This window comes from Cyphomyrmex costatus, unplaced genomic scaffold (genome assembly GCF_001594065.2).
Source record: "Cyphomyrmex costatus isolate MS0001 unplaced genomic scaffold, Ccosl1.0 scaffold100, whole genome shotgun sequence".
In the NCBI taxonomy this organism is placed as follows: domain Eukaryota; kingdom Metazoa; phylum Arthropoda; class Insecta; order Hymenoptera; family Formicidae; genus Cyphomyrmex; species Cyphomyrmex costatus.
Window position 1 is genome coordinate 153,656 of NW_017274955.1, and position 72,089 is coordinate 225,744.

Here is a 72,089-nt window from a genome sequence, read left to right on the forward strand (position 1 = left end):
GTTCTCTCGATCACATAGGGAAAAATTTATATTGTGTATGCTGAGGATGACTCCAAACAAGAAAATTTGCAATTTTCTATTGCGAACTATATTTTGGCTCCTTGTGGTAGTCTATGCGAAAAATGTTGTTATCCGTTGCTGCGTTTCGTCCCGGCCCCCACTACTAGACTCATCAGTAAGGCATTGTAGTGGGAGCCTGCCTTAGACGCCTGGAGGTGTCTTAGAGCGAGGTGCTATATGAATAGATCTCACGTATCTCGAGTACATGCGAGAATTGGCGCGAGTCTCTTCCTTTGAGTCTTTTCCTTTTTGAGCCTCTGGTGGCGGGCCGCCACAATACATTTTACCATTGTAAACTACATGAAAGATCTTTACACAGTGACATATAATATTATAGAAAAAAGATTTTCCAACTCTTCAATTTGCGTCTGCAAACTTTTTATTATTTTATTGTTTAACCATCTCTCTTAATAATCCATATTATATACTTAATATTAATAATGACCCAATCGGAGTCAAAACGTTTGTTGTTTATATTTTCATTTTAACTATTATTTACGAACAATAAATCTTTTGTTTTAAGTATCAAAATTATAACTCGCAGCTCTTTTCAACATACTTTTATTTAATTTATATTACTTGAGCTATTCTATATTGTATATACTTTTTAAAAATTAATCTTATTTGTAGACAGCTGTTCCTTACTTATATTCATTAAATTTTGAACAATTTACAGATTTTCTATTAATCACAAAAGTATACATTTTATGATTTTATTTATGGAATTAACTATTGCATATTATAATGAAATGTAATATGCTACATATATGTTATTAAAGTCGCCATTATCAAAGAACTTACAAAACGTTGTTATCATTGTTATGATAACCTTCAATTAATTTAGAATGCTTAATGCCTTGAGAATTATCAACTAAACATTCATTTATCTGCGGAATTTCCGATAGAAATACTTTTATACAATGCAGGTTATTTCCTTAATTATGTCATCGTTTGCGTAAAATCCATTGCAAATTTATAAGTCAAACATGGAATATTCCTGATAACGACGATCAAAACAAGCATATCTATTGGATCGGCGAAATAAAAATTGATTGCACTTTTACAATCAGCTTACAATTATTTTGCGTGCATACGAAAAAATAAATTGCGTGAAACAAAAATTTATACAATAAAGAAATAAATAACATTTATACAGTGAGCTAAATGCCCCTAATAAATACATATTGATCTTTAATTATATACATTTGATTATGTACGTTTCTTATTTGCACCACGTTACTGACTTAATTTTCAGAATAAGTTACAAATATCAATAAATACGATTGGAGCTGAGAATACGTTCAATGGACGATAATTACCATGACTATCTTCTATCGTGATGATAATTCTAGCTTATCTTATAGCAAAGGTAAAACTGAATTTCAGCTAAAACTGAAATACTATATGATAATTATGCAATGTTATAATTATTATGTGCCTGCTTTAATATTATAAATCGGTTTTTCCTGAATCAATTTCCTGTATAACTAAATAAATTTTAAATTACATTTAATTCAATATTTAAATTTCTAATGTGCAAACCACTACAAGAATTGCAAGTTTGTATTATTATTAATTTCAAATAAGGCAAAATATTATGATAATGTTATAAGACTATTATCTAACATCATATCTCTGTTTATTACACCTGCAGTAAGCAAAATTGGAAAATATATATGCGTAACATAAATATTAACTTTAAACATAAAATTAAATTAAACTTTAGAAAAGATTAAAGTGTCGACTTAGGCGGGCTATGTTTAAGTGGATTCTCTATACTGAAGTTATTAATAGACAATATCACGACGATTAAAATAGTATGATTAAATGATTCTATTACTGCAATAATTATCATAATTCAGCTCTCATATCGCCTACGAAACGTTGACGCTCCCAAGGATTGTTTATAATCGATCTCTTTGCATTAAGGAACTTATTATCCAGCTATTATGTAATAGTATCTGGGGTATAACATATATCGATTATCGACATTGATAAAAGCTGTTAAGTACTATTATAAAAATAATGTGTGTAATTATCACGATTTAAAAAATACTTTTTTATCATCTTGTTAAGCCTAAACATAATTCTTATTGTTATTTATTTTAAAATCTTTTTTTGGATGTTATATAATTTTATTGATTTCATAAATCTAAATTATGATTTAGAATTTATAAATATCAACATAAAAATATTTCTAAAAAATTAATTATTTAAATTAATTAGTTAATTAGTTAAAATAATCAATTAATTAGTTAAAAATTAATTAATTTTATAATGAAAACAATAAAATATGACAAGAACAATAAAAATTACATATTTTATATATAAAATATACAATAATCAACATAAATTAAAATATACAAATTGTAATAATAATGTTTTACTATATATTTATATAATTACAGCTAAAATATAAAATTTTTTTGCTTTATTATTTATTTTCAAAATAAAAAGTTGTTAATTTTGCTGCTAATTAGTAAAGTACTTTTTCTATTGCTTCACTAATAATAATAAAATATTCAATATATAAATAATAATAAAATATTTAAAATTTTTTTAATTATTTGCAATTACTTACAGTTAAAATAGCAAAAATTTACAAAATAAATGTAATTAATAAAAGTTAACAAAAATTAATTATGTAATTAAAAAAACTTATTTGATTTTAATTACATTTTAAAGCTATGATAATATAAACTCTTTTTAGAATAGACAATGAGTCCTTCAAATGAGGTATTTAGAGATACATTATCTATACTTAAATATAACACTTTAATGAATCGTATAAAAAAGCGGTAATCCCAAGTTAATGATTCACATTCCTCATTAATTGAAGCGTGTCATATCAAGTGGAATTATTTTGCTATCCATAAATATGACATTTTGTACTTAGTTTCCTGATATTAAAAAATCTATTACATATTAAGCAATATAAGGTATTAATTTTAATGAGTTATTAAAGAAATTGAATATTTTCCGTCGCGTATGTGTCTGATAGGAAAATTCTTGTAATCTATATATATATCATTTATCTATTCTTAAATAAAAATTTGAGAGAAGAAAAGTTAAACCAAAAAAGAAAAATAAACAATGCTCAAATTTCCTTCAAATAATTCGAAAAAATCTACAATATAAAAAATTCAACTAATAATATATTGAAATAAGGGCAATGAGCCAATTTTCATTAAAATCTTTAAAATCAATCTAATATATTGCGAAGAATATCACGTAATGTTGGCGTTTCGTCCCGGCTTCCACTACTGGACTCATCAGTAAATTAGTTGAATACTTATTGAGCCTTATCATAAATATATAAAAAATTCAATTTCTAGCAACAAATGATGAAAAGAATATAATTATGATATAAAATTATAATTAGGATTAATCAACTTTAATAAAATCTTTGTGTGTCTGTGTGTGTCTCTTTAAAAGTTCACTTAAAATAAAAATGTATCTTCTTTCAGAATAAAATTAAGAGTTATATAACGTTAAAGAATTATACTTTTTTTAAGTTATTAAGTATGAAACTTTTTTTCATAAAATATATGCGATAAAGTATTTGATTTCTTCTATATCAAAGAATAATAGGAATTTAACGAATAATTTAAACGGCATTTAACGACGAATAACGAGATTTTCATCATTCCTATCGTTACCACGCAGTTCTATCGGTGATAAGGACAGATCAGTTGGCATTCTGTTTTACGCAGCGAACAATTTATAAAAGTCGTATGATAGTAAATTTATAAACGGTATATCGTTGCTAACGTATAACATAGTGATGTTGTGAATAATATAAGCCTCTCTTAAGCGATTATATTTTTAAGTCTTTGCGATAAATTATACGCATGCGATCGCACATATTTATTGCGTATTTGATGTTGAAATATTGTGTCGATCAGAGTTTATAAAAATAATATTTTTTCTGTAAATAAGTGTAATTAATTAAACATTTTGAGAGCAAAAGTTTTTATACGCGCGTAAACTAAGCACACCTTCATTTAATATTTGTAACATTTAGTATATTTTCGTCGCACGTTCTAGAAACATAATATAAAATAATATACTCGTAAAATGCATAATATAAGATTAGTAATCAATACGCTTTCGCTACATAGTTTACATATATAAAAAGTCCAATACATGTAAAACGTTTCAATTATTATATATAAATATATAAATATGATATTTCTAACGAATATGTAAATTGGTGCTTTATTAATCTGGACAATTTAAGTCAAGAAATCCAGTTTTCAATATACCGGTTTCGTGAAAAACTAACGTATACGTTCCATTAATCTATATTACAATTATTATGACATTTTTTTCATAATAAATTATCAAATCTAATAAAATGTATAACGCATTATATACATAAATGAATTATTATATATAAAAACTAGTTTTATGAAAATATAAAGCAATATTCGCCTATGCATTTATAAACTATATATTCTCTTTATATATATATATATATTTTTTTTTTTCAAGATAAAAAGTTAACAATTGATAATTTATGCAATAATAAACGATTATAAATTATTTCAATTTGTTTATATATGATATTAATGCGGGTAAGTTGATTACTTTTCGGACTCACCCTCATCGTAATTTGCTTATTTAATTAGTTTGAAATTATAAAATGCTTTTACGGCCTGAATCAGATCGCAACCACATGAGTCCTGATGTACAGCAAGTGCCATTCCGTCTCCGGAGCAATATGCGGAGCGGCCTTGGTACATGAAAGTATAAGACCGCGGCTCACATTTGGTATAGCGGCAATAAACAGCTCGTATACATATAGGTAAATATATACATATGTATGTGTGTATATATCCGATCATGAACCAATAATTTAAAATACCGTATTAATGTTTCCGTATTTCATATGTTCTGCGGAAATAAGGAAATTGTATTCCATTATAAAAAAATATAGGTATCTTATTATTATAATAAAATTTAATAAAAAATAATTGTGAAAATATATAATATAATGTGTATTGAATATTGTTTATAGGATAGCAAATAACCTAATGATCATCGCAAGGACCTTACGACATGAAATACATATAATTCCGGAAACAATTGATTCTTTTGTCTTTAAAATTTGATTTGAGTAAAAATTATTTAATTCATTGGCTAAAGACTAGTAATAATTCGTCTACACCGAGAGTTACTTAGTTTAATGATGAAAATTTCAACGTGACATAAAAAATTACATTTCTATGATCGAGAGATTTAATGAAGTTTTTCAGATAAGATTTAAAATGTATTTAATCGGAATGTTTAAACCAAGATTTAAATTGTCAAGCTTAAACTCTTGTTTTATTTCTCGTAATTGTATTTAGTTCTTAAATATTGTTAATTATTATTTTATTTATAATTATTAATTATTTAATTTAGTACTATTCAATATTTGTAAAAATCACAAAAAAAGTATAAGGCAATAAGATGTAAACAGTAAGTGCGGAATCGGCCAATCACACTAAAGACATAACAATAACGTAACTAAAGGAGTATATTAAAAAGATGCCGATTTTTGCTTACAAAGTTGTAAGTAAAAGGAAGAGTTTTTTAAATAAATTTTGACCTTCTGAATACAGTAATGTTAATAAAAAGTTCGGGATCAATAGGGAAATCCTTGAAAATTGAGCATGAACATGATATATTTAAACAAATTTCAATATTCTTGCTTATTTTTCAAGGTGTTTCCTATCGATCCCGAACTTTTTATTGACATTATTGTATTCAGGAAGTTAAAATCTATTAAAAAAACTCTATTCCCTTTACTTATACCTTTGTAAGCAAAAATCGGCATCTTTTTAACATCCTCTATTAAAATTTGTTTACTGCTTAAGGTATACAATAAAATTTAAGGAATAAGTCATACGCAGTAAGGAATCAATATGTTGAATTTGCTACTACTTATACGTTATAAACCTCACTACGGTCTCTATTGTAATTGACAAATTCGCTTAATCTACTTAAGTTTTTTTAAGTATCACTTTTACAAATCTTATACAGTAGTAACTCAATTATTTAATTATTATTCTGTTTTTGTTACTATTTTGATAGTATATTAATTATTCTAGGAGCAAGTGCAAATATATGTTAACTATTCAATAAACATATCTACATATTAATCGATCGCTTTACTCCCAAGGGTCACTAAGCAATCGATATGAGCTATCAATTAGTAAGATATATATGTATATGTATATATGTGTGTGTGCGTAGACATTGCTGATTAGTCTCGACATGAAGAGGATAAATTCCGCAGTATTTTTGTACAATGAAAGCGATAAATAATATGCAAATATCTAGTTGCATAATCATAATGAATAAATAGGAATAAACCGGCTTTAAGTAAAACGTTAATCTAACGTTTTACTTAAGATTAACATTTGTGAAACAATGAAATTCACATATATTTGCTTTCTTTTTATAAAATTTTGTAAATTTTCAAGGTTGTGACACTACTTTTTATTGCAACCAACTATATTCTTTATAAAGATAAGAGTAAAACACAAAGTGTTTCGTTTTTTCTTAATAAATTTTTTTCTAAACGTTATAAAATCAAAACTGCAGATCTAAATATTTGTGCTGTTTCTGTAAACAGAATTTTACTGTAAAACAGTTTATAAATCGTATAACAAAATAAATATGTTTACCTACTTACATTTGCAACTAATCATATATAATCAACTACATAAACTTCTGCACAACTTATTTGTTTAGATAGCGTAAAGTCGAAACGACAGCGTATTTCCCCTGATATCGTAAAAAGCATTTACGATGCAGAATGAAAGCAATGATACGTTCACGAGTTGCACTATCGCGTTATTAGGAACATGATTCACCGACCGCGGCCAAACGGTTCTTTTACTAGGAAGATTACTCTTGGAAACTCCCAACCTGGGAATCCACACTTTGGAACCGGATTGGCTGCTAAGAAGATCGGTAGAATTCAACTCGGCCACTCGGGAGTCCCCAGCTATTCGTGCCTTCAATCGACGCGATTCGTGACGTCGACCACATGGGTTGCTGCCACACCTGAATGACGTCTAAGGAAAATTTCATAAACGCGCCAATAAATCGACGGAACGTCACGGAATCATCCGTTGATTGAAAATATTATGAACGTTTCCGTAATGTTTAGAAAAATCCAATATTAAAATTTGTTTGTCAACACTCGCAGAATAACGAATGTTAACATGGGCTATCAATGTATCAAGGCAGGTAATTCTGTACGATATAGTCGTTTCTTTTGCATTAATTTCACATAGACATTTTCATAGGATTGTTTCTGTATTGTCCTTGTGTTGTATTATTCCTGAATCTTCACAACACAATCTCGAACGTTACTATTTTAATAAATAAATGTTCACGCATTGTGTGCACCAGACATCTAGATACGTATTTTTTCCAAACATAATTTAAATAACATATGCACGGTTTCCTTCTCATCGATCTTCATTTTCAATCGATAAGTTTTTCTAGGAATGCTATCGTATTTGAAAGATCTCGCGAAGCTATTAATCAAGAATAATCGAATTTTCGAAGTCTCTGTCCAACCTCTGTTACACAACGCTGTGCATATAAATTCAATATTTTTCTATTTTCGTTTACGCTTATGATGTATATATCGTGTCATTATGTATATTATGAGAAGCAGGTTCTTAACGATATTGGCGATCGTGCCGCCGCTATTAAATATTCATTATAATAATGTTGACACGCCTACCAAATGCACCATTGTCGACGAACGCACGTCAGAGGCCGGACAGTCCGCAGTCATATCTTTAGAAAGCCATAAAAAAGCTAACACGTGCATTTTCTCTCGTAAGATCTTTCTCCGAACGATCACTCGATTGCACGCGCGATCATTCGCCTCGTGCGTGCGTGCGTGCGTGCGTGCGTGCGTGCGTGCGTTACGTGCATACGTACGCACGTGAACGCGTGACGCACAGAAGTAACGATCGAATGGCTGGATTGTGCCGAAGATCGAACGTATACGCGTGATCGCGACAACGTCATATTTGCGAGGAGTTAGTTCCGACGACGCAACGCGGACGCAAAACCGATCACGGTTTGACCTTTAATGTATAGTTTACGCAAACTTAGAGGAAAAGCGATGTCAAGTGGTGGTAAATTACTTATGTATCTTTTTTTTTAATTATAAGGTAAAAACCGTCTGTTTAATTTATCTAGCCGAGCCTCGTTTGCGATGTAATATTGAACTAAAACTCTATGCAAATTCGAGAAACGGGAAAGTCTCAGAAATTTCTGCTTTTAAATTGTGCATTCATTTGCTTCATGCGTTCTGTGATATATATACCATATCTCTTTTCTGACTACATGTTCAATATTTATTCTGTTTTATTATTTTTCTTCGCTCTTATATATAATTCTTTTTTTATATTTCTTTGGATATTAAATTTACGTTTTTATTTTCTTTTCTCTATATTTTATTCCCCAGATTTTATCAAATCTGTCAAGATTAAGTTTTAATAGATGCATGATTAATTACAGAATAAAACTAAATCTCTGTCGATTTATATTGCATACTTTTTAAATTTAATATTCTGATAGTCATCTATAGTGAAGACAAAATTAAAAAATTGTTTTGTATTAGTTGATTACAGATATTTTTGAGATTAACTGCATACCCACAGTAATTTTTTATAATCTATGTAATAATAATTACATAATAATTAATATCGTTATATTTTTAAATGTCTTCTCTTCGAAAACGTCAATTCGCTGAGACAAATATCCTATTTTAAGGACAAATTATAAATGCGCCAAATCCAGAAGACGATATTGATAACTTGATCATCCGTTCCATTTGTGCGTTCTGCTCAAGTTTGTTTCAATATCGATTTGGAAGGCACATAATATGACGTTTTTTTAACAGCGAAAAATACAAAATTATTGCTTAAACTTTTAAGATAATATATTTATATATTTTCATTCAATATATTCTCGTAGAAATTCTTAAACAATGCGTTATTCTGTGTAAAACATTACACTAAACATATTAGCAGATTCAACAGTAGATATACTATCAAATTGCATACACATATGTTATAATAGAAAGAATCAAATTAATCTGCATGGAGAAAAACCAATTACTTCAACTATATCAAAAGTTCTATTTTGTAACTTCTTATTATCGTCTGCGTAATGGGAATTCCGTTATCGCGAATGGAAGGTGTGCGATAGTGTCCTACGAGAATCCAATACGAGATACGAAAGTATCAGCAGTTAGGCAAGGAATCCCCTCATGATCGTCTTCGTCAATGGCAATGCCAGCGGCGCTGTGACGGCAGCGACGGCTGTAACGGCGACGGCGGTGGTGGTAGTGGCGGCTGCTGCCGGTGGACCACCCGAAACGACGATAGGGTGGGGGCACCCCTGACCCCGGCATTAGCAGGCGGTGAAGGGAGGCAACGTTTATATGCGGCGGCAATCCGCCCCGTAGACGCATTCGCTCGTACGCTCCGTTCAAAGCGGACTTAAGTAGTAGAGGCTCGTTGTCGTCGCCGACGTCCTCGTTTATCGTAGTCGAACCGTAGCAGATCGGACGGATCGAGGCCGAAGAGGACTTAGCTGAAGCACTTTGGGATATTAAAATCGAAAAGCGCGCGATCAACGAGGAATCCATTCGTGTAATTTCTCACAAGCGGCAGTGAAGAGCTCACGCACATCATCTACTGCATTGTCCAGTGAGCATTATCAGGCCCGAGGATTGACGATTGAAAGGCGCCCAAGTCGATCGACCGTCGAGTAAAGAAAACTACCTTAAATTAATCGCTATCAGCTAATAAGAGGAGTGATAAAGAAGATATGATGGCAGTCGCAGCCGCTCAGAAGAACCGTGAAATGTTCGCCATCAAGAAATCTTACAGTATTGAGGTAAGTCTTATTTTAAAATGATGATAAAAGTAATTCAGAAGTTGTTAAAAAGTGTTGCAAAAATTGAAAGAATCTTGGAAGCGTCAATCAGAAAAATAAACTTTCAGATAAATATGATTTTTAGATAAGTATACAAAATAACTTGTTGCAAAATATTAAATATTATATAAAAAAAGTTTTTTTTTTTTATATAAAATACCATCTACTTTGTCTCTGTATATTTATGTTTCTTAATCAAAAAATTGATAAATCTGTCACTTTATCTGTGAAAAATTTCTATAATTGTTACTGTCAAAGTGCTTCCATTGTTCTATTCATGTACATGTCAAGAGCAACAGGTTCGATTATAAAGACCATAGTAAGCGCGCGAATTCAGTCGTTCGTTTAAAATTTAAGTCACCGAATGTTACATGTATGAATGTCGCTAGAGGCAGGTGAAAATGTCATCCTAGTTTTTTAACGTGAATTCATATATTTCGACAAACGTAATTGTAAAACTCGATCTTGTTGTTCATGCAACAGTATATTGTTTATTGAATATTATATGAAATTACGTGCACTTTGTATTCATGACAGAGACACGAGTGGTAATCTCAGGATTACTACGCCATGCGCTCTCTGGCTTAATTTCTACACATAGCGAATGTTTGCTTTTGTAGTTAGATTTTCTATTGTAGCTAACGGTACGTTTTGAAATGGGGAAAAAAATTGCGTCAGAAAATCGCTTAAAGGTGCATGTGTGTCGGTTCCGCTCTTTCTCAATCTTAATAACCGGAGACGAACGCAAGTGAAATTCTCACGTAGGCCCGGCGAAATGGAGAAGAGTCTTCACGCAGAGAAAGTAAATGCGCTGTGTTATTATCCTGTTTACGCAATGTTATTGACCTTGTCGCAATATTATAGTAATGAATATTTAATTGTCGAGGTCACACATCATTTTGTATGGGTTTAATTATAGAATTTGTCACGTATTCTAATACTTCTCAGTAACTTAAAATCGGTCTAGAAAAAAATCTTAATATTTTTAAGTTATTCGTCAAATCTAGCTATTTATTGAAATAATAAAAAAATATCTTAAACAAATTTATGTAAAACATAAATAGTACACAAACATTTCAATTGAATTGCAAAATAATTGATAAATGAATTTTGATTTAAGGGTCTAGTCTGGTGTTCGGGCTCATTTCGGAAGCTTATTTTATGACTTTTTTTTTACAACAAAATAAAATGCAATCAAGTCCGCTTTTCGCACACGTATTTATTATAATATTAAGGTACTAAAATAATTTTTTTTTCGGATTTTTTGTGTAATTAGTATTTTTTATTAATAATTAAATTTGGCGGCTTTAAATTGATGGAGGTCGCTGGCGCAGGTAAAATCTCCAGTTGTGCTTATCTGAAACAAAAAAATCAAATTGATTATTGTTCTGTAGGCTATTGGCTATCGCCCGTAGTAAAATTAAACATTTTTATTAATAAATAACAAAATGGCGTACTTATAAAAAAAATGTAAAAAATCATGACTTTTTTCCATAGAAAATCGGTTAAAAAAATAGAAATTTTTTATTAAAAATAAGTAATTTTACTACCGGCGATAGCCATTGTTGTGTAGAATAACATATTAAAAATTTGAAGCAATCGGTTGGATAGATTTTTTTAAATCACCTGCGCCGCTTACAAAAACGTTGTTTTGAGAAATCGCGTGAGAAGTTTTGATTACATCTTTCTTATAAAAAAATTATACTCACATTAATCCGCTATGCCTGGTGCGTACAACAATCCTTCGATTTCCTCAAAGACTTCGTTTTCGGCGACTTTTTCAGATCTTCGTATGTTTCAAGCAGGTATGAGTCTGTCGAGACAAGAGTGGACGGATAAGACTGCCGCGGTGCAGCTGCCGCGTCGCGCGCCGTTCGCAGCGGGCGGTCTTCGGGCGCTCACGTTTTTGACCTGTAACTTCCTAAATATTTCGAATTTCGGTCTGAAATTTTTACAGGACACTCTCAAGAGTTTGTACTTTCGAAAAATGTAAGAAACAAACAAGCGATTTTTTTCAAGCCCGAACACCAGACTAGACCCTTAAAATCTTTATTCGGCCGTTGCGAATTTGTTCAGCACACACAGAGAGAGGGAAAGAATAGAGAGAGTTTTCCTTCTCTCAGTCAGAAAACGTCATTACAAGATGACACAAAAAAATAATCCGTTCATTGCCCGGCATACATAAATTTGCATAAGATCGAGAATCGATTCGAACCAAGCAACTGATGCAAGAAGACTTATGGCACTTATAGTAGCTTGAAAAATTTAATCTGCTGAAGAAGCGTGAGTCCAACAAGATTACACGAGGAAATAGCCGGTCACGAGTCAACTGTTTTCGATTATAGGAAGACGCAGCGGTTGGAGAAACCGGCAATTCTCATGACGAAAGACAAATAGCATCTTTCTTTCTTGCCAAACGTTATGCAAAATCATTTTCGCACCACCCCCTTTCTCTCGCAAATGTTTACACTTCTACTTCTACGCGATGAATAAAATTGTATTTGCATATATTCCACGGCGATGAGTATAATAACAAGATAGGAATAAATGATTTTATGTGAAACTTACAATTATCGACTGTAGTCATTCTCGAGTATGTAATATTAGCTGGAATCGACGTGTGTAACAGTTTTTTAATATGTACTGTACATATATCCGTCTACTTTGCAAATTACAGCTCGCGAGAACTCGTCGTTCATCACGTAACTGTATTTTTTCCCCCTAGGATCGCACACTAATAGATTTTAATCGATACTTTTTCGAGGTTGCTGCGTTTTTCCGATGCGTGTATAACGCATCATGGATTGCGATAGCAAGGCCGATTCTGTTTCTACCTATTTACGCCCAATAAGTTACATGACAACTCATAATCAACACTTTTACGAGGTTATTCGTTTTTTTTCTCTGTACGTGCGTCTGTAACGACAATGCAAAATTTTATACGACGCAAAAATTATCAGAAAAGTCTACGTCTCGTTTTTTACGTGATATCGCACTTATCTCTTTAACAATCATGTTAAACGTCAATTTCGAGCTTTTCAAATCCTACATGACTTTCTCAAACAATCCAGATTTATTGACGCAGAAGTATTACTAGTGCAAACAGCTTACAAATCGCTAATGTTTGCGGGTTTGAAGAGATTCGCACAAATTCACAGAGTTTTCCCAGAATTTCCATTCATGCATAATTTAACACGATGGTATGTGCACAGAATATCGTTACTAATTGTAAATAAGAAATTGATATTCTCTAATGATATAACATCTTTAGGATTAATATCTAGATGGATTTGAATCTGGACTCCATGCTTTCTTTTTACCCAGACTTCTTCTAAGTGTTGTATGATTTTTGTTATTTGCTTCTGTCTGTACAAATACAAGAACACGTCATTGCGATGTGATGACGACAATCTTACACTTTCTCCGCAAAATTCTATGAACCGGAATTATCAATGTGCGTAGATAAAGGTATCTCACTAATCAATGAAATTCAAAACTGCATTGAAAATGCGTTAAAAATTGCAAATAAAAAATTAAGAGAACAGTTCTATATATAGATACATATTTTATAAAAATATTTCATATTTTTTAAAAAATTGAAAAAAATTCTCTTTAAAAGTAACCTAAATTTTTTTAATTACGTTATTTCATAGAGAGCATCGGCCTAAGTATCTGGCGATTTCAATCCTGGCGCGTAGTATCTTTCTACTTTAAATGATAAATCTCGGAAGTGAATGCACGTAACCACGCATGCACATTTAATATTCTCGATTACATACAAATGCAGTTGTTCACTTCGAAGTATTAACTTCGATTTTTATTTATTTGACGATCACGACGATCTGACTCATTCGAACGGAACTCGTGCGTGCCCACACTCCGGATCTAGATACTGGACCAGATCGAATCTAGAATCGGTTATACGCGATCGATAGTTATCGTGCGAGGAACGGCAACGCGGGGTGAAAAGTAAACCGACCTTGAGTAAATTTCCTACCGCGATCGCGTCGCTAATATGGATATCATTTCACGTTTTTGTTATTCCGGGTATTCGAGAATAATTTAAATAATCTAAACTAAATGAAGATTCACGCTCTCGCTATCTAAATTAAAATCTTAATTAATCCATTTGTACATGTTCAACATTTTTTGTTACCTTTTCAGTCATATTAAAACCGGTATATCGTACATAGATTTGACGAAGTACCTAAGAGTTTAGGAAGCTACAGAGAGATCTGAAAACAATTTTATTGGACCATCAAAATACTTACATAAGAATCTCAAGCATGTTGAACAATACTGCAAAAAGTTATGGCAACCAGTTTGCGTCCTACATAATTATTTTAATGGTCCAACTAAATTACTTTTATAGATATTATATTTTAATTAAACCGTCCTTTTTTGTGTACACAATATAGCATATCAATATATCATAATAATATATAATCGTTTCTTTTTTTTGCGAAAAGTCTGATCTAGACAATTTTGTTCTGGATTCTAATACGGCCACTAATGATTACACGCACACGATTACAGGTTGTTTTTCTCAAGCCAGTCACCTTGCCCTAGAAGCATCCGTTCACGCGACCACTTGCTTAAACTCCGCTTATAGAATAACATTAGAGCGTTCAGCGAATTCATGACAAAATTACCGCGGCGAGTTCGCAATAAGATCCAATAGCACCCTCTCGGTATCAAGGCTGCTGCTGTTGCTACTGCTGATCGGTCATATTAAGCAGGATTATGTCGTCGCCGTTGCAAAATCAATCTCCGGCCTCGCGCATGATAATTATGAATATATTATAAATATGAAGTGATTGTATAGAACGGTTAAGAAAGAGAGAGATACGCAAAAGGGGCCCTGAACGCTGCACCCGTTATTCGCCTTTGGAGGCTCACTGCACATGCACTCGTTGCACTCGCAACTATCCTTCGGCGCATGCAACTCGCGTGCTGCATGTGTATTCGTCTATACACGTATTAGCGCGAGTTTGCTATGCTAATCGCTATGCTTAAACGCCAGTTATTTCGCCTGGACCGCAGCGGCCAGTCACTCTTCCAGGATGAGAAGGATTACATTAATGCGAGATTTCGATGTGTGTGCGTGTGTAGCCACATTATGTATCTCGGCCGCGCATTCAACTGTACGATTGCGGTTTCATGAGGTCGAATTAATACTCAAAGACAAATTATTTGCCCATTGGAGTTCCACTGAAGTATGCGATTTTCGCTCGCACTTATAGTCGCCCTTATGCACTGCGTTCGAGGAACTAGCTGTATTATTTTCTGTATATCTAGTTTCTTTTTCGCACAGAAACTTCTAAAAATATTAAACAAAATTTTTGTTAATTTAAGAAACAAACATTCAAAAAACATGTTGATAAAGAAAATATTTTGGAACTGAAGCACTATAATAATCATTGAATAGCAGTAGTACGAGTAAAGGTACTACCTATATCACGCAGTAGATAATGTATGTCAGATTCTATGATAATTTCTTAGCTTGTTACTAATATTTCGATTTTTATTAACGTTGAAACGGGATTGTAAATAATGAATAATTATAAAATATGATTTTTATAATCGTTGAATAGATATGTAAAAATCAATTGAAAACCGCTCGAATAATTGGGCGAGTATGCGAGCGCAATTTTAATGATCAACCTTGGTTATATTATCCACAAGACATTACGTCGTATTAGCATCGTAATCATTTAACATTCGCTATGTTAGAAACGCGATAGAAACGCTTATTTATATAATAGATAATTAGATAAATGAGAACGATCATGAAATTATATGATTCACACAGATACATCTGATGTATCTACATCTCGATTTAATCTACTACTATCACTTGCAGTAATTGTTTAAGTACCTCTTACAACACAGTCAGACCAAAGTAAAGCATAATTTTTTTAACGCTTTAATTGAGACATGCCACTTGTATTATATCATATTATATAGTGTTTCAATAATGCTAAGAAAAAGTTAGATGTTAAATATAAAAAGAATAAGAGAACGAATATCCGGAGCAAATCAATGAGAGAAGGTGCAACAGAGAGATCCTGTTTATCTACGGATGCGACTTCTCCATCATATAGTGGATAATTACTCGACTTGCTAACTCGAGATCGTTTCTTTTGCATCTTCGGCCATATACATTCGTGCTATTCCACAAGGTCGGCAACAACATTCCTACGGTACCTGTCGTTTGCTCGATTGGACATCGCATCGTTAATTGCCGAGTTATCGTCGCGTCAGGTTTTCATTCTTCTTTCCCTCGAACGGACAGTCACCGTCTTGTACATCAGCTGTCGACAAATATTTACATATATTCGTCACTTTCCCGTACGATAGACGCAATTAACGTGGATAGCCGACAACTCCGGACAGTTTTACGATAGGCATTAATTAATTTGTGACTTTATCGATGCATTGGGATGAGATTTATCACGCATTTGCTGTTTCTTCGATGGATTATTACGTTATGTCGCAATTTCCCGACATAGTCAACCATCGTTTCATCGGTAAAGTACTTGGCCCACTTAACGACGCGCGTTGTTAAGGGATTGCTAAACGCTTTCTCTAAACTATGCCAACCGATGACTTTGCTGGAAAATGCAATTGGGTCTCCAACGCGGCGACAGTCAGGAATTTGAATGATTGGTAACGCATGCTTGCCTGTTTTCGCCAAATAAGAGCGTGTATTTTAAGTCTTTGTCTCTCAAGACTTACTCATTAATTCTTTGCTTACAAATAAAATCCTACATAAATTTTTTTCTAGAAAATTGATGTAGCTAAAAAGGCATAAGTATTTCAGATAAACATTTTTCATTAAATTGCAAGGAATAAGCAAAAGTATATTAACTAGGAGAGCGATAATAAGAAAAATAAAATTTATCTTCCTTTAAGAACTGAGCGGTACTCAAGCTCTTTTCTATTCCTCTGACAGAATTAATTCATTTCCCATACTTCAACCGCAGCAGGATGGAAGTCGCGAAAATTCATTTCCGTGCCTTTTGTACGTTATCCGATTTAAGTGACATTCGGTCGAACTGACGAGTTAGATTTCCGTATCGTCTCACGTCAAAGGTGGCCACGAGCAGACCACGGAAAACGGAACCTGATTCGAGACGAAAGGACATCCGCCCTTTAAAAGTTCTAAATTATATCTATAATTGTGCTTGTGCGTCAACAACAAAATGCGCTACAATAGAATAGTATTATACATTAGCACTCAGAATTTAATCATATAGATAGATAGAAATGCCTATAGATATTTTCGGCAATATTCTTATATTAATTTAATTTGACATATCTTAATTTTACATGATATTATATATAAATCGCACTTTTAATTTATATTTTCAGAACGGCTATCCAGCACGACGACGTTCTCTTGTAGACGATGCCCGTTTTGAGACGCTCGTCGTCAAACAGACGAAGCAAAGCGTACTCGAGGAAGCTCGACAACGAGCGAATGGTAAGTCTTACGAATGTCTGACATAAGATTAATTCTTTTTACTATCACATATAAATCTCCATTACCGCATCAATATATGTTTGATGTATTAGAAATAAATATTTTTGTATTTCTGCTATACGCATGATTTACTGTATAAAAGATTATGATATGGCATGCCTTTATTAGAGGAATGTACACTTTTATTTTTAAAAACTTTTATAAAAATAAAACATCTCTTTGTTAACGTCGTACAAGCGCAGAGCGAAGCAATAAACGTATATGCATGCAGATGTTAACGCATGACTTGTTTCTTTGTTAACGAATAGACACGAACGCGGATCAGACAATTACTTGTACTCAAGACAAGGGACAAGGAGAAAATTACGTCGATATTTCATCAAGTGATGACGAACAGGTGGAGTCATTAGTTTGCGCAGTGAAAAAGGAAGGTTTGTATCTATAGATGTCGCCAAATTTATAACGCTTTTTGGGTAATTGAAGGCGTGATATGCATTTTCATAGGACAATAATTGCATTGAGTGTGTACCATTAATATGATAATTTGATTTAACGTAGTAATAATCCCCGCGTGCATATTTATAATGTTTACTACAATGTAAAATTAATTGATGTTAAATGCACATCTGCCACCAAGTATTCAAGAATACATAAATGTTGCACATGGCATGAGCACGAAATTTATAATATCTTTCAGAAGCGAAAGCGGAGGCTTCATCAGACAGCGATGAAAAACCGGACGATGATGACGATGATGGTACGTATACCTTTCTATCCCTTTGGTCCATAATTAATTGCGTCCAGTTCTCGCGAAACGTCACGTTGCGTAATAGAAGTGGGTGATTGCGTGCAAAGGAGGTATACGCACGTGGCACGGTGGAAAGATAGGAAGGCGAGGATAAATGGAGGGTGAAACGATCGCCATTGTCGACAGTCGACTACGGCGAGTGCTCGGCCGACACTTGTGGAGTGAATTACGTCTCCGAGCTATTTCCGTCTTTTTCCAACCCGTCTTCACCCTCCGAAGCCGCTTTGTGCATTTAGAATCGTATTACCGGAGCAGAGCCTTTCTCGAGATTTCACAAGCGACCCTGCGTGGCCGCGGTAAAAATGTGTAACACGGTTATTCCTTTTCGCGTTGCCTTCCATCTCGCCGGCACGTCCGCGCCCGCGACAATGACGGCTACTTCCGCCACTTTTCCGCCGCCCCCGCGACCAAGCGTTTCCGACGTGACGGCAAAGCGCTATGCGAAAATGGACTTTGAATTGCCCGATTATTACCGTGCGCGGAAGTCACTTAGGGTACTTGCAAGAAGTCATGCCTAAAAAGAATCATTCCTAAGAAAGTTTTATAAGTCGAATTTGCGCTTTTCTTATTTTATCTATTATTATCAAAACGCTCGTATTTTCTCAAATGCCAAATCTACATAAAAACTCTATAGGATAAATTATGATACGTTCTTCCTGCAGGTGATGCATTATTTCGATGACGCGACATATAGAGAGAATTTCTTTAATATAGTTGATCGAGGGAGAAACCGAAACATTGGTTCTTATGTTTCACCATTTATGTTTTTGTCTAACTGTATCTGAGTTTCTTTGTCGTCTGACTAAAGAAGTTGACACGTATTGATATCTCGATCAAGACAAAAGGAATGTAGAGAATAGAGAGTCATTGTCGAAAAAAATTCACGAACCGTTGTCGAAGTGAGTCGCCGAGTCAAGAATGCGATAACGAATTATAAATTACGAATTGCGAGTTGCGATTTATGACTGAAATGTAAAGATGAGTTTTGATATGTATTAAAGTTATTTCTTTAATTTTTTTAATTAACTATACGCGAATCAGCTATCCTAGTATCCCACAGAATGATGTCACTTAGAACGACAAAAATCTTTTTATCGAACAAAATTAGATGATGTTCAATTTTCCACAGATGCCGGATTAACCGAGGAGGAAGTAGTGCTCGCGAAAACTATAGCTGAATCTCCGGATAGCGAGCAGAGCGTGCAAAAAGCGGCGCTGGTATTGAGATTGCGAGAGGGTATCGGCTCCCTAGGCAGGATCCTGAAGACAATTGAAAATTTCAAGGGCACGATCACTCATGTCGAGTCACGGCCCTCCAAGAAGGAGGGTCTGCAGTTTGAAGTCTTGGTCAAGATTGACATGAGCAGACAGAGCCTGTTACAGTTGATTAGAAATCTACGACAAAGCTCGGCCTTGGACGGCGTGAACCTGCTCGCCGACAATTCTGTCAGCATCAAAGATCCCTGGTTTCCCCGTCACGCTTCCGATCTCGACAATTGCAACCACCTAATGACCAAGTACGAGCCGGATCTCGACATGAATCACCCAGGCTTCGCCGACAAAGAATATCGCGCACGTCGCAAGGTCATTGCCGAAATCGCTTTCGCTTACAAATACGGCGATCCGATACCTTGCATTCCTTACACCGAGACGGAAAACGAAACTTGGTCGCGCGTCTTCAACACTGTGCTGGACCTGGTGCCGAAACACGCGTGCATGGAATATCAGAGAGCCTTCAAAAAATTGCAAGAGGAAAGGATCTTCGAGTCTCACCGTATACCGCAGTTGCAGGAAGTCAGTAATTTCTTGAAGAAGAGCACAGGATTCACTCTTCGACCGGCCGCCGGTCTTTTGACAGCGCGAGACTTCTTGTCCAGTCTTGCCTTCAGAATATTCCAGAGCACTCAATATGTCCGCCACATCAACAGCCCGTATCACACTCCCGAACCGTAAGTACCTCTAATTTGTATTATCTTTTACTTTTATTAGTTTGAATTTATCGGGATCAAAAACGAAAATAACGCGCAATTCTGTTACGTTATTTAGAGATTATTTTTAAAAATGGATAAAGATTAAATTCAAATACGTTGAACATGCCATTTGTCCAGAAAGTTTAACGTTTAATTTGGTATAAACTGTAAAGTATACAGACAAAAAGAACATAATGTACATGGCATACTAATTCATATAATGAAATTCGATAAAATATCGCATCAGAGCAGAGGCATAAAGCTGTGACGTATCTTTACATAAAAATCGAGCATTGTAAAGGTCGTTCTGACTCCGCATCACGGCTGCCCCTTCGTGTCAAACTACAAGGCAATCGATATTGCGTTATGACGGGAACCTGCACCCGGTGGTACACAGAGAACGATGATAATAGAATTACTGCGCCTCTCTAAGCTCGTAATGGAACTCTAATTGGCTTTTAACGACACGATGGCGTTGATAACTCAGTTCCACAGTTACGAACTCGTTTCTCCGCGTAGCGATCCACGTCACAGTACGATTTTCAAGAACTGTAGATAGCTTTGTATATTGTAAGAATGGAATAGCACCTTGAGTACGAGCCATTTATTTGATGACAGATTTTAATTAATTTTAGCATGTTCAATTTATTTAATGCAGTTAATATCCTGCTGATGTAAAATTAAGCATTTGAATATTGCAGATCGCAATGATTCAATTATAAATTTTCACATCTAAAATTGACTAAGCAATAAATTTAAATATGAAACGAACAAATAGAACGGATAAATTTAAGAGTGCGGATTTTAAGAATAAGCACACACGTGGTATCATTCTTTAAGTTTGTCTTGTTCTATTTGCAGAGATTGCATTCATGAGCTCTTGGGTCACATGCCGCTTTTGGCTGATTCGAGTTTCGCTCAATTTTCGCAAGAAATTGGATTAGCGTCTCTCGGTGCTTCAGATGAAGAAATCGAGAAGCTATCAACTATCTATTGGTTCACGGTTGAATTTGGTCTGTGCAAGGAAGGTCCCGAAGTCAAGGCTTACGGTGCTGGCTTGTTGTCAGCCTACGGTGAACTCTTGCACGCATTGAGCGATAAGTGCGAGCATCGAGCTTTCGATCCGTCAATTACCGCTCTTCAGAAATATCAAGATCAAGATTATCAACCGATATATTATGTGGCCGAGAGTTTCGAGGATGCCAAGGAGAAATTCCGTCGTTGGGTAAATATGAAAACGCTATTTTCAATGTGTTCGATGAAATCATTCAAATTAAATGCTTTGTATTCAGTATTAACCCGTGAAATGAATTTCGAATTAAATTAAGAATTTTTTTCAAATTAAATTTCTTTTTTCTACAATTTTGCCACAGTTTTCAATTCTTGTAATATGTGCACTTATGTATTGAATAAATTCGAAAGTAATAGAATCGAAGTAGATGAAAATCTTCTTTTTTGCTTTCTTAATTTTTTTCAATATTTTTTAATTCCTATTTATTGCAAATAAAGAATAATAGCCTATTCACTTCCGCTACCTGTTATCTGTCTCACTTTGGTAGATAAGCTTAGTCATGAACCTTGGTTTTTCTCTTACAGGTGGCCACTATGAGCCGGCCATTCGAGGTCAGGTTCAATCCGCATACGCAACGCGTCGAAGTCCTCGACAGTGTTGATAGACTGGAAGGTCTGATTTCCCAACTCAATACCGAGATGACCCACCTTACAAATGCCGTCAACAAAATGAAAGCGAGACAGTTTGCGTAAGGATGAAAACTTCCGCGTTTTCGTTTTATGATTCGATTATTCCTTTTGCGAACCATCGAACCTCAAAATCGATCACTTTAGCCAATTAAATAATCTTTAACTCCTTGGTGACAATAATTTTCGATATTCTATCAAAGAATAGCAGATAATAATTATATACTATAAAAACGTTCTTCCTAGTAATTGTAACAGAGCTTAATGAGTCTTTTAATGATATATTTCGAAAGCGTACTAGTTTGGTCCAGTAATTTTAAGGGAGTTATAAGACCCTCGCGAAAGGTTTATTTGTTTTAAATAAGAAAAACATTTTGAATTTCATCGAGACTTCAGCTTCCAGGTTCGGTGGAGCATATCATCTCATTATCATAATTTTTATTACGTGATTCGTCCTTCATTTCGTGTATAAAGTCGTTCATTTGCGTTGTTATATGCATGTACGCGAACTGATTATAAAGAGTGAATCTTTAAGGCACACGCGAATGTCAGCTCGTACTGTGTTACGTTTCGTCAAGATAATCATACAACTTAATTAAGTAAATTGTGACAGTCCAATCTTTTGCTCTCAAGGCGCCAAATAAGCGGAAATACATATCACAAGATTATCTTTGAATAAATAGAATAGCATTATTTTTTTATCAATAGTTACGCGTACATGCGTATGAGAAATTCTCATAATACTATTATATTATTATTAATTATTATTATTTCGTGTTCTATTCTATTATATAATATTGTATTATTATGTTAGTATGTTATGTTATATATACATGAATTTACTTAATCCAGCAGACACTGGCATCTGCCCCGATAATTCGTAGTACAGTCTATTTAGCAAAAATTGTAACGCGAGATGGTTGTAGCTAAGAATTGTATCGTAGTCTCGTAGAACTTGTAGAATTCGCGGGATTGATTCCTCATCGCGATAGGATTTGTTGTTCAAACTTGAACGTACAGTATTCTCTTCTTTCGCGAATTAATTGTCATACGGTGGCTGTATAGAGTCTCGTTGGGCGGTTCTCCCGGACTAGCCGATAAGAAGTGACCATTTAGTAAATGTTCTTTCAGTTCTTATTGGCTTGTCGCACTTAATTTAGAATTTACCTGCATCGAATTAAACAGTATTTCGTAAAAAAAAATATCTTTAAGTTGTGTTCTTACTTAGATATAGTTCGCATCTAGGCGCTGTATCGCTTCTTGTCCGATTGAACTCTTTGGGGGACTATATAGTCCCCAAACAGTTCTGGAAGTCACGAAGCGATATTGCTTTAGAGAGATACTATTTAGCGAGTAGTGCGAGTCCCCGCTGCGCACGCTATGCTATCGCATCGACCCGTATGAAATATTTTTCTCGTACGTGTACATGCATGTAACCCACCCTTGTTAGTTTGTAGTAAAGACGGTCAATACTTATGACATGTTTCCTTTGTATTATATTGTAAAGTACTCAGAGAATAATAAAAAATTAAGATATGAATCTTACACGTGTTATTATCTTTTTACGCGTGTAATGTGTCTGTAATTACAAAGTGAAAATCCCGTAAATGCGTGATGTAACTATTGACTTACGGCCATATTAGCCGTTCATCAAGCATAATTAAGGCGTAAGTTGGACATAACTGGAAATGCTTGAAACGAAGTGAAATTGCCTCTTACGTTGTAACGGACATCGCTTCAGTACGCGTGTGTCACTGAAATTCTTTCTTCCTTTTCTCTTTTATCCGGAACACCATGATTAACGATTGAAATATAATAATGAAAAATAATACTTAAACAATTAATGCATCTAATGTTTACTGTGAAATTTATAGTTCTCACCGTCGCGTTTGCTACGCAATGCGTGTACGCCAAATCGCAAAATGAATATGGTAAGAGAAAGTAATATCTTCTCTCGTCATTCAAGTGACTTCCTTCTTTACTCATCAGGTTATTTCAACGAGAAATTCTGTGTACTTGCGTGGATCACCTACCTGAAGCGACTCTCGTTAATCGCGTTAACGTTGTGTGGCATCGTTTTGTATTACGTGCCCAAGTCACGTTCATGTAAGTAGGAAAAGGAAAATGTTAAGTGAAAGGAGAGAAAGAGAAGAAGAACGAAAGAAAGAGAGAATTTTTATCACCGTTTATAATTTCTATCATCGTTTATAACTTTTAATTGACTTTCGGACATAATTAAGATTTTATGTACCTATAATATCGTTTTCGGAAAACATTTTTCTAACCGTAAGCTTCCGCAATTTATCATTAAAATATTATAGATCTATATCGTTTGTATTTTTAATTACTGTGATCCATTCAAGATTTCAATATAAAGAAAAACATTTTTTAGGACTTTCAGATTACTTTTGTTGAGCATTCTTTATTTATTGAATCATACAGAGAAAAGAATAAAGTGAATTGTGCTAAATTCATGTAATTAAAAAGACTCAAATTCTTATAATATATGTATAAATAAATTATATTTTATCTATATGCTTTTATAGATGCTCGAAGAGAATGTTGCATCTTAATAGATACTGTTGCAAATGGATTAAAGTTTGTTTTAAATATAGACGAAATTGAACATGAGAAGATAAAAGAGAAATATGAAAATGAAAATAAAGAGCTAAGAATACAAGAAGTATATCGAAAAATATATAAAGAAGATACAAGAAATGTTCAAAAATACATTAACAAAACGAACTTGGACAACGATAATCATAAATCAATAAAGTCAGTTATATTTTTGCTTAGTCTTTCTATTTATAAATCAGCAAGTAACTTACGAAAGCATGATCTATTATACCTATAGATATATATAAAATGTAGCTTTAAATTTAATATACTTTATTATGCAAATATTAATGAGTCGCAAAGATTAATGTTCTAATAAATAATATAATAATATAAAAATCTCATACATAGAAAACACAAAAGTAAAAAATTTCGTGCAAAGCACACTATCGATAAAAAGCATGAACGTCATCGACATAATCGCCATCATCAAAATGCGATCAACAATATGTTGCCGGAATCAAATGCAATGATAACTGCGTATGTATGTCATATGAAATTATAGGATTATCATATTAACTTACATAATTACATCATTATCAGACTATATCGACAAAGTTAAACTCAACGCATCGAAAATTACACATTTTCGATAAACAAGACACGTGCCGTACCATATCACTCATTCGACCTTTACGTCTACCTTATCTTTGAAATATTTAGTTGATACATGATGAAGAATGCAAATGGTCAAGCATTTAATAGCATACATCTTCTATATTAGAAATAGCTATATTTTATTAAAAAAATTCTTGCAATATAATTATTATAGGATATATACATAATAAAAGTATGTATGTATATTAATACTTGTAGCAACAGCCCACAACAGATAACGATAATCGATGAGAAATGCAAAAAAGGCAATATGGCAATCCTACAAGATACTGCTTTGAAAACAAGAATTACAACGTGCACGATGCCAGCGGATAAGTTAAAAAATAATACTGATTCTCGGCAAGAAAATTCTTTAAAGAAGGCAGATTCCAGCATGATTTCAGAAATTATTAATAAAAATAACACCAAGTATAAACTGATATGCGAAAGCAATGATTATCAAAAATATAGTTATATTAGTAATAATCAGGGTTGGCAACGTTACCTCATAAAAATAACTCGTTCCCGTTACTCGTTATTGATTTGCAAAAATAATTCGTTACCGTTATCGTTACTCAAAATATAACGAATTGTTACTTTTTCGTTACTTTTTTTCTTGACACTAATAGAATGTTACGTACAGAAATATAAAAAATATATCAAAATTCTATTTTTTAGTAGAGGAATAGAGCTAAAAAAATGTGTGTATATATATATATATAATTATTAATTATATGCATACAATATATAATATTACATATATATCTATATTCATATTTATTAGAGTAAAATCTTACGCGATCTCGCGGGTCTCATCACTACATTCTATATGCTATACGTTAGCTTATAGGTGCGTTCCGTCACATATAGTGCGTATGATACACCATTTTATTTTTGTTGTTCATCGAATATTAAAGGAAAATAAAATGATACATCATGCGCATATAATGCGTGAAACGGAACTCAGCCTATAAGTGTGAACTGTGAATACAATGTGGAAAAAGGCGTCGTGATTACGTGATTAAAAGAACCAATCAGACCTATATTACGATAAAACTTTTACGTGGCTAGAAATAAACTAACGATAAAAGTAACTAGTGAAATCATTACCATTATCCCAAAAATGTAACTGCGTTATCATAAATGTTACTCCGAAGAAAATGTAATGGCGTTACATATTCGTTACTGAAAAAAGTAATATGGTATAACAACGTTATAAATAACGCGTTACTTGCCAATCCTGCAGTAATGATGTACCAATAGCGAACATTTCCGATAAAATTTAATTTAAGAAATTATCATGTTTATTCTTTGAAAAATTGTAACAAATATTGATGGTAACTCCAGGAAAGCAAATAAGAATTTTATAACAAAAAAAGAAATTTTTCGATATGGTATCATAATATGTTTTAGGAAATTCAAAACTCCATCCCAAAAACAACAGAATATGAGCAACGTCAATATTAATGTAAAAAAGGAAAATAAACAAAATTTTGATTGTATGGTATGTGTATATGCGCGTGCAATTTTATGTTATATTGTAATATGACGTAGTAATATTATATGTAATGAATATTATGCCTTAAAATATAAAATCATGTTTCATAAACTTTACGTTTATTACACAGCAATTAAAATTAAACTTTTTTATAGTAGAACTCACACAAAAATATAATTATTATTTCTGGATCAATTATTATATTCTAATCATTCTTCAAATTAAATTTAAAATTTTATATTTTATAATCTAAAAGCTATCACGTTTTTCAGAAGCACGAGAAAGTTACAGTTCTTTCTCAACGTCAGTCGAATAAAGATTTCGTGACAATGATTATAAACAAGCAAATGGATTTTTGTTATGGTAAATTATATTATTATACCATTTAATGCATGTATTACTTAATAAAAAAAAAATTAAATTAACAATTTATATTATGTACAGAAAAACTGTTCACAAAACGACATGATAAATTTCAAACAAAAAGTTTTACTCATGATTGTTATGAAAATTCATCGATTACAAGTATGTGACATAGGATCCAATAAATCCAATAGTAAAATCTATAATCGGAAATAAAATAATCTATTCTCAAAGATTGTCAAGAAAATATTTAATATGGAATACTTTTTTAAATAAATTTATAATTATCTTTTCCTATTTTTCATTATTAAAAAACAATAATTATTAATCGTAAAATATATTTTTATAAAAATTATTATAATTTTATTCTTGTATTCAAACGTGTAATTTTTGGATAACTTTCCCATAAATGATTTGTTTAATTACAACGTTAAAATGCAAGGGCCTATTAAAAATATTCGTTAAAAAAATATGATCAATTATAATAATTATTATAACAAGTAAATATAATTTAATGTTGGGAAAATTCTGAAATTAATTGAATCATTATTCAGATCGGGTTAAACCAGTCCTGCTGCGAGTGGTAAACTGGTTTTTTGGTGGTTGCCCAGAAGCATCAAAACGACACCGAGAACAGATCGACGAAGTCGGAAAGGAAGAAATTTTCGAATCTACCAACACGTGGCTCCTCTAAATGAACGAAGTACCCGCAGTAGTAAAATGCAAAGCTGTCGATAAACGCAGAGATCTATATCTTTATCTTAATGTAATATGGAGATAATTCTAAAGTTATAATAAATTGTTACTTACACAATTAGTATTTTATTATTGATTTTTACACAGCAACAATATTTGTTTTTATCAACATATTTTTATAGAAGTAAATTTATGTGCCCTTCTTTTTCCTTCAATTCCGTTTTTCTATATTGACATAGTAGAATATAAATATCTACGTATAATGTTATATATTATAATTATGTTATTCATTCTGTGCATCCATTTACACATACCATATATTTCTAATAATTTTATTATTAAATAGAAAATTTTATTAAAAAATTGAAAATCCAAGTGTCATTTTTAGTCTCTTACAGATTTGAATAAGTATTTGTATCTAATTCTAGATTTTTATTTACTACAAATTCTAAGGAGAAAATAATTAATATATTTTTACAAAACATTGTATAAGATAAATGTAGATATCAGTTAGTAGACGGTTAATGGAGGTGATCCAACTACTAGACAAAATGACAAAAATTTCAAATATTACTTTTTAAATCTGAATCAATGGATTATCCAGTGGCACTTCAATATGTAAAAAGGAAAGAGCATTTTAGCATTAAATAATTAAAATACTTTACATCAGTTTAAATATACATTGAATTTAATCACTAAAGCAAAGTTTTCCAAAGGATTCCATACTTTATTGAATTTTTTAGTTAAATTTTATTGTGAATTCATTAATTATCCAATAGTATACTTGGAATTAGCGATTATGCTGATTCATAGATTTAAATAGTAAGCTTTTAATAATATATGTATAACTCTAAATAAATTCGTTGTTTATAAAAAATTAATAACAGACGAATTTATTTACAGTCATACATATTATCGAAAACTTAATATTTAACATTGTTTGTCATTTCATCCAGCGTTAATTGGGTCATATCCATTAACTGGTACATAGCAACATTATATAGCATTTAGTAAACATAATTCAGTAAAATAACTTTTATAATTGTCACTAATCGTAGTTCAATCGATGCATTTGGCAAAATTTCCGCGTTTCTAGGAAACATTGGTTACATCGCGATTGCCCATCGCGTCGCGGCGCGTACGTCTATTCCAATTATATCCTGACGCGAAGACGGCACGTTCGTGAGCTTCGGAGGGACATCGCCCGTTTCAAATCTCGACCTTCGTCTGCGCACACATCTGTACCGGAAGCGAGTACCGCATGTACATGGCTTAAGAGCAATAAGGGAACCGGCGAGTCTCGCGAGTCGCCAGAACAGAATGGGGCGAGACAGTCGCGCCAAGACCAAGATCCGCGACGGTTCACAAAGTCGCGAATTCGAATGAAGCTATTGCCATTCACGTAAACAGACGCGCAATCGTTAGCCTATCTATCTCCTTCTGTCATCTTATAACTTAGTCGTGCCAACGGGTTCGCTGTGCCTTATCACTAGTGTGTCGGTCTCGCGTGCGATTGATCTTTTGATCCTAGATCACAAAATTAATTGTCAATTCCGTGAAACATTCTGTATTTCAAATTAGCACTGTGCATTCCAATCGTTACTCGACAAACAGTTTGATTGCGTTATGAACTGATAAAACGTATAAAGCGGAAAAAATAGTGAAATTGTAACAGCGTATTTTAGCTGACTTTTGGTAAGTAAAAATACTTATGTTGTACATAGTAAGTATCTGCTTGTAGACTGTTGACATAAGATGTAGCATTTTTATCTTTCAATGAAAAAAATCATCATATATATCGAGAGAGAGAGAGAGAGAGAGAGAGGGAGGGAGGGAGGGAGGGGGAGGAAATGTTTTTCCAAACGTAAAAAATAATACAATTTTATACATTTTCTAGTTTTATAGTCAAGTGTATTGTAGCCTTTTTAGTTGTGAAGTAATGTTATAAAATATTAAAATAAATGGAAAAAGGGGTAAGAAAAATATTCCACACTTATGCAAAGGAAAGGAGAAAGTACTTCTCGGCGAAAAAGTATTTACTTGTGTTAAATATTGTCTACTTACATTAGGTGTGTTCATTTGCATATTTTTGCGTCATTATTTGCGACATCTATTTATATCTACGCTATATGATCGCGGCTATACTTTATTATGCGGTGAAATGTTCCAAAACTCATTAACGTTCATTTAGGAGAGTGTATCGTATATCGGGTAAGCGCTTAACATTTTAAAGATTAAGAGAGAGAAAAATATTTGTATTAATTTTCACATTTCACAACAAATCGAAGATTTACTAACTATTTACCAATGATAAATTAAAAATAGGTTATGATTAAATAGCCACTATAGAATTTAATACACTCGATTAGAAGCAATATGTTGAATCTATGTCATCGGGCGTACGAGATTATACAGAAATTTCGTAACAAACCGCATTATCGTCCCCATCGCGCCTGGTATTCGTAACCCCGGTACATTGTTAGACAGTGGAAGAAATTCCCGAGATTCCATGGAACATGTGTGTGCAAACCGTTCTATTAATGTACCCTTCACATCTTGCCTTCTCGTCTTATCCGCTCCTCGCTTTATCTCTCTTTCTCTCGTTTTCTAAACAGGCGCTCTGGCCTTCTTCTTTCAAAGTGTAGCGCGATTTATTCAAACAAGCGTCTAAAGAGAAACAAGCAGCGGATGCCACGAAATGCCGTAAAAATTTTTGTTCTTATTACGTTTTAGAAGAAATGGAACATCCGGTATATTAGATCGTAATTCGATTATCCAAAAAACAACGAAATACTAATTTCGCGATAAAGCTTAACTATACATATATAAATGCAAAATATGCTAATAAATAAATATATACATATATTTGTCCTTTCTTTTGAATGTAATTCTTTAAATGCAATCACGTCAATTTTTTAATTTGCTGATAGTGATAGCAATATTAGAAGAGAAGGAGAAAATGATGTATATAACTAGTAATAATTAATTTTTTCATACTAAATACAATTAATAATAAAAGTGATACTTAAGGTTTTACAATTTGTATAAATTATTTGTCTTTTTATAGAAATATAATATTTTTCATTTTGTAATACTAAAATGCAGTCAAAAGTTATTTTTATATTTTGAGCACACATTCTCTCCTCTGTTCTCTCCAGAATATAATTTAACATGTATGTGGAAGTTGTTCTTTTCAGATATTTATTAGACGTTTCTGTATAATTACACTACCACTTTAATTTATTTTTTGCAGTGACAAATGCTTGTAGTATGACGTCAAATGCGATTAGAGGCATCAGAAGAAAGAAAAGTTCGCTATGCGAAGTTAAGGTAGCAGTTATAGGAGCTCCGGGAGTCGGCAAAAGCGGTAAGTGTGAATGTGTATTTTAATAAAACTTCATAATAAACTTATAATAAAGTTGAGTTTTCATTAATGTAAATGTAAGAGTATAAAATAAGAAATATTTAGCGATCGCTCGAATGTATTATTAAACCAAAAAAGGGCATGTAATTAAGAACAAAATTTATTTTACACGTTATTCGTATACTATGTATGAAATCGTGCTGTTCTACAAACAAATGCGATTGTGAAGAAAGCAATAAGAGAATAAACCTAGATGTATTTCAAGAAAGAAATAATCTTGTGGTAAATGTCGACACTCTAAATTCTAATTCAATGCAAGTATATAACACGAATCACGTTCCACGTGATGAAGATGCATATATGAAATATGCACTGAGGACCCTGAGAGTAGCTAACCGCGTGTATTTTTGGTAATGGCAAGTGTAAAGACATAGGTGAATAAATAATTGGCCCGTCCTCGCCAGAACTGTGCGTCTTTTCTGTTGGCCGTAAAATACGTGGTTGCTATTTATAAAATTTTAACTCAAAATTTACCTTGGATCATCATCGAGTTTCGATTCACCATAACATTCCTTTGCGATTGAAACTTTAATTCAGGAAAATATTTCTTCTATATCTTGAGCAACGCAAATATCTAAAAGTATCGTAATAGCGTGTAAAGAATAAAAATTCAATGTGTTTGAAAATTAGAAGGTAAATTCTAAACTTTTTTCTAGCGAATAATCGAGAATTAAATTCGAAAAAAAATGGAGCAATATTCTAATGATGTTGGTCCACAAATTTCCAAAGCAAACCAAATACTAATAAATTTGTTGGCATTTGAAACATCCATGCGTTCCTGTCGATCAAAAACTGACCTATATTCTAAACAATATACTAGTATGTGTCTATTAGGTATAGAGATACGTACACATTATACAATTGTAATGTCTACATTCGTATAATTTTATACATTCATGCAGTTTGTTGCACGAATTCATTTATAACATTTATCGTGTTAGATTAATTTGGTTCGACAATTGCCTTTTTTTGTTTCTTTATACATTTTCTTTTAATAAAAATAATACATATTGTTTATTTCATATTGATTTATTAATTTTACAAAACGTTAGCATTTCACGATCAAAAAGTTAGATTCGGTTAGATCTTTGTCTGGAATCCAATAAACTGACAGTTCATATTCGAAACGAAAGTGTATTCACTGCACGTTTAAAAATGAAATAAGCTACGGTGGCATTAATGCATCGCGCAAGGTTTTGTGGCGCCGTGGCAGATTCGAGTTCGTGATAAAAATAGTGTGGTATACCTCGAAGCGTGTCACTAGGTTGTAGCTCTCGTTTCTCCCGATCAAATCGCAATACATATGTTCAGTTGTTGATCATATCGAGAAGATCGTGTGTCAGCGTCTTTTCATCACTTTCACGCAAAACATTGAGACTAATGAAACGGACATCGGTTTAATAACGTACCGAAGATTAGTGCCGTAAAAGCAAAGAAACAGTTTTGTTTAGATGTATTTCTATTAGTTAGATCCAACACAAGTTTCCTTATAATTAAAAACTGTTTAGTATCTAATAATAAAAATATTTCATACAACCATAAGATATATTCTTAAGGATTATTTAAGGATTCTCGATTGATTATTTTAAAATAATAACAAAATCACAGAATATTTTAAATCGTATTTAAAACAATGCAACACATTTTTTTTAATGACAGTTTATCATCTGGATCACAAGTTATTTTAACAAGAAGTAATATTCTTTATAATAGAAATGGATAAAAACGTATTTATAAAATAAATAACAAAAATTTCAATTTTTGCACTCAAGTTATTTTGAACACTCGAAATATATATACAAAAGCATTTAGATTTTCATGAAATTTTAGATCAAATGAATACCGATGAGAACATGCCGTAAAGGTCAAGCTAGATCTCTGGTGCACTTTTATGTAATTGCGTGTGAATTTATATACTACGTTTGTATAATAGATTCTTAATTGCGCGCTGAATTTTCTTCAGACATGAAACGCAACGCTATTAAACTATCGTAGTAAGATCACAAGTTAAATTGACTAACAATTTAACCATCTTTTTAATGCTTTTTGCGCAGATCTTGAGATCGATCTTAATAATGTTAAATGACATTAAATCTGTAAATCATTAATTTTTTATTGCGAAAAATATTACCTCGGCCGGGAGTCGAATCCAGATCTCTGGCATTCCGTGCGAGCGTTCTAAGCCTTTAGATTATTGTGTGTGAGGCCTTAAATTTTTTAAATTTGAGATTATAACAATCAAAACAATAAAAAATAAAGTAAATAAACTATAAAAAAGTGTTGTTCAATAAAAACGTAATGAACACAATATGTCTATATCATTTGATTAAAGTATACAGACTTGTATTCGTATCATTCTATTTTTGTTGTACACTTTTTTAGTTTACTTATTTAAAAATCTCAGAAAGTGTAATGCCTATTCGAGTCATGTAAACAGGATGTTAGTGTTTATTATAATTGTGTGAATTTATATACCGCGTATGTAGTTCCCCCCCCCCCCCCCCGCCCCCTTAATTTAAAATTTAAAAATTAATTTAAAAAATCTAAATGTATAAATATTAATATACGTGCTACATACGTCTAATACATCATATTTAATTAAATTCGTACGACGCCGGACAGCTGCCGGATTTGTATAAAGGGTGATCGTACATAGAAGTACCACCCTATATATGTATAAATATTAAATATGAATATATAGTACATAATTATATAATATTAAATAAAATGAAAAATAAATTATATAATATTATACAAATGTAAACATATAATATAAAATACAATTTCATGATTTAATAATAATTTTTATTTATGGACTTCCGCTGCATAGATAGAAACAACCATAGAAGGCTAATTAAATTCATTCAATTATTAAATCTTAGTTTCTTCAACTTCATTAAAAAGTATAATTAAATATTAAATATGGTTTACAGCATAATTCTGACATCAAGTGAATAGTATTTTTGTGTTGATTTTCTCTTGCATAAATAGATACGACTGTAACAAACGAAATGTAGATCACCGCGATGCATACGAATCCGAGACGCGACGTTGCGCGAATAGCCTGTCATTATAGTTTGCCAACTCAATTATATCACGTACAACATAATTATGTCATGCTTGAACTGCATACACGTGCAGTATATATTTCTATTATGTTTCAGCATTGACAGTGAGATTTCTGACAAGGAGATACATCGGGGAATATGATCATCAATCAGGTGAGAAAGATTATTTGAAGGCCTCATAGTTATTTGAAATTTGTTCAAAATTCAAAAATCTATTAGGTGAGAAGTAGCCTGTATCTTGAGACGCGCAAATGGTTCAAAAGTCACATTTAAATTAAAGATTAAATGAGACTGTCCTCAACTGAGAAAGAAACGATTATTTGTGTGAAACCTGACACTGTTCGAATATTGTTATGATACATATGTTACAATACACTTGCTCTCTTTGATATTCTATCCGCCACCGTCTCGTATACTATCCTTCCGTTCCGCCTTTTATTTTCTCTTCTCTAAGGCCTAATGCTCCACTACGACAATTGGAAACGTATATTTAACACATACCTAATGTCTATAACCAATACTATCGCTGATGTCGTTCCAATGCGCGCGTATCGAATGTCGGTATAACTGATTTATTAGACATTAAACTAAAACAAATACACAAATATTTTTGTTCTTAGTTTTGTTAGTGACTCAACACAATCTACGTTTTGGTCACGTTCCATCACAATCTTCACATGCGCGAAATTGTTGCATTACCAAAACATAGATATTAACGTAAATAAAATTAATTTATTACGATATAGTAAAAAAATCGTGATAGAAATTGTAATAGAAAAGATTTCAAATTAAATTATCAAACGCAAATCTTTTAAATTAAGTGTTTAAAAATAATTGCTCGAATACTTGTTAATTATTATTTGCTATATACTTTATTATTTATTATTTTTTATAAAGTTACTGTATTTACAAAATTTTTTTTTCTATCGTTTTTATCCTTTTATCTGATATACTATTCATTTTAAGATAATGGATCTTTGAAATAAGAGATATTGGAAAGAGATTTTTAATCTTTCACTTTTTTCTGACCTTTTGCAAATACGTAAATATATTAAACATAATTTTTAGACCCACTTCACAGAATTATTATCTCATAATAAAATAAAAAATAAATTAACTGACAGATACGATGTGCTGCAGCAAAGTTTTAACGCGCGAACATTATATTTGAAAAATAGAAATACATTGTTGTATTCAGATTACCCGAATATCTCTAAAATTAATATTTCTAAAATAATTACAAATTTTAATTTGTTTTTCCAAATACAATGTTCCAAATGTAAGTATTTGACAAAATAACTGTAAATTCAGAAAAGACTTACTTCCATAAGAATAACATTTTTTTAAACTCAAAAAACAATAAATTTATTTCAAATCAACAAATCGTTATAAGTTTTAAATATAATATAATATATTTAAAGCCGGATTCTCTCGGAGCAGTGTAAGCAAGCACAAATAAATTAACAACTTATTTCAATAAATCACTGTTCTGGAAATATTCATAAAATACATTTGAATTTTTTTTGTAAGTAGTGGTTTATTCGCGTTTGTTTATGCTCGTTCTCTTACAATCAGAATTTAAGACACATACACGTTTGTATAACACACAATAAATAATGTTACAAATACATTATATAATATGTATTAACGCACAGAATATGTCCTGCGATTATCATTCATCGAGACAAATGATTAATTATATACGTTAAATTATTACTCATCTATAGTTGCTCCGCTGACGCCGGATGCCTCCCAGGCGGCCTACTCCTCTCATGCCCTTCAGTTGTTTCTTCATGGCATTCATTCACTCCGCACTCGTACAATATTCGTTCGCGAAATACTACCAGTTACAATTACTTACTGATTATTAAAGACAGTCACGTGATACTTTACACGGCGCTCCCGATGTTAGCTGAACTCGCTCGCAAAAATATAGTTAGGGTCGCGCGATAATCATCAAAATATGACACTCGCACGAAACTTTGTACGGCACTCCAATTAGTCAAACGTATTACAAACGCATCGTATGTTCACTGTATTACGTTTCGACAGAGGCACAAAGTGAAGAAACTACCAGCGGACAATACTACGATTGTTATCTGCGATGTCGTGTGAAGTAATCAAGTGGACGAGTTAAAATGGCGGAACTAATTCATAAAACACGCGGATGGAACTTCACGTGGCGGTCATGGCACCCGCTGCGGCAATCCAATGCTGCTTCCTGCACTTTCGTACATCTGCTGTACTTTAAATAATAATATTTCCGCGATTTAGAGCGATTACTGTCTCATGTTATAACACGATTAAATCAACGCACAAAAGAGTTAAAGTTAAAAACAAATGTCTATGAAATACAGCATTTGAAGAAATAATTACCGACTTTAATTAATGTGTCTCAAAAGATTTCTGTTAAATGATTGGTAATAAATTTACATTAACTATAATACATTTATAGTTACCGATTAAACGTATCGCGATGCTGTTTGATTTGGAGTTAACTCATTCTATTGCCGCGATTGTTAATAACCGGAAACCTTGACGATTGCGTTGACAACTTTATTTCGAATTCCCGATTCCGTAAATAGTCTAATATCTAAATGTAATTCAATCAATATTTCACGATATGTAACACATTTCGAAATAAATGCAAAATACCCCTTAATATTAATAATCAATCAGGATATTACAGTATTTGATTAAGCAATTACTTTATATGTATAGCAAATCTTGTTTTATGTCCACGTTATCTAATCTCTAATCAATTATACGGAGAATAGATTACGGTAACGGTTCTTATGTATATTAGTTAGTACTTGTCGCTGTGTATTTCGAGAAGTAGGTAATATAATATATAACAAGACGTTTTACAAGAGCGACCCGCGACACTACCTGTTCGTTCGAGCGCTATTGTGTAAATGATAATACAACTACTCGTGCGCGGCAACGTACGCGGCAATGTCCGACCTTGTATCTTGTTTATGTATACAGCACCAGCAGTACGCTAGACTTACGTGCGTCAGTTGAGCGGTGTTACAATGAGATTTTAAGATGTAAAACTTTTATAATGAAACAGTAATCATTTCATCTTTGTTCAACATTCTAAAACTTTTCAAGTAAATCTTACTGTGAGGAACAAGGTCTCTCTCACACTCTTAAACATTGAAAATTAAACCACTTTTTTTCAAGACTAGCTCAATTTTTTAAACCGTAAAAATTGACCAATACATGGTCGACTCTCTATTCTTTTTTTACGCATTCGACTATAATTGATCAATTTTTTATTGTTTTAGCTTAAAGCTAAATTTTATGCTTTAAAATATTAACCGTTGCTTTAGTTCATCATTGTAAAACATTTAAAATAAAAGTATAAAATAAACGTATGCCAAGTATGTCGCATATATTCATTACACATTTTTTATACATTTATTATACACTATTTTACATTTTCAGTTAGTTTCACAACATTTTGTTAACTCCAAAAATTATGAAAACTGTATTGACAACTTTTTTTTTATTCTTGGAATATTATGCAAATCAATAAATTTAATTTAAAACGAATAAGATTTATTAAGTCATTTGTAGAGAGAGAAAGAGAGAGAGAGGAGAGAGAGAGAGAGAGAGAGAGAGAGAGAGAGAGAGAAATATACAATCAGAATTCTCTCTCAATATCGAATATGCAATATTAAACTTGTAAATAATACATGAAATATACTTATTTTTAATAATCAATCGATGTATCAGTTTTCTATTAATGAGTTATACGAACCAACGCAGTAATTTTACTCCGCGCATAATATATAAAATTCAGATGAAATACCTGACTCAATGAAAAATATAAAACGTAATACGAAAGATATTCAATTGCAAAGATTGTTATGAAAATAATTATAGCAAATAAATATGTTATGATAAAAAAAAATTTATAATTGCAACTTCTATCTAGCTACAACTTTGACTATTGTTTAAAAAAAAACGAAACGCGTCAAATATTTGATCTACAAAATGTTAGTCGTGGAAATTAATTACGCGGATAATAGCTAATCGGATCATTCGTAAGAAATAATTGGTCGTATTTCGAGATAGAAAGCGAAACAATACGATTATGTTCAAACGGATGAAGTAGCTGGTCTACTCGCCAAGTAGTTGAATGTGATTGGCTCTATAAGTAATTAAGAACCCCAATTAACATGTTCAATTGCTCGGTGAACAGGCCAGCTGCTTTGCCATGTTTGAACGCAATACACGAAGCAGCGCTCGTAAGACCTGTCTATTCGATCATTGTCGTATGAATGATAATATAACGACTCAGTGTGGCAATAACACCCCTGAACTTGTATACATATTCAACATTACAACAAAATAACGTACACTGAGCATATGTCAATTAATTTGTCATCGTTATAAAATATTTAAAATACTATAAAGTAAATATACGTTTCTATTACAAATCGATTCAATAAACAAGCTATCAATTCGTTTTGTTTTGCGCTTTATTCTACAAATTCGTTAGCATTATAAAGATGTAACATGCGACATTTACAATTAAATCAAATTAATTTTTGATATTATAAATATGTGTTATAATAAATTATCGCGCTTTAAAAATAGTTGTAGTTGAATTTCTTTTCTTATGTCTAATACTAGCCAATTTAATACAGCAAGACTAAATAATTACTCATTTTAAGTATGAAAAGAGCATTGTTTATGAAAAAGAATTTAATATATTTTGACGCTAATATCTGTTGCTGATTTTTTAATAACTCGCTTACAAAACTGACGTACATGCGCGTGGCAAAGTGTATAATAGAATAACGCGTCAGTTTGAAAAATTGCCAGCAACTGTAATCCTCTTCTAAGGCTACGTATATTCTCCCTCTGCATACCTTCTTAGAGAGTCCGCGTCCGTTCTAAATTTATCGAAGACGAATTTGACACTAGACAGGACGGGTACTAATGCGAGGTTGATACTCAAACAAAACTTTTCGTTTTGTAGAAATACATTGCAGACACGGTCGTAGACAGGAGGAAAGCACGTGCCGTGTTTTAGCGTCTTAAAAGTAAATTCGATCCGAGAGAAATATCTTAATATAATAAATACAAAAATTTCTTTTATCATTTTTAAATATTTGCGTTACAGATAATCATTAAATCTTTTTAACTCATTTGCGAGCAAGGATGATTTTTTTATGCAATACAAGAATTATAATACGTGAAAGTTATATTTGTATGTTCATGTTAGTATCAATGTTAATAATTCATTTTCCATTTTTTTCTTTAAATAATTATAAAACAACTCTGTGAATGATTCTCTTCGAAGAACATTTTTCAAAATGCATTATAAAGAAGGAAAAAGGATACATTATCAATTGTTTGACAAATAAATTAATAAATGAAATCAAAAGTAACATAATAATGTAAAAATGTTTTATATTTATACAATGCTTTATATTCATATTATTTTATTATCGCGCTTATTTTTCATTTTATGTTTGAATGAAAAAGTCACACACGAGAAATTTTGAATAAAATGACAATTACACAAGCAACTGATTACAAATTCAAGAAAAATTGTTTAAATCAAATTGACTTTACATGAACCCAGGAAAAAAGCTGACGTTATTCGTTATCAAAATGACGTCCTTAACATCATTTAATGTTAAAATAATACGAGTAACGTCAGATTATTTGTTGGAAACATATCAAACTTTTTAAAGAGAATTTAAAAAAAAATTCGGACATTTTTTTTTTAAATCACGTTATTATAACATATTGCAAATAATGAAATCGTAATTTTACTTTTATCAAAATAGATATTGTATTAATAACTATTATTTATATTTGTCCTATATAAATAATAGTTATTAATACAATATTTACATTAAGAACGAATCTTATTTTAATTTCTAGAAACAAGATACAAACATGAGGTATTAGTCGATGGGGAACCGATTCTTTTTGAAATTTTAGATACGTGTCCAAAGGTAATTTTTGTATTTAATAAAATTTTATTATATAAAATAATCTATACATTATTATTAATCTATTAATAATCTACACATTATTTTATGTTTATTTGTACATAGTTTCATTCACATAACTTTTTTTTAACATTTTAGAGTGAAGATGAGTTGCCGTCAATGGAAACTTTACAATGGGCGGATGGCTTGTTGTTGGTCTATTCAATAACCGACAGAAACTCTTTTAATTTTGTCAGAAAGGCAAAAGAGGCTCTCGCAGTAGCTGATCCTGAAGCTGCGATGCCTCTTGCCCTTGTTGGAAATAAAGCTGATATGGTTCATTTACGTCAAGTTAGTGCTGAGGAAGGAGAGATACTAGCGAAGGATTTCGAATGCTGGTTTAGTGAAATAACCGCAGCTGAGCAAGTAATTGCAATTTTTAATAATTTATCACTTTATTCACAGATTTTATAATCTTTTTTTTTAAATAGCCAAATAACTTTCATAGGTTGCCCAGGTTGCGGAATCTTTTCACGAATTATGTAGAGAAGTTCTCGCAGCGAGGAGAAGAAATAAACAATCCTTGCTGGATAGAATGCTCGGCGGTAAAGCGACACGTGCTTATTCGCGAGGAAAAAGCGACTCTGCTTTACCGAAAGATTAATATTATTACTCGAAGCCTATTATATTATATAAGAAAAAAGGAATCCTTCAGAATAAAAGATCAATACTGTTAACTGTGGATAATGTGAAAAAAAAGTAGTAAGATAATAGTATATAATCGTTTTCCAAGCAGAACAAGTCATGGTAACATCAAAATGACGTTAAAATGAATCGTTATTAATTAAAGAGCAATTTTTGACAGTTTTGCATGTCATTTTGATGTTGTGATGAGCTGTATTCTATTTGGAGTTGTACAATGGATGAAAGGAAAGCGAAGCAACAAATGCCAAAGAAAATATCAATTTTTAATACAAAAGTAATTTAAGATTCTATCACACAGATAATACAGATATATAAATTATTACAATACATCTTAATAAATCTGTATAAAAATTACTTAAAAGGAATAACTTATTCCTCAGAATGTAATAAGAGTTCAATTCAAGGAAAAATGTAATATAGAAAAATTATATAGTATATATCATATATATATATATATATATATTTATAAGTTTTACAATATCCTCTTATGTAGCACAAATAGTAATATATTTTATAATTTTTTACTGTTCCAAATTAGTCTCTTAGATATAAAAAAGATTTGGATGTGTAAACATATATAATAGTTTATGTAAGTATTGCAACTTATATAATTCTATATTTATTTTGTACTTACAATGTGAAATAACAATAAATGTCTTACTTAATTATTTATTAAATGCCTAAAATAAATTATATCTAATAATGTTAAATAATGTAAATAATTTATTTTAGTTATACGGTACAAATGAGTGTTTGAAATATAAATAACGTTGTATAATAATAATTCGAGCCAAAGAAAAAAAAATAAAAATATTTAAAAAAGCTTTTACGTTCATAATTCTTTACTTAAAATAATTATTTACAAAATAAATTTATTAATATTATTTTATTTACATTAAATTATTCTATAATGTAAACAAGTTTACTTGGTATGGCAGGATAATCATGAAATTCTTATTTAATCATCATATGTTTCCAAAACATCTGCTAAATGTTCATTATCTCTTGGTTTCTTAAATTGTTTCCTTCTATTAACGGGTTTCTTTCGTTTGATTGGCGCTGGCTTTTTCAATCCATGATCTTGCATTGATCTAATTCCTTGTTTCTCAAGATATTCATCTATTTTCTGATCATCCATAGCATCTACTGCAACAGCTCGCCATAATTTTTGAAATTCCTCATCAATGGGGAATTGGGCTGTCTTATCATTATAAAAGATAATTTTTTTCTTATCAAGAGGTCGTATAATATATAATATCTCGTTTTGTAAATTCTGAAATATATAATAAGTATAGTATTTCTTAAATTACAACCAGAAAAAAATTTTTACAAATTTATACCTACTTTTAAATGTTTATCACAATGCGGTAAACTCTCTTGTATGTCTTCCAATAATATACCACCAAGACCTTTTAAGTCATGTTGTTTTAAAAGTCTCAGTAAAGACTTCTTATCTCTAATTTTATACATAGGTTTAAATACAAATCTACCATCTGTTACTTCAATTTTAGGATTTTGTACTAAAGCTTCAGTCTGTAACCATTGCTTAACCTAAAAATTTATAAAAAGAGATAGTTTGCTTCAATAAAAAATAAAAATATAAAAACAGGATTAACAAGAGTAATAGAAGACAATACCTTTGATCCAACATCTAATTGATTTGTTTCATCTAGAATTTCATCTAATGTTAATGGATGATCATCTCCTTCTTGATGCCTCGCTTTCATATGTTTTACTATCTTCGCTAATACACCAAATTTGTATTGACTGCTACCAGTCATACTTTTATAGTTGACCATGTCCAATTTCGGTGCTGCAGATACCAACGATGGCTTAGGTTTCTTCTTCGGCGGTTCATCTTTTGTAGTTTCCTTCTCCTGCTTCTTCTTATCAACTCTGTAATCGTATTATCAGAAATATATTTTGTATTTTCATATAAATAATCTAATCGACATGATATATTAGATGTTTTCAATTTGATGACACAATTCGACACAAATCTTATTCTGTCTGTTACTTATTGAATGCCAAGAAAGATTTACAATATATTACTATATTAAAACTAATGTTCAGGTTATATGCTCAAATTTGAGAGATAGGTCAGATGGGCATTAACTGTATAAATTAAACTATCTGTACAAAATTGAATATCTACATATAAATGCTTACTATTTTTTCTTAAAATTTTGCATTAAACGTATGTGACGTAATTAGATACGAGAAAAGAGTAATCACTCACATTGGTGTGTTCAGAGCACGTTTCTTGAAGAGCTCTCGCTCTCTGAGTAAAGCCGGATCCATTGTTTTATTACTGATTATGGTAAAGGTATAGAATACCCCGCTCCTTTCAAATTTTGATAAAAATATACTCAATCGATGCGTTTTTGCATGAAACGAAAGAGTCTGGCAGAAAAAAGTGTCGCTCTGCCCTACGAACCGAGATATTAAGCGTTATAGTTGACGACTGTTGAGGTTAGGAAATCCGTTACACTAACCTCTTACCGAATGTTCATACTAGTCCTACCACCACTAAAGTACTAAATCTTACATCTCAACTCTCACTTCTCAGCTTTGGCGCTCTCGTCGCCTGACGATTGATTCCGAACCGGACGCACGTTACTGCGCAAACATGGCTGCATTTGAAGTTGCGCATCAATAGGCGAGTTCCGAGTTACGCATAAAGCGCATTTATCCTTTATTTTATCCTTCTTTATTATTTGTTGAACAACAAGGATAAATGATGCATCATGCGTTTCATGTGTAACTCGGAACGCACCCTATATATAGGTTTGTTGTTTTTAAACTTTAAAGTAAACTATATAGAATGCATATACCTTATTTTTAAAATGAAATTAATATAGGTATACGCAGTAATATTAATATTTGTCGAAAAAACAAGAAGCAAAATTTTAGTGCATTTCAGTGCAGTAATAAAAAAAATGAACCTTTTGTAGCTCCTGTAACTCGACCTGTATAAAATCAATCGCCATTGAGCATTTATATCTGTATATGTGATTTTTATTACAATCTGGCACAAACTGAACACAATTTTCAACACATACTAACAGTATTATAACATTATAACTATTAATTATAATTTCCTACTTAATAATATAATTGTTATATAATGCGCGTTATATTACAATATAATTGTTGAGTGGAAAATGATAACTAACGTAGTTATGCATGTATTTTTGTTAAAATTGATATTTGCTGGGAAATCATCATAACATTAAAATGACTCCAAACGCCGATATACCTACATTACTGGTACTATAAACTCGTAACTATATACCTATGTTGGTTTTCAATACTGGCAGTATGTAGGAACATGGCTAAAATAATTACTAAAAGTCACTTTTCAATCAATAACGATTCACTTTATTCACATCATTTTGATGTTATCTCTACTTGTTTTTGCTTGGGGGAAACAGATCACAGAAATTGTTGCTTCAAACTATATCAAACGTTATTTATTGCAGTTGTATAAAACGAGGACGAATGTAGATATAGAGAAACAAATCATATGCAGTTTAATATGCAGTTATATTTTCGTTATTATTTTGTCTGTGTCTGGCCTGTATTCTGAACGCGCTTTTATCGATAAATGCGCGCTTTTATTTCTAAAATTCTATAGTATGTATAACGTGAATTATATGTTAAATGCACGCTAATATCGTTATGAACGCGTTCTGAATACGGTTCATGTCATTAATTTAACTCTTTAACTGCGTCGTACTTTAATATGGCAAACTGTTCATCTGAGAATTAGGAACAGTCGCGTATATATGATTTTTTATATTGATATTCTGGCAAATAAAAAGCTACTTTTTCAAACACGTATTAAGACAAAATTGTCTTAATTAAGATAAAAGTACCAAATTATTAAATACAATATTTAATAATTAATTTAATAATGAACAAGTTGGTTTATAGTTCCACTAGTACCATAATTGCCAAAGGCACACAGTACCTTACATGCATGCCTATAGCAATTAAAAGATTGATTCAATTTGATTTCTGCTGTACTATAAAACATTTTGAAACTCGTCATTAATGTCAATTAATGAGAAACTAATGAGTTAGAAACTAATTAAACAAGGATTAACTAATTAGCAATCTTCTCTTAGAAGCGCTAAGCTAAATAGCTGCTCGTGAAACACTCACGAGTTTAGTTTGACTTATTGACGGCATTTATGTTGCCCTGAAATGTTAATCAATCCTTTTGCAAAATCATTGGTCAATAATCCAGAGCGATCGTTTTACGGTCGTTCGTTTGTTCGTACGCGGAACACACTTTACACGTCCAAGATCCGTGATTCTCGGATGTGTTCCCGCGTCTCCGTGACGAGCATTTTGCGAACATGTTTTGTAGCACGCGCAGCTCGCCCTATTCCGCATTCGGATTATCACGACTTTCGAGCGTCGAAGGGCATGAAAGAACCTTCGACTTGGACGTGAATCCACGAGATTTATTGTAGAAACACCTGCGAGCGGCAAATTATTTCCGCCCCGAGTAAATCAAGTCGAATGTTGCATCGGAGTTATATATACATGGACTCCTATAATCCTATAAACAGCAGCACGTTCTTTTATTGTTTCGCGTCATAAATTTGCAGCTTTTACGACACAATTTATGCGATATTATTCGACAACGATCAAACTACAGTTGTGATAAAATGAGAAAAAAAGGATATTTCATCATTAAAAATTTTTTTTATATAAAGACGGTTAAAGAACTTTTATGATAATTTGTGAAACATATTTGATATTTAATAGAAAAATTTAACTTTTCGAATTCCCAAGTCTTGAAGTAAATTACTGATTCATGGCTCTTTGTTAGTAAGCGGATTAACTACATCATTTATATTAAGTACTTCCAGCGCTGATCTCCGCTATTAAATCGCAAATATGTAATCGCGTGCTAAGATAATAACGTGATAGCGTCAGAACAAACATTAATGCGTTTTGTGAAAAGTTTTGACGAACTCTCTCTCTCTCTCTCTCTCTCTCTCTCTCTCTCTCTCTCTCTTCTTTAGCAACGACTTGCACCTTTTGACACGTTAGCGTGGTCTCGCCGTACTTTGAACTTTTTCAGGAAGGATTTCCATAATTCGCCAGTGCGGACGTATAAAGTTGACCGTCCGAGCGCTTAAAACCTCGACGAAGAAAGTTATCCAAGCTACGAGCGAAGACGCGTCGCGCATATATTAGACGGGACTGTTTGCGACGCTGCGCGCTTTCCGCTAAGTTATACCTTATTCTTATGAATTTCTTGGCAAAGAAAATGTGTGTATGTAAATACATGTGCATTTGTGTGTATGTTACATGTAATATCGGATACTCTTTCCATCAAGACTAAGGCGACATTGAGCCGTTCTTTTGTTACATTGTACATCATATAAAAGCTGTAAAACTTTTTAAGAGATGCATACTTTACGTTTCGCGTAATATGCGAGAGAGTATGCGCATTTTAACTGCACGTATCTAAACTTAGAGCGTACATCTAAAAATTGTTTTTTATTTGAGATACGTGTTTGTTGAAGTAATTTTCTACTCGATGTAATACTATCTAGGAAAATCTATTTCTCTCTGAAATTAATAGAAATAGAATAAAATCGCGTGAATATCATTGTAAAATAAATATAAATATAAATCTAATTTCAGAAATATTTTTTTAATTTTATATCGTAAAACCCAAAAACAGCTTCAAGACACAAAGTTTGTTTAATATATAAAATTTAATTTTTGGATAAGAAACAATTTCAAATTGAGAGAGTTTGAATCATTCGAAAAGTCTAACATGAAATTGGTATGAAACACATGTTCGTATAAGTTAAAGAGAACTTATAGTTCCAAATCGGACCGGAAAATGCATTTTTACATTTTCCATTATAGTTATATAATACGACACAAGTAAGAGATACGTCAAAATGGTTTGAAGCAAAAATGAAGGAAATTAAATAATCTTTCGAACGGCACCATTGGTTTTATGATCGGACTTTATTTATGCCTTATATAGTGGAGAACGAAAACTGCAAATAGGTCCGATTTAGACCATTCTCCCCTACAATAAATTCAACTTATATATTAAGTATTATAAAATTACGATCGCATAAACAAGCAAAAAAGTTCTTTAAATAATGCTAATCAGTATATTTAAGCGAACATTTAATTCAGTAACATTTGTTCCGACTCACAGAATCTTCTTCACAAATTAATAATACCTTAATTATTATATATTCTTATTTTAAACGTATATTTTGCATTTTCTAATAATACCGATTAATGTGTGTAATAATATATTTTATCTAAATAAAAACGAGAATATACGGGGAAGTAGGAAACAGCACAGTAATTGGTATGTGCAATATAATACCGTAAATATTTATAATTCTTCATAAACGATGACAACATATTGTGTATGTCCGGACGCGTTTCGACATATTTTAAGTCATTATCAACGGAATTAATATAATACATTTGATATTATCCTATCATATGCGATGCAACAGTCTCAGTGTGTCAACAAAACCTTCTCTCATAAAATTCTTTTCCGATCATATTATAGTTTTCTGGCTAGAGGAAGTACACGCATGTGTTGAGCATCGTTTTTGATAACACTGTCAACAGCAATATTTGAGCATCTCGTAAATAGGTTCGAATGTAAGTTGTCTGATCTCTCTGTTCTATCATATATATTGTATAACCAATCAATGAGCTTAAAATCCTTGTCATTCGACAAATGTAATATTATCCTAACTTTTTAACGGCAATTTTACTATAATTATGAAGGTCATTTCGTACGTATTTCACATTTACATGGTTAAAAGCTGTAACGACAGGTCTGTTCGCGTTTCTTGAAATCTTTTGAACTTAAAATGTGTGGTCGATGTAGGTCGAAACGCGTCCAGTACATATATTGTCATCAATAACGGATAATTAAAAATTTACATTACCTATTATATTGCGCACAGCAATTACTGTGTTCACTCCTACTTTTCCGTATATATTCTTATCTTCATTTAGTTAATATGAAATAGATCGATATAAATTTGATTTTTGTTGCTTTTATCTTTTTAAGAATTTCTAATTGGTTTATATATGTATGAGTATTTTGTAAAATTAATTGTTAGTACAATTGGCGCCATTAGCAAAGCAAAACGTACAATAATAGCATTTATAATAACATTTATTAAAATTTATTTAAAATGTAAAAAAAAGTAGCAAATTTGTATACGTATTTTATGTGTAATGAAATAATATCTTTTGCATCGTAATGCTTGTACAAATAAATAGTGCCGCTATGCGTTCTGTGTGTCGTGTCGTTATTCCTTTTCGAAATACGACCGCAATCATATTTTATGAATTAGCCATTATCGGTTTGCCTAATTAATTTCCACGATTAATATTTTGTACTGAAGCATCGACTATTTATGGAAACGGGTATTTCACACGTTTTATTTCTTTAAAATAGAAGTCGACGTTATAAATAGATATTGGAGTAAAGATTGTCCTTTCATTTTGAAATTTGCGATAATTATTCTTTTAACATTTGCGTTGCATATCTTTCATATTATATTTCTTGTTAAATCAAGCGTATCTGTATCTGAATTAATAGCACGAAGTAATCGTTAATTCAAATAGTTTATATCTATAATAGCAAAAACTAATATAATAGTAATTATTAATAATGTATAGTTTACATTTAGAATTTAAAGTATTATATTACACAGTCATGAATTTTAATTGTTTATTTATAAATGATTTATTGGGTCTTAATTCATCTTTAAATTGACTCGTGTGATTATTTTGCGATAAAGAGAAGTCGTGCATCTCTGTAGACAAAAACACGCGATAGATAAAATCAGGCATTTGTTTTTTAGTGTCTTTTATGGAAAACACACAATAATAGATTTTATAGTGAGTGTAAAAATAATGATATAAGAACACAAAATTTATTTGTATTATAGAAAATAAACATTAATTAGCAATTTCATACAATGAGTACGTTTTGTCTTAATATAAAACAAAAGAGCTTTGCCTGTTTCTAGGGTCTTAGAAGCTAAATTTCTCAACTGTACGAATATTTTTTATAAGGCAAATTAATATACACAATCTTTTACTTTCTTTAAAGATAACATATTTTAATTATTACAACATATTTGTTTAAGTAAATAATTTTGAGAAATAACCTATCTCATTTTTTCTTAATAATTAATGTTTACTTTCCAAAAATAAGATTTCTTTAAAGTTATCTTTCCTATATGAATACTTTCGACATTCACTGTATGTATAAACCGCATAAATTATGTCGCACGTGAGTAGCATCGTGTGTAATAAGGGTATCCAAAATCATCATGTATATTAAGAATTAATTGTTTTAACCCCATGTGTTTTTTATCTTTAATCCAACCAATCACATTAAACATCTACTAAATGCATCTAAAGTTTTATGAAAAGTTAGTAAAACGTCGCAATAATGAAACAAGCTGAAAATGTAAGAGGCGACATATCCAAAGTACATAACACTGAAAATAATTTCGTAACGATGAGGAGCTAACTTATAAAAAGGAAATAACTTATAAAAATACAACGGCCGAAGTGAATCGTATTTTGCAATGTATGTTCAACATACGATCTCTTTGTTACGTCACAAGGTCGCGCGCCGCATCGTGCCGAGTCATTGGCTTATCATTCAGTACAGTAGCGTTCAAATGGACAGATAGTGCCGTCCGTGTGACATCTTACTATAACTTCGAAATGTGATCGCGACCAGCATTTAAAAACTATTGTATTATTCTCTAAGTGATTGGAGAGAGATCGCAGATAATGCGAACATAAAATACAATTCGCTGTATGAAGTAATTTTCACTGTGATATATCAATTGATAATTAATAATATTTATATGCGTTTATTCGAAATGTATCGCATGTATAATATTTAATTCTGATTGTATATTTATAAAGTACTCGATGGGTCTTAATTGAATTGACTCGCGTGACATTTTGCGGTATCAGAATAAAATTGTTGACTCAATTATAATTGAGGTTTTTGATTATTAACGAAACATATATCACACGACATCGGAACGGATTGACTTCAAATCGAGCAGCGTCGCGATGCGTTTAATCAGTAAATACAAACATAACAACATAATTAATATCATATTCCCATATTTATCAACCGCTTAACAGAAATTCGGTGTTCGTTTGTCAGAGCTTTATTAAATTGCATATTTTGAGACAGTTCGATCGAAATTTACGGCGCACGAATCGGTAAAGTGTTCGTTTCTTCAAATATTCGTAAGCATTTTGTAGGCATTTTTAATTTTATGCACGTTTTCATTTATTAATAACATCCTAATAAAGCAAAATAATAAGTCACAAACATCAGAGTAACGTTGAAGCAATCGTTATTAATGTTATAGATTGAAAAATGACTTTTTAATAATTATTTTGAAGCTATATTTTGATATCGTTTTGATACGATAATGGTTTATGTTCTGTTTAGAATGAAATAGTAATCACTGTAAATGTAGACAACTATTTATAGCGCAGGAGGTACTACATAAAAGTGCAGCCGCGGCGCGGCAAGTACCGCGTGAAGTTGACCGCGCGTTTTACGAATTCCGCCATTTGCAGCGCGTCCTTCACTTTGCTTCACTTACGTGCGTCACGAAGATCAAACGTATCGTAGCATCCGTTCGTTCGTACTTACTTCGTGCGTTCTTCCTCTGTCAAAAAGTATTACGTCGCGGGTGTAATACGATTGATCTCTGCAGTGTCGTGCAAAGTTTTAGGTGAGTGTCGTACTTTTCATGCTTATCGCGCGAGATCGTAACCATGTTTTCGCGAGTAAGTTTAGTTAATCTCGGTATATAGTGTCGAGATTAGGACTGCGTTTGCTTACTCCTCACATCTTTAATCTTTTTATCCTTGTTGTTTGCTAAATATTAAACAAGGATAATGATACAGACGTTGTCTGTAGAGCGAACGCAGCTTTAATTTCGGCGTCACGATATCGCACTTTAATAATAATCGATGCGCGATCGTAATTAGCGGCATCATGTAAGAATATGATATAAGTCGGATAACATAATACTTACAGCTGAATATAATTTGGAACAAATTTCTGATTAGTGGCAAATTTCGAGTAGCGGCTATATATTGGTTTATATATAATTTGTGGTCATATAATTTCTAATTAATCACAAAAGTCATTATTACTTTGAATGATTGTGCACATTCACGAAAATGTTTCTTATTTCATGATATAGCGGTGTCTCGTGAATGAGGAAACGACAGAATTTGGCCCGAAAATCTCCTTTCGAAAACGCTAATCTAGAAATTAACAAGCCCCCCCCACTCCCTCCCGCCAGTAAATAAATGCGCGCGCGTATCGTAGCGCCGTCTATTCGTAGTTTTCTTTATAAATCGAGTAATGACTTTATTCCTTTGTCGAAACGTAATACAGGGAGTATGCATCGCGTTTGTAATACGTTTGATTAACGAGAGTGTCGTCGTATAAAGTTTCGTGCGAGTGTTGTATTTTGATGATTATCGCGTAATCCATATTTTTTCGAGCAAGTTCAGTTTACCTCGGGAGTGTCGTGTAAAGTATTTCGTGATCGTTTTTAATAATCATCATTAATAATTAGTGGTGTTTCGCGAACGAGTATTGTGTCAGTATGACATGAAGAAACAACCGAAAGGCATGAGAGGAGGAGGAGCAGCAGGCCTGGGCGGCATCGGGCATCGGCAGAACCACAGGTGAGCAACTTGATCATTCATTATACTTAATTGTTACTTAATGTAATTAACCAGTTGCCGCAGTAGTCGCATAATGTATTCCATGTACCAATACACACGCAATATTATTCATTGTGTTATACAAATTTATATGTATGCGTGCATCTTAAACCAGTTCCAAATTAAGCTAGCAAGCGCGAACAAACACGAATAAACAACTCGCTTCAATTAATTCGAATAGCACTGCTGGTGCAGCGGTGCCGTTCGCATTCATTGAAGCGAATTGTTCATTCGCGTTTGTTGCTCTCGCTTGGTTGTTCTGAATCGATATTTTAAAGATGTATGTGGCACAAATGAAAGCAGTACCAAAAATACCAGACGTAATAATAGAACAATCTATAAAAATTCCTAGAGATTGTTCTATTATTATACATACGTCTGAGTATCTATGTAAAATTTGAGCACAATATTCTCTTGGTTTAAAAGTTATTAAATTACTTTGTTTGCCTTAACTCTTATGTAAATAACGTTTTATAGTACTTATTTGTACTTTATAGAACTATAAAGTTCATTAAATTTAGTACTTATAGTACTATAAGTACTAAATTTAATGAAGAAGTAACATTAGGAAATTTAATTAAATTTTTTAAATGTAATGAAACCCTACTAAATATTCATGCGAAAGTTTATTTGAATTCACTTATTCATTTAAAAGTTATTCACCTAAAATTGTAGCAAAATGTGGTAATTATGCCGCATAAGCCATTAAGAGCTAAATAATTTGTTGTTCTGTTTCTTATAGTTTTTATCGTGTATTTATGACAAAATTTTTTGATTGATACTTTTAGCTGATATTGTACAGCCAAACATTCTTAAACATATTAGTGACTTTAAATATATCAAATAGAAATATTTAATAAAGGATAATTTTAGTTCTTGTAAAGGACTATTCTCTCTGTAGAAAAAAGACAAACCTTTTAAAAACTTATAAATAATAATTTGATTTTTTTTATTAAAAATGCAAATTTTTATACAAAATATTTTAATAATGTTAAATAACATTAATATATCTATATACTTATATACATATATTAATAATATTTTTAAAGCTACCACGGGATTTTAAAAAAAGTACTCCAGTTTTCTTTGGGTCTTGATATATTATTAAATTTTAACGTTTTTCATGAACGTTGCTTATCAGGACATGAAACTTGATACTAAATATCAACAAACTTGATATAAATATGTATATTTTTTAATTAATACTGTTTGCATAATCAAGTGTTTTTTTATGACAATTTGCATTTTTTATATAAAAATTAGATTATTTCTTATTAAATTAAAAAAAAATTATTTTTGCAAAAATAGTTTTTTTGTTAAATTATTTTTTATTAAATATTTTATTTTAAAAAATGTATAAATATTTTACTTGTATAATAATTAATTTTAACTGACGATCGTCATATAAATAAAATTATTAAGCACTTAGATCCAACTCAACTTTTATGATCCTGTTTACCACTTTGTAATTAATTTTGAAATATTAATTATTTGGCCACTAATATAATTTAAATTTATTTGCGTTTTTCAGATTGACATTCGTGTTACAGTTCCGCTGTTGCGCATCGTACCAGTAAGTTAAATCAACATTTATTTTAATTTGTAATGAATCTATAAAAAATATACTAAACATATATATTCATATAAATGAAAGACGCTAATAAGTGAAAAATTCAAAACCTTCTTCTCATGTTTCTTATTTTATAGGTTCATTATCTTATTGTTAGTGAATTAATTGAAACATATTTGTATAAAAATGATAAAAAGTATTTTCGATATAAAGTTGGATATAAAGAAATAATAGTTAACAATGCAGTTTGTACAAAAGAAAATATTATTCCACAATTAATAAACATATATTATTATTTTTTATATTTTTTGCCAAGGCATAAATGGATTCTGAGGAAACCCATTGCATTCTAAAAGAGTTAAATTACGTTTAAAACATGTGTTTTAATACATTTGCGTTTAATAATGTGGCTTTACTTCTCCCATTTTTACCAAGATTTTATACACCAATGATATATTTCGATAATACAACTTTTTTTTATACATGGATATATTGCATGGTCAAGTCCACTCGAGTCGAGTCGATCGCTAGTAAACTTACAAAAGTATACTTGAGCTTTAATTTCAGCTCGTAGACAGTTATCTTGGCGCGGTGTGTATCGGTATAGGGTATCGGTAACGGTATCAGTAGCTGCGTGGCGCCAGTCAGCAGGTGCGTAGAATATTTCCGAGACGAACACGCGCGCCGCGACTATCGTAACATGCGCGTTAAACGTACGCTTCCACCCCGAACTACCGTGGTGAAGCACGAGGGCGCGACAGAGAGAGAGAGAGAGAGAGAGAGAGAGAAAGAGAGAGGAAGGGAATAGAGTATAAAACGGTAGGAGAAAGGGAGACGGGGAATGCCAGAGAGAGGATGGAGGATGCTTGCGTTGGTGGTGGCGGAAGTCGCGACGAAGGGTACGGGTCCGGGGGTGGATCGAGAGCGAGAGCGCTGCAACGCGTCGGAGGAGGGCGAGAAACACGGCTGACGAGAGGGTGGCTGCTGGTTAAGGGGTCCACGAACCAGAGAGCGAGAGAGAGGGAGAGATACGAGCGAGAGCAGAGAGTGGGAGTGGAGTTAGAGGGCGAGAGGGCGAGAGGGATGCTGGGGCGGTTCAGGAGGGACCGAGTTCACGCTGAGTGGAGTACGGTAGTTTGTGTCAGACCACGGAGCTCGGAAGATGCTCCCGGTTGTTCACGAAACGGGTGGACCACCCTCGTCGCGACGGCGGCGTCGCGCCACCGCGGTTCCTCTCGTTGTCGCCGCGTTGACCGTTTCCGAGGAAGCTGAGATAAACGCGAGAAACACTGGTGCCGGTAGAATCAGCAGACTGACATCTACTGCCACGATGATGACCATGGCCTTAACCGTCCTCTTGGTCCTGGTGCCCGCGGCGTTTCCTGAGAAGATCCCCATTGGTGAGCGTTGTTTGTGTGTCATACATCGTTATCGTTGTATATACGGCCACCGGGAGTGATCCCGAGTGATCACCGCGAACTTACAGCTATAGACATTTCGCGAGAGAGACGCGCCGAGTCGAGTGCTCGCCGGGCTCAACCTCGTCGAGCACGTCTGCCGTCGGCAGAAGGGTTACTGAACTCGGGGTATACATAGCCGCCGTGTGCAAACATACCGTTCGCTTATGTATTCTAAATACTCGCACTGCTCTGCATGCTCCAGTAATAATATCGGCTCCTCCTTTGGGGTAACATCACGTCGATTGCGTCCAATAGAAAAATGCAGCAAAATAAATAGCTTCGTAATGCATGACATCGCGATATCCTCGCTACCTCGCAGCGCCATTATTTCAATTGGAGTGCACTTAATTACGGCGCTCGAATTCGCGCTTCATTGTGCGATATTTTAATGTTTGAGATAATATTTTTCTGGCCAATGGGTGATGCCAGGTAGATGAGGAACATTAGTAGTGGAGAATAATAAAAGTGGGAAGCAAAATTCTATCGATATTATATGATGTAGTCAAAAGAACGTTTCCTATTTCATATGTTGTTTACGTTGTTGGTTGCGTAACGATATCGTTATGGCATGAAAGCGCGCTCTGTAAAACAAAATATAGTTAAATTTATTTTTTTATATTTGAAATTTTATTATATTACTGTTGTTTTTTTTTTATAAATGTATAGAAACAAATAACATTCTTTAAAGCTAATCATTGTACAAAGAAAATATTAAAATTTTATGCTTTTTTTTTATTTACATATTTTGGTATTGTAATTATATAATACAGAAAAATATTGAGAATGATATAAATCTAATCGACCTCTCTTTTTAATGAATAAAACTTAATTTTATATGATAGTTATATCAATGTTTTTTTATATAATATACTCTTTTGGCATATTAATAAAAAAATATTATTATTTTCAATTATAACATCTGAAAATTATGCTTGCTATTTTTTAAATCTTCTTTTTGAAATGATTAAAGAGAGTTTAATGTTCTCTCTCTTTTTCTCTGTCCATATATCGATTTACATATAGGAAATTTTTCTTTATATTATACGTATGCGTATACATACATGTGTTAATATATACATACGCATATGATATATCTGTATGTACACAAATTATTAAAGAAATTGTTAATGTAAAAATATGTTGGGGAATCAAGTCAAGAGTTATAAACTCTTTTCCATCTTAAAAAGAGGCTGCCAAAAGAAAGTTCAGCTGATGTTGTTTTCGAAATCTCGTGTTTCGTGAGACGAGTTTCTTGTACATGAATAATTTAGCTTCAAATAATATGGCTTCTATCAATCTCGTTTTACGATTTGAAAATAAGGAGGTACGAGAAAATAACAAGCCAAAAAGCACATAAAGAGAAGATAGGGCAAACGATCGTAAAAGTTTCTCATTTGGAAAACTGAACTTTGACATGTCGATTTCAAACTCACGCACAGACACATTTTTTCCTCGGGTCGTGACCGAGTTTGACGAAAAAAACGTAAAGCGGTTTTCGCAGGCGGTCAAAACGATACTTGAAAAATATACAGACGGCATAAATACTACCGGACACGGTTCCAGCCTGATAAATATTGGAAGCATACAAAATATTTTTTTTAATCGTTAGTAACATCGTTGAATGTTTAACTTTTTACGTACTTTTGCGAGATACGTTTATTTATATTTCAACATACGATCCGTGTAAATATTGTCGAGGTTCGCATCATTACCAATATTACAGGTACAAACAGTATTTTTCGCGACCATCTGTTTTCGACGGATATGATATTACGATATTTGATGTGTACTCAACGTGGTCGCTACGTTGCAGCGGAATATATCGACACGTCGAGATTGCAGTACGCACAGTATGTATAATATAGTAATAGCGGTTAATCAATTGATTGTACCAGCAGCACGCCTGTATTTGAAGCGCTTCAGCGCTACGTATAAATACTCGATATTTTTAATTTGATATACCGCTCTAGATCTCTGTAACAGCTTACATTCCATAACCGTATATTATCTTCTGTAGTCGAAAATTAATTCCGTCGATATTTACCGGTCAGTTTGGATTGCGAAGCCATCGTGTGTTATTCAGCACCCTGCAATTGCAACTAAATGAGAATTTACACGACTTATCTATAAGCTTCGCCTATATCCTTACGCTAAAATTCACCACGTAAACTGCATTATCATGCGCAAATCACCGAATCACGGAAAAACAAAGATCATGATGTGATAAAATCTGTCATGAACGTAGATGCCATTAAATATTAGCCAGGTGCCTTTATATATTTTTAAACAAACCAGCTGCATGGAAATAATACCGTAACGAATGAAGCGGTGCAATTTAATCGATTCTACGAATGTGCACCTGCTCACACACGCCCGAAAATCGAAGCGTATTGTAATTAAATCGAGTCATCAAAAAGCGTTTAGTCCGATCCGTATGAATTGTGCAAAACATTACTTGCCCCGGATGGATTACCGCGCGCGAACGTTTACCGTCGTTCTTCCTCATGAAATATTCTGCCTCTCACCAGGCTCATCGACGCTCTCGTTCTCTTCCTTTCTTCTCCGTTGGCTCTTTCGTCGATCAGAAATCCTTCGACAAAGTCCATCGCTTGTAGAACGATGCTCGTTTAAAAGCTCGACGGATTATCGCCGTTGCCAATTTTAACGGACGCGGATGGTAGTCTCGATGGTGGGAAATAGAGAAACTAGCGGGGGGGGGACTGAAAGAGAAACAAGTACATATCGGGGGTATCGAAAAGGGAAAGAGAGAGAGAGAGAAAGTGTGTGTGTGGAGTGTGAGAGAGAGAGAGAGAGAGAGAGAGAGAGAGAGAAAGAAGATGATGAGGAAAGAGAAAGGATACGAGAGAAGCACGTTGAGCGAGTAGTGAATAATGAATGTCTATAGAAATGACGGCGTCTCTCTTCTACAGTTATGCGAATGAGGAGAAACCGAGTAAGTCGACGAAAAGACGAGGAAGGTTGTGGCATGAGAGACGGGGTGTGGGTGTTGCGGAAAGGGTTCGTTGCCTTGCTGAAATTATGCCGCACGCGCGGGTCGCGCTTCTCTCATCATCGTGCTCTGTCGTACTTTAAAGACACCGCGTAGCGTATACTTTTGGTGGAATTATGCGAAAGGGATAGTGAAAACATTGGAGGAAGGTAGACGGTTGACCTCGATTTACGACACATCGGATATCAACGCTCCAGTTAATATTAACGCGATATACACGCGCTGCGCGCGCTCACGTTTTTTCATTAAAGCTATAAAATTAATGCGCACGTGAGCGTACATTCGTAAAAGTGAGTTTTAGATTTCGTTTTTTTGCTTCTAGTTATGCTATAAAGTTAATACTAAAATAGTATCGCGCATATTGTGCTTTTATACACGCGCACATAAACGATGCTTTTCGCTGTTTAAATGAATAAAAGTGAAATTAGCACGTAATATTCTCATAATTTTCACGTAAATACAAATAATCAAAAGATTACAAATAATAATGAAAAAATTCTAAAGGTCTAAAGATATTAAATATTAATATTACACATTAGATCGGGGTTGAAGGGTTCTGGTCAATGAGAAAGAACATATTTATAAAATTTTAAATATATATTTTCCTTATTACTTTTTAAGTGTAAAAAATGTCTTATATTTCACGTATTCATTTATGCGTAATTTAATTGACACTTTATATTATATATGTGAAAGCTGAATATTTTGAAAGTACATTTCTCTCGTGGGTAGGTACGTATATTTTAAACCTTCAAAGAAAAAGTGTTTCACACATTAGGCAAACGTTGCAGTAGTAGGTACTCGTGCAAAAAAATTAATTAGGAACTTTTTCAGTCGCGCAATTGACATTTTTTCTTCCGCCAATTTCCAACATTAATATTTTTTCATGGCAGAAATCTTCAAAAAATTTAAAGAGTTGATTCAATTTTCTTACGTATCTTTAAGCCTTTGAAGACAGTCTTTGAAAACGAGAAGACGATAAAAGTCTTTGTTCGAAAGAAGTTGACTCACTTACACAATTCAAATTAAAATCTTTTTCCTCTGTATTTCATTTTGCATGACGCGTTTCACAATCTACATACTTTTGTAATGACCTGCAAAAAAAAATACACGATTTATACAAATTTTTGAAAACACTAAAGTGTAATCATTATTGATATTTAAGATTGATATTAGATAGATTATTTAATATTTCTCTTTCTCTCTCTCTCTCTCTCTCTCTCTCTGCCTCTAGCAAACTTACAGGTTTTTTGAATAAGATAAGAGGGAAAAATATTTTTCTAACAAGCGCGACTTCTCCCTTTCTCTTTTTGGTTGCGTTGAAGATTATTAAAAGATTTAATCGAGTGACAGCGACGGAACTTTAAACGTTCTTGGTATGTGATTGATATATACTCAGAATGCGCATCCGCTGGCCATATCACGGTACACGGTTGAAGATACTGGCGTGCGATGCCTTTGTGAAGGAAGGCAAGGGCATCTACCACTCAAGCACCACCCGTCGGTCGCCTAATGCGATTAATAGCACGGTACTGGCAGGACTACAAGGGAGACAGGACCTTTCCATCGTGCCTTGCCTTGCATACTGTCGAAGAATTTGCTTCCCGTTGCTAGAGGCCGGTAGATAGGAAGGCGAAATCGAATTTTCGTGCGTCCGAGGTATTGCGCGAAGTTAAAACGAGAGTCGGAGAGAGAGGAAATTCTTGCCGCTGCATCGTCGAAGCATCCGGTATCGTCGTTTGAGCGACCGGCGAGCGATTTAATGGTCAAAAGCCGAAATGAGTTCTCAAAACTATGCAAATAATTTTCTTACGTCTCGATACGGCAAGAAAAAAGTTATTTAATTGCATAATTGTGACTTATTATGCATATTTCGCTAAGAACTAACACAACATAAAGGTCTGCTTGATGCCGTAATGGACTTTTGAAACTTTGTTAATAATCAAGGTATTAAAATTGTAAATGTCTTGAAATGATTTAGTTGTACGTTGATATTCTTCCTATGGAGAGGTATGAAAATTAAACAGAGAGTTTGAAGGAATGAGTAAGCATCGACGTAAGAATTTCCCTATTATCCTTATTGCGATATCAGTACAAAGGACACAGCTAGGCGTTCGACGCGGGCACGTTGAAACGCGTCGGAATGTCTCGTGCGTGGTGCATCCGACTGCCAATTTATTGTTCGCATAATCGCGCGCAATCGGGCCGCCGTTATTCGGCGGCCGTGTAATGCCAAGCCGAGCTGCGCGCTGTGTTTCTATAATTGATGCATTGCCCTCCCTATTAGAATGACAAAACCGCGCTGGTTCTCGTATACGGTCATCGATGCGTATTCGAGGTCGAACACGACGCGCCGCTGCATGGTATGCCCTCTCTCTGTGAATCGGGTACCCTCCGGCACACCATCGGCATTCGTGCTCGCTGCACAGAACGCGTCCGCGTTCTGTGTGTTAAAGCTATTAATATAGAAATTCGAGCCCGCGAATTTCCGAAATTCACCGCGGCCGAAGATTCCGCGGTTTCATTTCCACGGCGCAATTGTGTTTCAGTTGATTTGCTTTATCGGGGTATATTTCGAGACGCCGCTATCGATGAGCGGTCGCTCTTACGGTCAATTTGCTGTATTTTCAAATCGTTTGGTTAGCCGACAAGAGCGGAAGCTGTACAGTAGAAAAGATCGTATGTTGTTTCAAATAGGTATGAATATGCATTTGTGTTACCACGTGTCGCTGGAATTGTTGCAGAATGAAAATATAAGTGACCCGCGGTTAATCCTGTGTATATACGTATACATATATGTAACTCGGCGAGTACTTTCGTGACATCTCTATTAATTCCGACTATTTCTTCGGATACAATACAAGCGTTATGCGGTTTATTAGGACCTTATAAATCGTATTGTAGTGGTGAGTAAATAGGATTTTAAGTGAAGAACACTGATTTACTTCCGCTCGCTTCGATTTGGTCTACTAATTCTCTTGGACGCCACGAAACAATTACTCTTGCGCCCCATGGCTATAATTTACTTGGATCGTGAGTTTTTAACTTCAATCCAATTTATTCTACAATCCTCTTTTCTTGACTACATCTACTATTAGAGGAGACGTTGTAAAACTTCATTCTTTGCAAAACTTTGTTACAAACGTTGAAAAATGCAACAATACACGTTTTCGTAACAATTACGAAACTTTGCAAAAATCCGTTTAATGAACAATTTATTGCAGTGTATGTGTGTGGCAATGCATTCAGTGTTCATTTCAATAGAATGTTTATAACGATACTTTTTCAGAGACGGTCCGTATGACGTATATTTGGATGCCTTGTGCATTTGTCGTACAATATATGCTGGTCTGGTTGTTGAGCATCAGTGTCGATGGAATGCATATCTATCCGTGTCGGGGAATAACGTTACTCCACTGCCACGTACGAGCCCTATGATGTCATGCTATAGACTGCACCCGCCATTACTATCGTTGCGGCAATAGCAGAAGCGTGGAAGCATCAGAGACGACCGCGAGTAATCCGATATTACCGAGCCGCTTTCCCTCGCGGAGCTGATATGTCTTCATAGGAGACGTCGTAAGGGTTTTCAGCCAATAGGGGCTTATTGTTACGAAAAGCGTACTTACCATTGTATCCATACAACACGCTCGTGCGATATTACATGTACTTTGCGTGTACATTTACATTGGTAAAGGTATAAAGTTAATTCCTTATTTGTGTTGCATTATATTGAAATAATTATCTTATAGGAAGAACGTTTTGCTAAAATATCTAAAAATTTACCTCGATACAGATCTAAAAATATTTAAATAATTATGTAGAACGCTAAGCTATATTGTTCCATAACGAAAGGTTTTAATGTTCTAACTACCGACATAATTATTTTGATGTTCCAAACAAAATTATTTTCAGATATATCTATATAGCTAAATTTTTAGACATTTCAGCAAAATTGTTGTTTCTATTAGAGATATATAATTTTTCTTTAAAAAATTCTCCAATATATATTCTCTCCTTAAATTCTTGAATTATTTTTATTACAGTTATTTGAATATGTCTCTTAGAAAATAATATTTGTTTCTTTTTTATAAATAAATAGAAAGAGAGGAAATAAATATTGTACACTTAGGAGATGAAAGCATATTAAATTTAATAGCTAGCTATATCGTACGATATCTGATCGACTTTCCATCCAATTGATTGCGTTTCGAAACTCCGTGTGGTTATTTCCAAGAGTCGCGTACGCATCTTGCTCGTGTATTTTTCGACTGTATATGCACGCGCATGTTTGCTTGCGATGTAACATGTATCTTCTATAGTATATAGGAATAACGTTACCGTTAGGTACAAGTCTACATACGTGTCTTCTCTTCGCATACGGATACCGCATATACGTTATCTATGATAGCTCACAGTGGAAAACGTCAGTGGCTCGACCACCGAATGTAACCCGAAGCTCTTCCACGATGTTAAAATATATATACACGTTTCGGAGATGTCTGACCAATCGACCATAGCAAACGCGTAAAATAGTGCTGCGCATCCAATTTTACGTAATAGCATAATCGTAGAAAGAAATAATATTCGATATTTAAAAAAAAAACATAAAATTATGCCTACAATTAACATTAAATTATGTTGTAGCAATCTGCCGTTCTATAAAAAGCAAACTCGACACTCTCGCTTAATACCGATCTAAAATGATTATATGTAAAATTTTTATCTGTCATTTTGCATCTGTAACAATATATATGGCTTGAGAATATTTTTCATCATTCTGAAATTTATATTTCACGTGTATTTCTTGTATACATTAAAAGTAAAACATTTAAATTTTTTGTCAGGAAATTCGTACACTCTGTTTATAATCGCAATAGGTTGATTAAAAAGTTTTCGAGATCCAAGGTCGGGAAAAAATTCTCCCTTAGCGATAAGCCGTCGTGATTACGCAAGATATCGTACCGTCTACCGTGAAGATTGCAGAAGAGTTAGTGGTGTCGGTGTGAGACTAGCGGCGGGGATATCGCGCGGTAAAGGTAGTGGGAAATAAAAGACGAGGTAGAGTAGAAGGTGGTGCTGGCTTTGGTGGAATCAGTTGGAGAGGAAGTAGCGCGGGAGCAAGCAGTAATGTCATAGATCGACTTGGGGACGTTTGCACAGGAAGTCAGAGGACGATGGGATGGGGGGGGAGAAAGGCGAAAGTGAACCGCGAGAGAAAAATCAGGGATAAATCGGTAGACGACGAATAGGTAGGATGGAAAAGAACGAAAAGAGGGAAAGATAGATAGATAGGCGGGTAGAAAGAGGGAAAAAGAATTACCGTGAGAGCCGACAGAGGCGAAAAGCACGCGGAAAGAGCCTCCGAGATAGTAAGGGAGACATAAGGCACGTGTGAGCTTTTCGAGAGAAACGTCGAAACGCGATGGCATACGAGTAAAAGCGGAAAGGATGGAAAAACGGGCAGACGAAGAGGTGGTGAGACGGGGATACGTCGGTGGTTGCGTGAGGAAATGGTAGGAGAGAGAGAGAGAGAGAGAGAGAGAGCAGGAACGAGACAGGAATAGAAGGATCGATGCTTGACTCTGGTCGGGTTGGTACCTACACCCTTCTCCTCTGCTCTCTAACCCGGCCGCTTCCAGAGCCGCCACCAACACCATAGTACGGCCATTTGCCAGCTTCTTCTTGCTCAGATCCGGGACGGTTATTAAAACTCGTGTGGCCCAAGTCGTGCCCCGTCACCGAAAGGAAGGCCGAACTTTTCCCTACTTCCGATTCTTTGCTGGAATTTAATTAAGGCCGCGACAAGGAGCGCAACGTCGTTTCGAAGATCGGCCGACCCATCGCCTTTATAATATCGTGCTTATATTACCGACACTACCGCGCTATCACGAACCGATTAATGCCCGAGGAGGTAATACGTCGTCCGTGCAAGAACACCGCATTGTCGCGCCGGTACCATCTTCTTCTGTTTGCACTCGAGTCACGTACCTTGAGAATTCTCGTGGCTGCTGATAGTCGTTTGTTCAAGAAATAGGCGTAGCATATGCTGGTGTAATATGTCATTTCTTCACAAGATAATTTGCATTTTTGAAAATTTATTCGTCACACGCGCTTTCAATTATCTCATTGATGATAAATTATAATATATTAAATTTAATCGAATCGTTTTTTAACAACTGTTTATTTACAAACATCACATTTAATATACATTTAACTGTAAAAGAATTAAAAATTTTATATTAAAATATAGCAATTTATAGTAAATTTTATAGTACAAAAGTAAATGAAAGGACCACTGCACTAATCATGTGGCTTTGGTTAAAGTGTGACATATGTAAATACCTATCAAGAGTTTTCCTAAGAAAAATCATAAAAAATGGACAAATTTTGTTGTAACACCACTCAAAAGTTGCTGTTTTGATCTGATTGAACTGAAAAGTACATATCTCTATCTATTGAACTATTTATTTCTTGGTAACTTAATACTTATCTTAATACTTATATGCATAGAATAATGAAATAAATTAATTGATATAAAGAAAGAAAACGCACTTACTCTGTTTAACGAGCAAAATGAAGGTGTATTCTGTAGGAATATATCAGGGAATTTTTCTAAATTTTCTGATAAATTACAATTTTTGGTTAGTTGGTTTCAAAGAAGTTTAATATGCGTACATCTACACATTTTGAAATACTAACAATTAGATGTAAGCAATGTCAGTGACATGAATAGCGTACCATTTACATTGCTATGTAAATCGTTCTGTTAAGAAAATGTTTAACGAGATCAGGACGAAAAAATAAAAAAAATTTTTAATATTATTTCATGAAATTTTATTTGGAAATTAGAGAAAAGTGATGGAATTTTATAGGAGAGGGATTTGTGGCAATCCTGATACAGCACGCTCGAGCCCGGGTTTAGAAAATTGAGTAAGCTGGTAAAATAATCTTGACACATTCCCATTTTGCCCGCTATGCTGCTTTCTATTGAAAAATTGAGGGCCACCAAACGGGTGAAAAAACGTATGTTTTTGGGTTATATACATATATTTCGATATTCTACACGAATCTTGAGAAAGCCGCTTTATACAGTCGAAGTGTTAATAAACTTACGATCGCGCGGTCGTATCCTGTGAAGTGGTTATTACATATAATCGGCGACAAGAATCATTTCCCGACCCTCGACGTAAACCCCTATTCAAGTTTAGACGGGAATGTATGAAAGCAGAGAAATAAACGGAAACGGGAAGTGCGGTGCGGAAAGAGATCGCGGGCGCCTCTTTTGAGAGGCGGCGTGGTTCACGTTGAAGAAGAGCATCCCAAAAGCTGGCGTTCCACTCGCGTAATTTTCCCGCTTTAGTGACTCTGTTACGAGTTACCCAGCGGGTCTCGGCAGAACGACCAAAATCCCACTTGGCAGACCGCTGCGGCTTGGGAACATGACAAGGGGTGCGCTACCCTCCCTAGAGCAAGGCCCTTGTGGACCACATTACTGTTCCGCGCGCGATATTCGTATTTACATGCTATACATCAGAACGTCTAAAGTGGCCCCGCGCGATACCTACGTGCTCTCATAGAAGGTAATTCGAAACACGAGATCACGCAGGCTTAACGTCCACACGCGTATGCCGTTAGTAGCCAAGGATCCGCAAATATTTATCAAGTACACACGATTTCGGTTTTCCGATCTCGAACGTTGGGTGGGATATTCGACGTCTGATGGATAAAGCTAAAGAGAAATGCGACGTCTAAAGGATAACTTGTAAAGGTATAAAGGTGCGATAACGTCCGTAAGCGGCTAATAACGGTAATAATAAAAGCTTTTTACAATGCCGTATTTTGAATAAATTCTGACATTATATCACATCCTATTACGTTGTATTGCGACACGGTAAAACGTAACGTAAATGCAAAGTAAAAATTGGTGCGATAACTTACATTCAAACTATAATATCCTGATATCATAGAAAATATTAAGAATAACAACACGCGAGAGAACATATATAAAGAGATTTGTGATATACAATTTTACAAGAAAATAACGATAGTGAGTTTATGTGAGACGATATTAATACCGTAACATGTATCGCCACATTGTTTCTACCAAGCGAGCGGTATTTACTGTAAGTGGCTCTCTCGCGGGCAGAATGAGCATTCTTGTAATAACGACGGAATTTGGCGTAGCGCATAAGCTTTTATCGTAAAGCTGCGAACGAGATAGAGAGTGAGCAGTATCCGGCTGGTGGCCTTTAATGGCGGAGATTATCTAAGATAGTAGATATCGCGCGGGGAGTAAATTCCACGGATGGCCAAGACTCTACACGGCCAGAGGATATTTCCTACGATATTTTATCGCCCACCGTGCGTGATACGACGGCCCATTAATCCTGTTCTTGTTCCTGGACTCCGCGTCTCTCCTTCTATCCCGCGTGCCTTCTTTCCTTCCTCATCGCGCTTTCGGATCGTCTTCCTCTCTTCCTCTCTCGCGTTCTCTCTGTGACTGTCCTCAACCGGAAAGATGATAACGGGCCTGTAGAAACAGTTTGTTACGCGGCACCAAAAAGGCGCGATGCGAGAGAAAGGGAGAGAGAGAGAGAGAGAGAGAGAGAGAGAGAGAGAGAGAGAGAAAGGAAAGGGTGGGCGAGGGCGGCGGCTCCGCGCTTTTCGGAGCAGTTAATATTTTTAAGAACCTCTTCTCTCCTTCATAGTAGTAAACCCGAGACTGAGACGCTCTCTGAATCATCTGAGACAGCTTTATTTGCGACCGTCACACACCGGCTTCGGCTAGCTGTATATGTATAATAGTACCTCGCTCTCTTTCGTATCGCTTGCGATATAATAACGTGTCGTAAATGTCATTCGCAACTTTTCGATTGAACGCCCTGAAAAATATATCAAGTATGACTATATGTATATTTCGCCGTCCGGAAATTGACATTACACTTTTACGCGACGCCGCCGTTGTGGAAAGTCGCATCTTGAAACTATGTGTGGGACCGCCGGGGCTTTGCATACTGTTACCACAAATTCAGTCGCGCGGCGCGTAGGTTTTACATATTGTTTCCACAAATTCCGGCGCGCGGGACTAGGATCCCAAATGTGCTATATTTCTAACTCGGAAAGAGTACCCAAAAGTACGTTAAACAAGAGTGATACTGGAACATTCAAGATCAAATGGTTGGAATAGAGAAAATTAGATAGCGTTATAGCGGCTTGTATGGAGACGGATGAGAAAAGACCATTCTGCATACTCGCCGTGTGGCTGATGCGTGCGGGCTGTTTCGCGTCTCGCGTTTTGCGTTTTCCCTCTATGTAATGGGAGGTTAACTCGCGAGTTACAGCACCAAAGTTGACTCCGGTTTTGCCTTTAGCGGCGGATTAGTGCGGCTTCGCTAGGATTCACGGTGGCGCTTAATCATTTTCATTGCCCTCGGTATGCTGCCATCTCGAGAACGCGGAGGATGAGGCGTTGGGTGGTGGGGTTGGGGTTGAAGAGGGAAGCCGAAACTCTCAACGGCCGTCTGTCGCTGCTGCGTCGTCTACAGACGACATAGGAAGTGCTTCCGCAATCGAATTATCACATAGATGTTAGAAAAACGATAGAAACTTTTAACTCCTATCTCAGACAATGTTTTTCAGCTTCTCTCTTCATCCTTCGTTGATTGTTTTCCTCGTGCAATACAACAAAATCCTAATACTTAATGAAATATCTTTCGTATATAACCTTTACTGAATACATTTATCTATAAAAATTGAATAGTGTAAAAAAAAACTGTGCAAAATTCTAAAAAATTTTTATATTTAAAGAAAGAAAATTATAATATGTTTGTAATTAATATTTAATTTGTATTTTATTATTATTGCACGCGTGTAACATCGTTTGATCATCAGAGTTTTATGATTACACGTAACGCATATTGATAAAATTTTCTTTTTTTCTTCAATTATGTAAACCTGTTTCCATATAAACTAAAAAAAAATAATAATATATGTTCAAGCAACATATGCATCACGTATGTCGTTCTGCATAATCATAAAAATGTTCATCTCTTGAAGGACATAGAGGTTTATGAAAAGATGTTAATCGTTTCTGAGAGACGCCAGTAATAAGCGGGTGCGTTTCAGCCGCCTCCGTGTTTCGTGCACACGGTGGCGAGTTAACTCGCGAGTTACAGCACTGTCGGTGTCTCTGATTTTGCCTTTGGTGCCGGATTAGAGAAGCTTTGCCGGGATTCAGGGTGGTGCTTAATCATTTTCATTGCTCTTGGTACATTGCCGTTCCGAGGGATGAGTGAGCTAGATGGTGGCGAGGTTGAGGGGGGGAGAGTAAAATTTATCCTTAGTTCTGAATCCTTGGAAGAGAGCGATAGGAAGCGCGCGAATGAGTCCATGTTCTATCACAACGAGAGGTTCGCGTGGATAGAAAAAAAATCTCTGGAGGGCCTTCGGTAAGCATCGATTCTTGGGTCGATGCGCTTTTGCATGAGAATTTCTATGACGTTTCGAGTTGGAAGCGCGTGCATTGAAGCGTAACTGGGCATCGTTAGGACGCTTGTCGGGCATGAAATTGTGCCGTGATATTTAAAGAGCGGTAATGCACGTCGCGGAATAAAATACGAGTGCCGCAGGAAATATGTATCCGGCGCGCTCTTTATGGCGATATATGACGCGTGCTTCGCCTGGGGTCGCATACGCGGTAAAGGACAACTTTACTGCAGTTTGAAATTGTATTCAGAAAATAACTTGCGGACAACAAACTGAGCTTTGAGCATCGAGTACCTGAATTCTAAATTTGACAGATATTAATGCAGATATTTCAAGAAATAGAGTCAAAAAGAAAAAGTCAGAGCATATTCGATTTAATTAAGTATTACTTTGTTTAGTTAATATTGTAAAAGGATCTCAAAAGGCATCGATTCTACATGACGCAAATAATGGTTATACGTTGTAAAATAGTTATAACAGGAATAATTTATTATTTAAAAGGATGTAATATTAAAATATGAAAATTTAGCGTGTATGTGCCTTGCAAATATGTCACGTTTGTAACAACGTAGCGACTGTCGTTGATTTCTATGCAAAGGTACTAATATCATTCATACAATATTATTCATACGATATCAATGTAGTCTTTCATCTTTATATTCTTTTGACAGCTATGCTTATGAACACGTGTGAGAATTTTCGGTTCGTATTATATCCTAATCATTGGCATCGTAACAATTCCAAGCAGTCGTTAAGAAATTTCCGCGAAAGACCGCAACCGAAAACTTCATCTAATGCGAATTCATATACTTGCATAGTTTCTTCGTATGAATTCCCAAGTAAGCCATGCGCTATGTGCCTGCAGGCGAGGAGCTGACTATTACGCAAGTTGTAGATAGAGAGCTGTTTTGGATTCGCGACGAAGCCGCGCAGGAAATCGAGATGAGGTCGAAGGAATGAGGGGACGACAGAAGTAGGTCCGGATGATAAAAAGGTGGCGATGCGGGCAGGGAGTAAGACGCCGCGCGCCGAGGGGATGAGGTCGCGTATGAGGGAAGAGGTGCTTGGGATCGCGTTTTGTATCGCCAGGCGAGATAGCAAAGTTTTCTACCGACGTACATATACTTACCGCGTGCGGGGAAAGAGGAAGAAGGAACGATGAGAAAAGAAGGCTCTCGCCATACCGAAGAAGGATCGAAAAGAACGAGGATAAAGAGAAAGAGAAAAAGAGCTGGAAAAACGAGTCGGAGTTTAAAGAATCGCAGAATGGTTGTATTTTGCAGAGACTTTAAGATTTAAGAAACGCACGTGCAGGCATGACAAAAGTAGAATCGAGAAATGTTACTGCATTGTTACACGACTGTCGTTCTTACCCCAATCGTGTCGCGGCCGTCGCTTCGCGTCGGTAATATTATTATATATGAAAATATCGGGAAGAATGCTGTTGCCACCGCTATTGTTGCTATTTCTCGTTTGAGTAACTAACAAGGCGTGAAATTACGACAAGTATTATCTCACAGTGCGATTGGCAGAGTCCGCCAACGGCAAGCTTTACAAGCTCGCGGTCCTATAGTCGACGAGATAAAACAATAAATCTATGTGTTTACTCTTGTGGTCCAGAAATTTTCAAGCAAACGCGACAATGAAAATTTTAATGACTTCCTGCGGATGCTCGCGTCCCCAAGCACTTGCCGAGTCTGCGCCTTTGGTGTAGATGGAGGAGGCAGGTTGGAAAGATCCCAGTGGAGTCCAGAGAGGAGCAGACTGCTCGCGAAGGGACGTCTTCACCCTTTTCCTCCTCCTTTCTTAGAAATTATAATCGCGCCACTTACCGCGGCACGGTTCGCTTGTTTCTGCGTTTCTCTTTCACCCCTTCTCTTTCCCTTCCCCTCGCCCACCCTCCCTCTCTCTCTCTCTCTCTCTCTCTCGCAGACCGTTGATTTCGTTCCGTGGTAATTGTGTTTACGAAACGACACGCGAGTTACAGGGCTTTGTAATTCTATGGAATTGTGGACCTTTCGTCGAGAGACACACTATGGGAGATCGGTGTACGTTCTCTCTCGCGAAAAAGCCAAAAGTGCTCGTGTGTTTTTCGGTTCGCCGGATGGATTTTGTAATGAAATGTACGTTTTAGCAGAAACGTAAAGTCTGCCGTTTTGGGGTCTTCGGGAGTTGTTGCTGGAAACTGCGCTAAAGTGAAGACTCCCGTGGGAAAGATACAAACTTCGAGTCGCTTAACGTCGTGGAATTAGCTTAGATTCCAGTGAGATACGCGAAACGAGAAGCAGAGAAACAAGAAAAAAGAAACGATCACCCCTTACGAACACACAAGAATATATTTTATACAATCTCGTAAACGAAATATTTTCTTGCACATAAGAGAGATACGTTCACTTAATACGCGGCGCGGAGCGAAAATTTAGTTTCGCGAAAAGGAGCTGCATTCTCTTTTTTTTAAAAGACCTTCTGCACAGTATATTAAAAATGCTTTTAAAGCGAAAGGTGCGGTATGCGCGCGCTACAAATTACTTTTTGGCCCCGAGAGTTTTTTACAAAAACATCGTATACTCGAACTCGCACCGTTCCGTTCTGCGTGCGCGCGCCCCGGTTTCTCCTAGGCACCGTAAATAAATTCAAGTCGTCCCTTTAGTGATCGATAAGTCGAAACTACACGATACTTCACGGTTGCGCGGGTTTAAAGACACGGTATAAGTCTCAGCGTTTTCGATGTGCCCGAGAGCTTTTACAAATTTTATACGAAATAAAGAATGACGATACACGTGCACGAATGGACGCGGGGCGTTTCGGAATCTACTCGGTCGCGTAATGGTTCCCTTAATGGCACCAGGATTGAAATAAATATCCTAAAATCGTTAAAGCCTATGGCAAACGACTCTATTTTACGTCTACCAGCACCATTCGCGTCCGCCATATCATTCGCCTGAAATACGCAAAGATGTTACTCCCTTCCGATACATAATCAATAGCTCGTAACACGCTTGTATGTGTTTACGCTATTTACGACCAATCGTTACTGTGGCGTGTATCGATCGAGCAATCTCAATGTAAATTTACATATCTACGAAACTTATCGACTTTACGGAAATCACGTAGATACGGACTATATACGTGGCTATTTAAAATCAACCCCGCGCGTGTTATTTTCGCGGAATTGCGTATGATTGAGGTTTGTTTTTACATGCCCCGATTCGGCCCCGTATTCGCTGTATTTCTACTGTATAAACCATAGTTTTTCCACGATAGTGCGGCAGCATCCGAGCGGAAACCCGTCGCGATCCCCTGACGTCACGGCGAAATAGGTTCAACGAGGTTCCGCCTCTCTCGGTGAAAACGTCCTACGGCGGAGCAAAGTAAATCTAATCTTGATTCAGGCGCCATAAAAGCCAGCGCGACATCTCATTTTACGATACGCCGAGTACATATGGTACGTATTCTACATACTACGAGCTCTGAGCCGGGGCCGCGCGCGTCACTCCCGGAGTCAACCCCGGCAGTAAGATGTATTAAGCGCGGCGGGGCTTATAGCACGGTAATATCTGGCCGTGCGAGCTATATCCTACACGGCAAATCCTTAATCGAGTGCTTCGATGACGCGTCCGTCGACACTACGTTAAAAGCCCTGTCTCTGAAGGATCCGAGTCCTGTTCTCACCCGGCTGTCAGTGTCACTCGCAAAACCTGCCACTCTCGCTTCATATAATAAGCTATCGCGTTAAGTCGTGTCATTGCATTACCAGACCAACCGGTTACTTTAGTGCACATAAGCAAAACAGGAAGAGCGTTTTGTACATCTAAAGCTATTATTATCGCATCCTTAAGAGAC

The 72,089-nt window shown here is 34.2% G+C and overlaps 4 protein-coding genes across 5 annotated transcripts; 3 read left to right on the forward strand and 1 right to left on the reverse strand.

The window, feature by feature from the left end:
• The first annotated feature begins 7,272 nt into the window (after positions 1-7,272).
• Positions 7,273-22,156, forward strand: ple (tyrosine hydroxylase ple). Of its 2 annotated transcripts, none has more exons than XM_018537572.1 (7): positions 7,273-7,310; positions 17,395-17,506; positions 17,815-17,937; positions 18,204-18,263; positions 19,444-20,263; positions 21,146-21,509; positions 21,881-22,156. In XM_018537572.1, the coding sequence occupies exons 1-7, from the start codon at positions 7,278-7,280 to the stop codon at positions 22,046-22,048; spliced, it is 1,680 nt and encodes a 559-aa protein (XP_018393074.1). In that variant the 5' UTR covers positions 7,273-7,277; the 3' UTR covers positions 22,049-22,156. The 2 variants fall into 2 exon arrangements, with proteins under 2 accessions (XP_018393074.1, XP_018393067.1); XM_018537565.1 differs by lacking the exon at positions 7,273-7,310 and adding an exon at positions 9,570-9,981.
• Positions 22,157-23,718: 1,562 nt separating this feature from the next.
• LOC108783550 (uncharacterized) lies at positions 23,719-27,856 on the forward strand. Its single transcript, XM_018552149.1, has 9 exons — positions 23,719-23,913; positions 23,972-24,088; positions 24,529-24,757; positions 24,950-25,078; positions 25,415-25,624; positions 26,609-26,699; positions 26,966-27,056; positions 27,138-27,218; positions 27,611-27,856. Exons 1-9 carry the CDS (start codon positions 23,826-23,828, stop codon positions 27,748-27,750), a joined length of 1,176 nt encoding a protein of 391 aa, XP_018407651.1. The 5' UTR covers positions 23,719-23,825; the 3' UTR covers positions 27,751-27,856.
• A 1,311-nt stretch (positions 27,857-29,167) lies between these two features.
• On the forward strand, positions 29,168-41,305 carry LOC108772125 (ras-related and estrogen-regulated growth inhibitor). The gene is made up of 6 exons (XM_018537584.1): positions 29,168-29,447; positions 31,006-31,119; positions 34,341-34,397; positions 40,152-40,225; positions 40,361-40,627; positions 40,710-41,305. Exons 2-6 carry the CDS (start codon positions 31,023-31,025, stop codon positions 40,863-40,865), a joined length of 651 nt encoding a protein of 216 aa, XP_018393086.1. The 5' UTR covers positions 29,168-29,447; positions 31,006-31,022; the 3' UTR covers positions 40,866-41,305.
• Positions 41,306-41,844: 539 nt separating this feature from the next.
• Positions 41,845-43,291, reverse strand: TfIIEbeta (transcription factor IIEbeta). The gene is made up of 4 exons (XM_018537349.1): positions 43,146-43,291; positions 42,544-42,802; positions 42,251-42,457; positions 41,845-42,179 (listed from the first exon to the last, which is right to left on the reverse strand). The coding sequence occupies exons 1-4, from the start codon at positions 43,205-43,207 to the stop codon at positions 41,865-41,867; spliced, it is 843 nt and encodes a 280-aa protein (XP_018392851.1). The 5' UTR covers positions 43,208-43,291; the 3' UTR covers positions 41,845-41,864.
• Positions 43,292-72,089: the final 28,798 nt, after the last annotated feature.

Excerpts from the sequence above, each read along its gene's own strand:
- LOC108783550 (XM_018552149.1), top strand. The coding sequence starts at position 23,826 with ATGCATCTAATGTTTACTGTGAAATTTATAGTTCTCACCGTCGCGTTT. Across the intron at positions 24,089-24,528 it reads CGTGCCCAAGTCACGTTCAT|ATGCTCGAAGAGAATGTTGC; the intron begins GTAAGTAGGAAA and ends ATGCTTTTATAG. Across the intron at positions 27,219-27,610 it reads TGAAAATTCATCGATTACAA|ATCGGGTTAAACCAGTCCTG; the intron begins GTATGTGACATA and ends ATCATTATTCAG.
- ple (XM_018537565.1), top strand. The coding sequence starts at position 9,913 with ATGATGGCAGTCGCAGCCGCTCAGAAGAACCGTGAAATGTTCGCCATC. Across the intron at positions 17,938-18,203 it reads TTGCGCAGTGAAAAAGGAAG|AAGCGAAAGCGGAGGCTTCA; the intron begins GTTTGTATCTAT and ends AATATCTTTCAG. Across the intron at positions 21,510-21,880 it reads AGGAGAAATTCCGTCGTTGG|GTGGCCACTATGAGCCGGCC; the intron begins GTAAATATGAAA and ends TTTCTCTTACAG.
- LOC108772125 (XM_018537584.1), top strand. The coding sequence starts at position 31,023 with ATGACGTCAAATGCGATTAGAGGCATCAGAAGAAAGAAAAGTTCGCTA. Across the intron at positions 31,120-34,340 it reads TCCGGGAGTCGGCAAAAGCG|CATTGACAGTGAGATTTCTG; the intron begins GTAAGTGTGAAT and ends ATTATGTTTCAG. Across the intron at positions 34,398-40,151 it reads GGAATATGATCATCAATCAG|AAACAAGATACAAACATGAG; the intron begins GTGAGAAAGATT and ends TTTAATTTCTAG.
- TfIIEbeta (XM_018537349.1), bottom strand. The coding sequence starts at position 43,207 with ATGGATCCGGCTTTACTCAGAGAGCGAGAGCTCTTCAAGAAACGTGCT. Across the intron at positions 42,803-43,145 it reads CGTGCTCTGAACACACCAAT|AGTTGATAAGAAGAAGCAGG; the intron begins GTGAGTGATTAC and ends ATACGATTACAG. Across the intron at positions 42,458-42,543 it reads AATTAGATGTTGGATCAAAG|GTTAAGCAATGGTTACAGAC; the intron begins GTATTGTCTTCT and ends ATAAATTTTTAG.